The 72,089-nt window shown below is 40.1% G+C and overlaps 1 pseudogene; it reads left to right on the top strand.

Annotated features, from left to right (window-relative positions):
* The first annotated feature begins 39,189 nt into the window (after positions 1-39,189).
* LOC130034107 (heterogeneous nuclear ribonucleoprotein K-like) lies at positions 39,190-64,380 on the top strand (annotated as a pseudogene).
* The last annotated feature ends 7,709 nt before the right edge of the window (positions 64,381-72,089 follow it).

The raw sequence follows: 72,089 nt of genomic DNA, 5'->3' as shown, positions 1-72,089 counted from the left end.
GATTTATGGTCAATTCAACTAGTTCTGCTATTATTTGTAAATAAAAACTAGGGGTTGGCGTGAGAGTTCAGCAGGTAGTGTGTTTGACTTGCACTGGGCCAACCCAGATTCTATCCCTGGCATCCGATATTGTCCCCCCTGAGCACTGCCAGGAGTAACCCCTGAGAATCTTCAGCTGTGTCCCCAAAAAAGTCAAAAATAGGGGCTGGAGAGATAGCACAGCAGGTAGAGCGTTTGTCTTGCACGCGGCCAACCCAGGTTCGATTCCCAGCATCCTATATGGTCCCCTGAGCACCGCCAGGAGTAATTCCTGAGTGCAGAGCCAGGAGTAACCCCTGTGCATCGCTGGAGGTGATCCAAATAGAAAAAATTAAATAAATAAGTAAAACTAGTTTTTAAAATGAAAAAATAGAAACAACATATTTTATTAATAGTTTTATTTTGATTGATATTGAATGATTGTTATTTCAACCACTTTAATGTTATCACGTATTTCTTTTAAAAATTTTGTATTGATTTTGTTACATAATTCACATTTAATATTTAATTTGGATTTTATAAAATGTTTAGAAGATAATATTACAGGTAGGTTGGGTTTAACAAAGTCTATTGTTTAAAAAATTTATTTGAGGTACCATTATTTGTAATACTCTTAATGGTAGAATTTCATGCATATAGTGTTCCAATAAAACACTCTCCACCTTCCCTCCACCATTATCTGTGTCCAACCTCTTATTGATCACTTATAATTTGTTTTCCTTATTTTTTCCTTTTTGATATACTTTATTTCATTTTAGCTACTATGATTAATAATTTTAATGATATTCATTTTATACAATACTGCCAAATATTGTAAAATGTTCTGCGCATATGACACCCAACACACCTGCCAACAAAGTGCTTATTTACCTCAACTATTTTCTTAGTACCTCCCTCACCCATCTACTCCCTGCCTTACAAGTCTCACTACACTTTCATTATCTCACAGCCCTGGTAAAATCCTTTCTGTAACCAGTTCCTAGATCTTGTTGCTTTTGGTGACCTGCTATTCCATAACTATGGGCTTTAATATACCACATATTAGAAAGATCATTCTGTATCCGTTTCACTCCTTCTGGCTGACTTCACTGAATATTCTCCTTTTCCATTCATGAAGTGGTACATTACACAATTCCATCTTCTTACAGCTGAATAATACTTCATTGCGATTACCATGATTTCTTTATCCTGTCATCGTTTTTTAACATTTGGGTTGTTTCCAGATTTTGCTATTGTGAATAGCGATGGCTCTATAAATATAGGAATTCCTATATAAATATAGGAATTCAAGTGACTTTTCTGAATAGTGATTTTGGGCCCTTGGGCTCAAAAGTGGGAATTCTGTACCACATGGAATCTCAATTATTAGGGTTTTTTAAATGTCTATTCTGCTTTACAAAAGGATTTAACCAGTCAACACTTCCACCAGCAATGAATGAGGGTTCCCATTTCTGCAATCCATGTCAAGACTTGCTGTTTTCACTCTTCATGACATGTGCTAGTCTCACTGGTATGAAGTGATATCTCAGTGTTTTCATTTCCTTGATGGTACATGTTGCAAAGAATTTTTTCATACACCTTTTGGTCATATATATGTACTCTTTGAGGAACTTTTTGTTCATCTCTTCTCCACATTTTTCTTGGGGTTGTTTTATCTTGTAAAGTTTTACCAGTTTTTTATATGTCTTGTAAAGTTTAGTTCTGTTTCTTCAACTTTCTGTAAGACCTTGAAGATAATTGAAAGTAGGTATTCCTTAAGTGTCTGGGAGAACTGCCTAGTGAACCCATCTGGATGTAGGTTTTTGTTTGTGTGGAAGTTGATAATGGTTTCAATTTCCTTGGCAATAATTTTTCTCGGTAATATTATAAATCCAAATGGAGTCTACCATTCTGAGAGGTTGATCAGAAGAAGAGGAAAAGAGACAGAATGATCTATCTCATATGCAGTATATAAAGAAATAAGAAATACAGTGCGGGAATGGCTAATGCCCTAAAGCAACAGAAACTGAGAACTTATCTTCAGTAGGAAGCTCACCATGGAAAAGGGGGTTGGGGCTGAGGAACACTGTACAAGAGGGATGTAGATACTCTGGTAGAGGGCATTGTGTTAGAATGGTTTATCCATGAAGCTCTGCATTAACAGGCTTGCAAACTATGGTGTCTAAAATAATTTTTTTCAAAAATGAGTCTATAAACCATAAAGAGAGGCAGAAATTCACTTCCAGCTAGGAGTCTAAATGGGGAAAACACAGAAAACCACCAAGCCCTATTGGTAAAGGGATAGGATAGTTAATACACTTTCTATCTTCTTGATTTTATGGGACCAACCCATCATCCATCTTAGAGAATGTTCCATTCCATGTGCACTGGACAGGAACGTGTTATCAACTTTTGGGGGGTGGTGAAGAGCACTAAATATGTGTACTAAGTTTGTCTCTTCAGTTTTTCCTTCAAAGCAAGTGCTTCCTTGTTGAGTTTTGCCTTGCTGATGTATCCAAAGGTGATAATTGGTGGGAATGCTGATTGGTCCAGCTTTTTTGGAAAACAATGCATACATTACTCAAAAAATTAGAAATTGAGGTCCCATTTGACCCAGAAATACCACTACTGGGAATATACCCTGGGGGCCGAAAACACACAGTATAAACACTATCTCACACCTATAATCATTGCAGCACTATTCACAATATCCAGAATCTGGAAACAACTGTAGTGCTTGAGAACAGACAAATGGATGAAAAAACTATGGCACATCTACAAAATGGAAAGTTGTTCAGCTGTTAATAAAAATAAGGTCATAAAATTCGCCTATAAATGGATTGACTTGCTGAGTGAAATGAGTCAGAAAGAAAGGGATACATGTAAAATTACTGCATTCATTTGTGGTATATAAAAATATATATAGTAGAACATTTATCCATGGCCAGGGAAAACAGGATTTAGGAGGACTGGTCAATGGTTTGAATAAACCACAAGTGTGTGGGGGGCAGAGGGTAGATAAGATAGAAAAGGGACCAGGATTACAATAATACCTGCACGTTGGACAGGAACTGAGTGTTAAAAGTAGGTAGCCCAAACTGCAGCCTCATGGGAAGGGGGGGGCAGAACTGGCACGTCTTTCACGCCCTACTGAGGCCACGAGTTGTCCCCATGAGCGACTCTGCGCCACAGCCATGGCCCAGAGGCACGCAGATCTAATTCAGAACTCAGCAGCTTGTGGCAGGAATGTGAATGGACTATGCATTAAGCTACGGCACTGTGCCCCCCAGGAGGGAAAGGGTGTCTGTCTCTTCCGCTTCCTGCCCCCACCCCCACCCAGCAGAATGGTGGCCGCCACCTCAGAGCTTATTGGACAGTCAGGTATAAGCTGGCGGTGATGGGGCAATCGCAGCCTCGTAGGATGGGGGAGTGGGCAGAACCGGCATGTCCTTCACGCCCTACCGAGGCCACGAGTTACCCTCCCATGAGTGGCTTTCCGCCATGGCCATGGCCCCAGAGGCACACAAAAAAATCTCGTAATTATTCGGCTTTTGACAGAAGTCCCTCCAAACTTAATTAGTAAAATATCAGAAATCCAAAATAGCGCAGCTGCAATGGTGGCCACGTTACATCATATGGTCTGCGTAACCAGCAATAGAAAACAAATCATTTCACAATGCCTTTTCAGTAGATCTGATTGTTGGGAGGAAATTCCAAATAATAATGGTGCATCTTTTGTCGAAATAATGAATGTAATCAAAGTAGAGAGCGAGTTAAGTAGAAATCATCTGCCTCACAGGCATCGGGAGGGGTTGGGCAGGGGGTATATTCTGGTTCTTGGTGAAGAAAAATGTCCACTGGTGAAGGGATGGGCGTTTGATCATTGTATGACCGAGATTTAAACCTGAAAGCTTTGTAACTTTTCTCATGGTGATTCAATAAATAAATTATAAAAAAAAGTAGGTAGCCCAAAAGTAGAGAGAGATAAGAAGGAATGTACCTGCCATAGAAGCAGGGGGTGGGATGGGGTGGGGTGGCAGGAGGGATACTGGGAACATTGGTGCACTGGTGGAGGGATGGGTGCTCAATCATTGTATGACTGAAACTCAATCATGAAAGTTTGCAACTGTACCTCACGATGATTCAATGGTAAAGGTAAGGTAAAATAAAAAAATAAAATTAAGTAAAGGGATAGGCATGATAACTTTTCAGTATCTATACTGCAAACCACAATGCCCAAAAGAAGAGAGAGTGAGAGAAAGTTAAAGAGAAAGGGAGAGAAGAAAAATGCCTATTATAGAGGCAGCCTGGGGTGGAGTAAAGGAGTGATGGGATGGAAATTGGGGACACTGGTGCTGGGAAATGTACAGTGGGATGGTGGTGGGATGGATGTTATAGTACTGAAACCTATTATGAACAGATATGTTAAGACCTATCTCACAATGATTCAATAATACAATTTTAAAAAATAAAATAATAATAAAAATATCTTCCTTCAGGTCTCTTAGCACTTATTTAAGTATTTTGATGGTCACATTTGGGTTAATAAATGGTAACTAGTATGAGTTCTTCATGTTTCACGTATCTCTTGATCACCAAGAAATGTTCATCCCTGTCCCTTACAACCTATTTCTTTTTCAAATGTTGGAGTACTGCTTTTCATTCAGCCATTGGTTATGCTGATTGAGTTGGGCATGAACTCCACATTACTTTTTTAATTTTTTAAAAAAAATTTAATCGAATATTTGTGAGATAGACTATTTCAAAACTGTTCATAATTGGGTTTTAGTCATGGTTTTCGGTCAATGATCCAGCACCCACCCATCCACCAGTGTACATTTTCCACCACCAACGTCCCCTGTTTCCCTACCACTATCCCTCAACACCCCACCTCACCCCCGCCCCCGGTCTTCCTCTAATAGAGGAACTTTCCTTCTTGCTCTCTCTCTCCTTTTCCTTTTTTGCATTATGATTTGCAATATAGGTGCCAAGAGGTCATGGTGTTTGTTCAGGGCATTCGGTATTTTTATTGGGATGGTAAGCCTGGAGTAACTTTTCAATTGGGTGCCTTCTTTGGGGTGTGGATGTGACTTCCAAGGCTTCTGGAAGTATAGGGAGGTGCAGGGAGGCAGCCCATCCTGACCCTGAGAAAACCTGGAGATTTCAGTCATAAAACTCGCATACCAGAATTTTCAGCAGATTATAATTTGGTGAGGTCCATTCTGAGACAATGGAGTCAGGTCAGAGATATGGCAGCGATTTTGGATTGTGGAAGCAAGTGGTTGCCAGGGGCTCTTCTTTGGCAGGCTCCAGGCCAACTCACTCCTTCCTATTTACCCCAGTCTGTTGAGTCATGCGCAATTCTGAGCTTAACTGCAGCTTTTGATCTCTTTCGAGATTTATTTATGGGCTTCTGAAGCAAGGCCAGTAGTAGAGTTTACATAGTGGTACTGCAATTGGTTCATGGGGCTGACTGCCAGTGCTTCCAGGAGTATTGAAAAGTTGGGGGGAGGTAACGTATCCAAACTCCGAGAAAGTCTGGAGATTTCAGTCACAAAGCCCATGTATCCGAATTTTCAGCAGATTATATCTTACTGAGGTATTTCCTGAGATAGTGGAGTCAGGTTGAGGGGTATGGCAGTGTTTTGGGTTGTGGAAGCAAGCAGCTGCTTGGGAATTTGCTTGGACGGGCACCAAACTAACCTGCCTCCCTCAGCTTTATCCCAGTCTGTTCAGCCATGTACAGGTCCAAGATTAACTGCAACTTTTTATCTCTTTCAAGATTTATTTATGGTCTCTGAATTAAGGCCAATAAATGAGCTTGTATAGCTGAGCCAGAGGTGGTTTGGATTGTGGCTCCCACATACCTAACTTTTGGCCATTTAATTTTTTGGTAAACTTGGCCTTAAGTTGTTGGGGTCTGGCCAAAGGCACAGCGGCCAAAGGCACAGTGGGTATCAGGCAGCCTAAAGGCACTATCAGGTTGCTGATGCACTCTCCCTGCAGGTACAGATTGACCTGCTGGCATCTATTTCTTTTCAAATTTGAAACTTTGACATTTCAAAATAAATATGGCCACCCCAGACACTTAAAGAGATTTTTCTTTGAATATTGTTTTTTCTTGAAATTCTGTTTTCCTTTACTTTGAATATGTACTTGCCTGCCTGTTCAAATGTGTTTCTTGTGGGGAGCAGAAAATTTGGCTTAGTTTTCTAATGAAAACTGCCACTTTGTTTCTTGATTGGTGAATTTAGGTTATTGATATTGAGTGAGATTATTGACATAAAAGAATGTGTTGTCTATATTCTGTACAAGTTATACATGTTTGTGACTTTTGTCTTGTCCTGAAGATCCTTTAATGCTTGTTGGAAGTTTATTTCAAAGCTATGAAGTTCCTGAGCTGTTGCGTATCAATGAAGCTTTGAGCTGTTTCTTCAAATTTAATGAGAATCTACCTCGGTAGAGTACTCAGTGAGGGTTCATATCGAATTATTTTTTTGTTTTACCATATCACTGTAGCACTGTCCTCCCATTGTTTGTCGATTTGCTAGAGCAGGTACCAGTAACATCTCCATTGTGTTACTGTTTTTGGCATATCGAATACACCACAGGGAACTTGTCAGGCTCCGCCGTGCAGGCGGGATACTCTCGGTAGCTTGCCAGGCTTTCCGAGAGCGACGGAGGAATCGAACTTGGATTGGCCACATGCAAGGCAAATGCCCTACCCGTTGTGCTATTGTTTCAGCCCATTTTTTTTACCAATTACTCCATTTTCTTCTCTATAGAGCCTCACTTGATAAATAAACCATGATTCTTACAAGACTCATCAGTATGTAATTTACTTCTATGATATTTATGCTTTCAATATTCTTTGTCTTTGTCTTTCATCATTCTGATTTAGATGTATCAAAATATTTTAATTGGGGTATATGTTGGGCTGGAGTGATAGCACAGTGGGTAGGGTGTTTGCCTTGCATGCGGCCAACACGGTCGACCCTAGTTCGATTCCTCCACCCCTCTCAGAGAGCCCGGCAAGCTACCGAGAGCATCTCGCCTGTGTAGCAAAGCCTGGCAAGCTACCTGTGATGTATTCAATATGCCAAACACAGTAACAAGTCTCACAATGTTACTGGGCCCGCTCGAGCAAATTGATTAGCAATGGGAGGATAGTGACAGTGACAGTGGGGTATATGTGGCTGAGACTCCTAAGGCTTCCTGAATTGGGGTGCACATGCACTTCAATCATAGGAACGTCTCAGCTATAATTTCTTTGACTGCTAATCAAAATTACCTTCCTATTCCTCAGGGACTCTTTGAGACAGTTTTGAGACAGTTTTTTAGAGACTTTGAGACAGTTTTCCATCCTATTGCTTTCTTTTCTTTTTTTTTTTAATTTTTAATAGTGAGACATCATGAGGTAGAGTTTCAGACTTACACATTTTTGTGCTTGGGTTTCAATTATACAATGATCAAGTACCCATCCCTCCACAGTGCCCATTTCCCACCACCACGGATCCCAGTATCCCTCCCACCCCCCATCCCCCCCATCCCACCCTGCCTCTGTGGCAGGGAATTCTCTTTTGTTCTCTCTCTCTCTAATTGGGTGTTGTGGTTTGCAAAAGAGACAATGGGTGACAATCATGTTTAGTCTATTGTCTACTTTCAGCATGCTTCTCCCATCCTGGGAGGATCCTCCCAACACCTTTATTTGGTGTTCCCTTCTCTATCTGAGCTCCCTTTTCCCCTAGTATGTGTGGTTGGCATCCGAACCATGGAGTAAAATTCCTGGTACTAATCTCGTCCATTCTTGGGTGTTAGTCTCCTATTTTGTTACTTTATGTTCCCCAGATGAATGCAATCTTTCTATGTCTATCCCCTTCTTTCTGAGTCATTTCGCTTAACATGATACTTTCCGTGTAGTACCACTTGTATGTAAATTTTGAGACTTCGTCATTTCTAACAGCTACATACTATTCCATTGTGTAAATGTAGCAAAGTTTCTTTAACCAGTCATCTGTTTTTGGGCACTCAGGTTTTTTCCAGATTCTGGCTATTGTAAAGAGTGCTGCAATGAACAAACAATTGCAGATGTCACTTCGATTATACTTTTTTGCCTCTCTGGGATATATTCCCAGGAGTGGAATTGCTGGATCAAATGGGAGCTCAATTTCTAATTTTTTGAGAATCGTCCATACTATTTTCCAAAAGGGCTGAACCAGTCAGCATTCCCACCAGCAATGAAGGAGGGTCTCTTTCTCGCCACATCCACGCCAGCATCGGTTGCTTTTGTTCTGTTGGATGTGGGCCAGTTTCTGAGGTGTGAAATGATATCTCATTGTGGTTTTGATCTGCATCTCCCTGTGGAGCATTTTCTCATGTGCCTTTTAGCCATTCGGATTTCTTCTTTGTGAAAGTTTCTATTCATTTCATCTCTCCATTTTTTGATGGGGTTGAATGTTTTCTTTTTGTGGAGTTCAACCAGTACTTTGTATATTCTTGATATTAACCCCTTATCTGATGTGTATTAGGCGAATATCCTTTCCCATTCTGTAGACTGTTTTTGTATTTTGGTCACTGTTTCTATTAAAGTGCAGAAGCTTCTTAGTTTAAGATAGTCCCATTTGTCTATCTCTGTTTTCACTTGCTTAGCCAGCGGTGTGACATCTTTGAAAACACCATTGGCTTCTATGTCATGGAGGATTTTGCCAACTTTTTCCTCAATGTACCTTATGGATTCCGGTCTGATGTTGAGGTATTAAGTTATTTAATCTCTTTTGTTCTTACTTTTGTACATGGAGTTAGGCAGAGATCTGAGCCCACTTTTTTGTATGTAGTCATCCAGTTTTGCCAGCACAATTTGTTAAAGAGGATTTCCCTGCTCCACTTCACTTTTCTCGCCCCCTTATCGAAGATTAGATGCTCGTATGCTTGGGGGGAGGTGTCAGTATATTCAACCCTGTTCCATTGGTCTACAGCTCTGCCTTTGTTCCAGTACCATGCTGTTTTAATTATTACTGCTTTGTAGTAGAGCTTGAAGTTAGGGAGTTTGATTCCTACCATTTTCTTTCTCCCAAGAATTGCTTTAGCTATTCGTGGGGGCTTATTGTTCCATATAAATTTCATGAGGGTTTGCTCCATTTCTTTGAATAATGTCATGGGTATCCTAATAGGGATCACATTGAATTTATACAGTGCTTTGGGAAATATTGCCATTTTGAAAATGTTAATTCGCCTGATCCATGAACAGGCGATATTTTTCCATTTCCTCCTATCTTCTTTTATTTCCTGAAGTAGCGTTTTGTAGTTTTCTTTGTACAGGTCCTTTATTTCCTAGTTAAGGTGATTCCTAAGTACTTGATTTTCTGGGGCACAATTGTAAACGGGATTGTTTTCTTCATGCCACTTTCTTCTCTTTCACTATTTGCATATAGAAAAGCCATGGATTTTTGGGGATTGATTTTATAGCCTGCAACTTTACTATACAAGTCTATTGTTTCTAGGAGTTTCTTTGTAGAGGTTTTAGGGTTCTCTAAGTATAGTATCATATCATCTGCGAATAGTGAGAGCTTGATTTCTTCCTTTCCTACTGCATGCCCCTAATATCTTTTTCTTGCCTAATGGCTTTTGCAAGTACTTTCAGTACTATACTGAACAGCAGTGGAGAGAGTGGACAATCTTGTCTCGTCCCTGATCTTAGAGGGAAGGCTCTCAGTTTTTCCCCATTGATGACGATGCTTGCTGTAGGCTTGTGGTAGATGGCTTTAACTATATTGAGGAAAGTCCCCTCTATCCCCATTTTGGCTAGGGTTTTCAGCATAAATGGGTGCTGGACCTTGTCAAATGCTCCTATTGTTTTCTTGAGGTTTACTGCATTTCATCTTGGAGCTCACTGATTTATTCCTCAATTCCTGTAACTGAGGCCTGCTATTGAGTTTCTTCACCAACTTAAGCCGTCAGTTCTTTCACTTCTGATTGTAGTTTACTCATTTTTGATATCATACATTAGTGTACCTCTGTCATTGTTTCTTTAAGTTCATTAAATATTCTCCATATAGTACCTTTATATGCTTGTCTGAGGGTGAATGGAAGAACCAGTGTGTGGACACTGGAATGCTGGTGAAGAAACGTGGACACGCTGTTGGAAGGGGTGGTGCTGGAAGTTTTATGCCTGAAACCATACCAATAACTATTTTGTAAATAATGGTGCTCAAAATAAAATGAAAAAGAACAGGAAAATTTAATACTTGGAAGAAAAAAATAATTCCTTATTTGAGATGTTATATAGTTAGACAGTAGTTCCTCCCAGTTATTTTCTTCATCTATTAAGCTTGGTTTATTTCCCACTGTTTCTCCACTGAGTGCTGTCAATTGAAGGGTAGTTTTTGCAATTTACTACCCCCCTTCCCAGGGAGCTATATACACCACAGTTTTTTTTTAACATGAATTCCTGTTCTTAGGAATTTGGTTTATTTCTGGATGTGGGAGAAATAGCAGAGGACTTTGGTACATTGTGGAAGGAGGTGGCACTCAGATGGTGGTGGATGTAGTACTGGAACATTTTGTGCCTGTGACAATACTGTTTACAATATTGTAAGTCATGGTGCACATATAAAAATTGGAGGGGAAAAGGTGGATCAAAATCAAATCACATCTCTCAAAAAACTGATAGTCATGTTAAGAGTTTTATTTTAATTATATTAAAAATTAAAGACCTTGAAAATTTTCAATGCTCAAGACACTTGATGACCCAGTGCAACTCTTGCGTGCTGTATTCCCAAAGCTCTGCAAAAATTCTTGTTTGCTCATTCAAGCAGAATTTGAGGAGTGTGAGTTCCAGAACTCACATGACCTCATGGGGAAACAGGACTGCATACCCTGCTGTAACACTGTGCCATTTTCCCATATCTCGTTAGTGGTGTCTTCCTCCAGGCCAGTGCCTAATTTTCTGTCTAGTTCATTTGCCCACTGCCTACATTTCTCTGAAGTGTGGGCTCTAGATATTTTTCTCAGCAGTGTACCTAAAAACCAGGGCTCAGAAATAGAATTTTAACCAGGCTCTTGGGACCACACATCTATTTGTGTCTTGTCTGCTCCAAGGTTGTATGTTCTCAACTTCTTACCATCTTATTAGCAATTCTTTTTTCATTTAATTTGAACTCTTTACTATTATTTAAAAAACGACACCACTTCCGTTTTGCTGATGACATTGTACTCGTAACACCAAACATTAGCAAAGCAGCACAAATGCTGGCCCACTTCAACCGTGAGTGTGGAAAGGCCAGACTTCAGCTGAATCTCACCAAGGCAATGTTCATGAACAATGAACTAGTCCCTGACGTTCTATTTGCTGTCAATGGAACGAACGTCTCCAAATGCAGCAGCTATGTGTACCTGGATCAAGAACTCAACATGAGACTTGGTACCAGAACTACGCAGGAGGAAGAGAGTGGCATGGAGCGCCTTCAAGAGCATCAAAGAAGTTGTTAAGAGAACAAAGAACCTCCGGTTCCGGGCACATCTTTCAATTCTACCGTTCTTCCTGCACTAACATATGCCTCAGAAACCTGGGCCCCACGAAAACAGGACGAGAACACTATTCGGGTACCCCAAAGAGGAATCAAAAGAGCTATGCTTGGAGTATCAGGCTTCACTTAAGTGAGAGAAGAAATCCGGAGTTCCAACCTCCATCAAGGATCAAGAATCCGGGATGCTGTCTCATTTGCCAAGGCGTCGAAAATCAGATGGGCTGGACACCTAATGCGATTTAGAGACAACTGCTGGACTAGAGCTGTTACCAATTGGATTCCATGGGACGTCAAAAGGTCGCGTGGCTGCCCACCTACGAGATGGCCAGACTTCTTCGTCAAAACCCTGAATAAACAGTTTAAGGCACTTTATGTTCCTGGAGTGAGCAGATGCCTTTGGGCTACACTAGCATGCGACAAGGATGAATGGAGACGTTACTGGTGCCCATCAAGCAAATTGACAATCAACGGAATGACAAGTGATACAAGTGATTTAAAAAACATCATTTTTATTAGTTTTTAACAACATTAATGAGCATAGTTTCTACACAACCATTACCACAAAGTGCCCAGGAAATTTCATCACCATCCCTGATCATTCTCTTTAAGCCTGCCCCAACTCGCTCTCCCCAGGGTTTGGTGATCTCAGCTTTCCAACTAAAGACCAATGGTTTGGTCTCATTCAATATTAGCTATTCTGTTGTTTTATCTCTATATACCACAAATGATTGAGATCATCTGGTATTTATATTCCCTCTGACTTATTTCACTTAACATGATCCCCTTCACTCCAGTTCCATCTAAGTTCCAGCGAACTGCTAAATTTGATCTTTCAACTGCATAGGATTCTATGGTGTGTATATACCACGGATTCTTCATTAACTTATTTATTATTGGACATTTGGTTGTTTCTAGATCTTGACTAATTGTTAAAAGTGCTGAAGTGAACATACATATACTCATGTCTTGACTTAGAAAGCTTTTTCAGTTAACTCATACTGCTAAATTTTGAATTAAATAATAAAGCAATATTTGTGAAGTCCTAATTTTTTTGTGTGAATGATGTAAAAATGTCTTGAAATTGAACAAAAACACATGGGGAATGCTCATTTGTGGCACCAGGTCAGATTTGGGTGGCACTTCAACAGGCATCTTCATACCATGTACCTTAAATTAGGAATAGCTGTCTCAATCCAGAAGTCTATTTAGTAAGGGAACTTGTTTGCCTTTAACCTTGAGTTCCTCTCCTTTCTCTTCTCTGTGTCATGACAATACCATTGTAGCCATTTTTTCCTTCTCTAAGCCAATAATCTAGCTCAAATAGAGATACTTTTTCCTCTCTCTACCACTGAAAACGTCAGCAATATGTCATTTCATGATGAGAGCTTGGCTCTTTCTGTGGGAGATTTCAGTTAGTTGGTATTCCAAGAAATTATTGATGCAAAGAAGTTTTTCATCATTTCTCTACAGAAATTTTGCTTCTTGTCATTAAAATTTTTTTCGTTTTTATTTCTGGGTCACACCCAGTGGTTCTCAGGGTTTACTTCTGACTCTTCACTGAGGGAACACTCCTGGTAGTGCTTCAGGGACAATATGGGAGTTCTAAAGATTGAACGCTGGTATGGTATTTTCAAGACAAATTCCCTACTTTAAAATCAAATGACAGTCTCGTGGGGCAGAGGTATCTAGATAGAAAATTTTTTTTCTGAAGTGTTTTGAATACGTCATTTCACTGTATTTTCTATGAGAGATCTGTAGTGAATTTGATGTTATCGCCTTTGCATTTTAGATTTTTCTACTTTCTTGATGGTTAAGTAATAAAGCTTTGTCTTTGACTCTTGCCACCTTGATTACAATGTTGTTTTTAAGGCCACACCCAATGATACTCAGGGGACACTCCTACCTCTGCACTCAGGTATCACCCCTGATGGTGCTACAGGAACTATATTGGACGCCTGGGATAGAATCCAGGTCATCCTCGTACAAGGCAAGCAACTTAGTCACTGTACTATCTCTCCTGCCCTGTGTCTTGATGTTGTTGTATTTGTTATATTTTGTTTGATGTTTTGGGGACCACAATCTATGTGAAATCCCCCTCCAAGGATCAGGGAGGTCTTCAACTATTGTATTTTCCACTAGTGTTTCTAATATTTCTTTTTTTTTTTTTTATTGAATCGCTGTGGGAAAAGTTACAAAGCTTTCAGGTTTAGGTATCGGTCATGCAAATATCAATCACATTTCCCTTTACCAATACTTGTTTTTCACCACGAAGGACCCAAATAAACCTCCACCCCCACCCCCCATGCCTGTGGGGCAGATGAATTCTAGTTAACACTCTATCTACTTTGACTAGCTTCATTGTTTCGATAAAAGTTGCACCATTATTATTTAGACTTAACCCACCCCCTCAAATTAGCCATGCTGAAAAAGCATTGTGAAATGATTTGCTTTCTACAGCTGGGTTCAAGAATTAAATGATGCCGCGCGGTTTTGGATTTCTGCTATTTTATTTATTAACCCTGGAAGTATTTCTACTGAGAGTCAGATAATTAAGAGATTGGTTTCTGTGCTTCTGGGGCCGTGGTCGTGCCGGAGAGCCGCTCGTGGGGGGCAACTGGTGACCTCGGTAAGGCGTGAAGGACGGGCCAGAACGCCCCCCCATCCCATGAAGTTTCAGTTGCGCCCTCACCCCCAGCTCAGACCTGCTCTCCACAAGGCTCCCATGCAGCCGCCATCTTTCTTTCCAGAGCTCTAATATTTATTCTCTTCCACTCCTTTGGGCGTTCTTATGATTTGAAGACTGTTATAATCCATTAACTATTTTGTTTTCTTCCATTTTTAAAGTTGTTTTTCTAACACTTCTTTTTTGATGTTATTGTGCATTTTTTCTTCAAGATAACTGATTTTTTTGAATTTTGAATTCTATTGTGTCACTTGCGTTGTATTATTTTTATCTCTTAATTCCATTTCAATGTATTATTTATTGTTTTTATCAGTTTTTTTCTTGGAGTTAATTGAATTTCTCTTCCGGAGCTTCCTTTACGCCCTGTATTGACACAAAGATTGTTGCTCTGAAATTTTCCCCAAATTGTGTCAAGGGTTTTGATGGGCTTAAGAACACCCATGAACTTCTGCACCCTTGTGTCTTAGAAATTAATTTACTGGGGTCCATAATGAGTACAGTGGGCAAGGCATTTGTCTTGCATGTGGTCAACCCCGGTTTCATCCCCAGAACTTCATATTATCCCTTGAGTCCAGTCAGGAGTAATCCCTGAATGCAAAGCTAAGAGTAACCTCTGAGCATCACCGGCTGCGGCCCAAAAATCCCCCCAGAAAATTAATTAATTTCCTTAGATTTTCATTATTCTTTGTTTCTTGGATTGCAGGTATGGATCTAGAGAAGAGGGTTTGAGGTCTCTGAATACTCACTGGCAGCTTCTACGAACCAAGCTGTTTCGGACCACCTGTGTGTTGAAGAAAAGGATGGGTCAAGTAGGTCTCTGGGCTGACAGGCATATCCAGGCAAAGTTGCTGGTCCAGCCAGCGATGTCAACCCAGGATCCAAGGGTGCAACTGCTTGACGAGGATGAACAGAATGAAGTAGGACTCACAGGTTAAAAGAGATGCAACAGTTGGCGGTTCCCACAACTAAAAAGGGAAGTCTTCGGGCTTTGCAAAATCTGAACTGAATCCCCATGGTTTTCCAGCAGTTGTATGAATGAGTGAAACTGGTAGATAATTAGATGTGGGCCATGAGAGAGAAAAGACAGTATTCCAAAATAGATCCCAGACTAGGAATAGTAGGTCCTTCATGTGTGTGCACCTATTATTTCGGGGATGCTATGTTATACTGGCAGGGTTCCTAGTCTCTCTAGCAGACCCAGAGATACTAGATGGGTGCATACTGAGCTGTGCACTGCTTTGTGTTTGTTTTGGGGATACATTCAGCAGTCCTCCGGGCTTACTCCTGGCTCTGCAATAAGGGAGCACTCCAATAGGGTATCAGGGTACCATATGTAGTGCCAAGGATCAAACCTTGGTCAAATGTGCGCAAAGCAAACACCTAACATACACTGAGCTATGCACTTATTCTTAGTATTGCAAGAGATTGGCGCTTACCTAGGAGTTGGGGGAACCATCCCTGAGCTGGGGGGATTCCCAGGTGTCTGCCATACCCAGAGTTGGTGGACAGGGTGTGCACTGAGCTATGCCACAAGTAAACATTTTAATTAAACTAAATCTGCCTCCTAAGTTTCTCTAATTCTCTCCCTTTTTGGCTGGGGAAGGCTTGAAGTTACAAGTGCTCTATCGAAGTTCTCCCTCAACAAAAGTTATTAAAAGAAGTCAGTTCCCTTTACTGCCAACTACAGCCAGCTACTGCCAATTAGAACTCATTAGTTTGGATATTTGATGGTTAGCTGATGCCTTAAGCCCATCCACATTCCTCTAGTGTCCATCTCCTTCTTTCTCTTCCTCTGGACGTGAGGTGTATTTTAATCTGTGAGAACTGGAGAAGTCTAACCTGAAACATCTAGAATAAATAGCTCAAAGGGCTAGAGATCTAAGATTAGATCCATGGCACCAAATGGTCCTCCAAGTACTACTGAGTGTAGCCCCAGTGTCATCTCAGTCGCCCTCTGAGAATAAAAATGAAATATCCAAAGTGTCATTGCATATTATGATTCATGCAATTCATCTCTTTCGTATTGGCATCAATTTCTATGGGTAAATTTGGACAACTAGGCAACATACAAATCCCCAGATGAATTCTTAATACAGGCCAGTCTGGATAGGTTCCTAGATGTTTGGTATATTGTGTCTTAAAATATATTTTAAATATACTTTTTCTAAAATATATTTTAGAAAGCTTAATTTTAAAATCCTAAAGATAACCAGGGATGCAATTCAGTATTTAGCACATCCCTTGATTTTATGAGACCCTGTGTTAGATCCCTGGCACTTTCTGAAAAACCATTATCAATACAACACTTCTATCTCACTCTGGGTTATATTGAGTTTTTGTTGACCCCAAAATTGCTTAAAACATTCCTCCTAAGAAAAGTAAAATACTACAATCCAAAGATCCATCTTAAAAGTATGATCACAAGATAAGTTTCCCCACTCCACCACTTCTATTCAATATAGTATTGCAAGTGCTCGCCACAGTGATTAGGTAAGGAAAAAATGTTATGGACATCCAGAGAAGAAAGCCAAACTTTAAATATTAGCATATGTCATGATAAGATATATAGAAAACCCTTAAGACTCTACTTAAAAGCTCCTGAAAGCAATTGATTTGTACAGTAAAGTGACAGGCTACAAAATTAACATGAAAAGTCCGCAACTTTATTATATGGACATAAGGAAATAGAGGAGAAAGATATTTTTAAAACAATCCCATTCATGATTGTGTCTTAGAAAATCAAATATGTAGGAATCAGCTTAACTAAAAACTACAAAGCATTATTAAAAGAAATGGCACTGTAGCACTGTCCTTCCATTGTTCATCGATTTGCTCAAGCAGGCCCAGTAACATCTCCATTGTGAGACTTCTTGTTACTGTATTTGGCATATTGAATATGTCATGGGTAGCTTGCCAGGCTTTGCTTTGTGGGCGAGATACTCTCAGTAGCTTTCCGGGATCCCCGAACTAAAAGAAATAAAAGAGGACATAAAGAAAAAGAAACACAACCACTAATCTGGCTAGAAAGGATTAACAAACTCAAAATGGCAATATTTCCCAAAACCTAATACAGATTCAATGTCATCCCTATAAAGATACCCATAACATTTTTTTCAAATAAATGCATCAAACACTCCTTAAATTCCTATGAAATATACATCCTCCTGCGAATAGACAAAACAACAATTGGGAAAAAAAGATGGAAGTCATAGATTTCCCCAGCTTCAAAGTGCAATGCAAAGTGGCAGTAACTAAAAATCGTGTTACTGGAATAAGGATAGACTTTCAGATCAATGGAACAGAATGGAAAACCCAGAGATGGGTCTTCGGGTATGTGGTCAGTTAAAAAATGATTTTTGGTTCATTGGTTAGCACGGTCCTAAGCACGGTGCTCCCATTGTTCATCGATTTACTCGAGCGGGCCCAGTAACATCTCCATCATGAGACTTGTTACTGTGTTTGGCATATCGAATACGTCACGGGTAGCTTACCAGGCTCTCCCGTGCGGGCGAGATACTTTCGGTAGCTTGCCGGGCTCTCCGAGAGGGGCGGAGGAATCGAACTCGGGTGGGCCATGTTGGCTGCTTGTAAGGCAGATGCTATCGCCCCAGCCCCATTGGTTAGCTACATGTAAAAATATAAATAAATAAACTCAGATCTCTTTATAATGCCATGCACAAAAGTCAAATCAAAATGGCCTTAATCCATAAGGTATAAAGAGGGAAAATATAGGCAGAACTCTCTATGACATTGGAGCTAGAGGTACCTTTGAGTATGAAATGTCACTCACCAAGCAATGAGAAGTAGAGATAAACAAATGCGACTACATTAAACTAAGAAGCTTCTGCATTTCAAAGGAAATGATGACTAGAAGACAAATACATCCCACAGACTTGGGAAATTATTTGCCCATAACTCATCTGGCAAAGGATTAATACACATCCCACCATGCCTCTGTGGCAGGGCATTCCCTTTTGTTCTCTCTCTCCTTTTGGGCGTTGTGGTTTGCAAAAGAGGCAATGGGTGGCAAGCATGTTTTGTCTATAGTCTACTTTCAACATGCTTCTCCCATGGTAATACATGGAAAGTATCATGTTAACATACCAGATATTGCTATGTATTCTCTAGTGATGAGAGGCCAGCAATGGCTGGCTGCATAACTTGTAAAGCACTTTCAGAAGCAGGTGTTTTCTCTATGTTGCTAGAAATCAAGATATTTATAAACATTGTACGTGTCCAGAAACAAGTCAAGATACTTGAAAATCTCAACACACTTATGGGAGCATGTATGTTGGAATCTCAAGAGGGGTCATTATTCCATGACAAGGAATAGACTAATACTTGCCTCTGGGTAGTAGGTATATAAATATAAAACTGTACCGGACATTAGCATCCGTGCAGAACACGCTCAGCATCATAAGATCCAAAACACCAGCACAAATGCTTATCCATTATTAAAAACTATTTTCCTTATTGATGCTTTGTAGTAGAGTTTGAAGTTAGGGAGGTTGATTCCTCCCATTTTATTTTTCCCAAGAATTGCTTTAGTTATTCGTGGGGGCTCATTGTTCCATAAGAATTTCAGGAGTGTTTGCTCCATTTCTTTGAAGAATGTCATGGGCATCGTTATAGGGATTGCATTGAATTTGTACAATGCATTCGGTAGTATTGCCATTTTGACAATGTTAATTCTCCCGATCCAAGAGCAGGGGATATCTTTCTATTTTCTCGTGTCCTCTTTTACTTCCCAAAGTAGCATTTTGTAGTTTTCTTTGTACAGGTCCTTTATTTCCTTAGTTAAGCTAATTTCTAGGTAGCTTATTTTCTGGGGCACAATTGTGAACGGAATTTTTTTCATGTCATTTTCTTCTCTCTCACTATTTGCATATAGGAAAGCCATGGACTTTGGGGTATTGATTTTATAGCCTGCAACTTTACTATACAAGTCTATTGTTTCTAGGAGTTTCTTGGTAGAGATCTTAGGGTTCTCTAAGTATAGTATCATATCATCTGCGAATAGTGAGAGCTTGATTTCTTCCTTTGCTACCTGGATGCCCTTAATATCTTTTTTTGCATAATCGCTATTGCAGGAACTTCCAGTACTATGTTGAACAGCAGTGGAGAGAGTGAGCATCCTTGTCTCATCCCTGATCTTAGGGAGAAGGCTCTCAGTTTTTCCCCATTGAGGATGATGCTTGCTGTAGGCTTGTGGTAGATGGCTTTAACTGTATTGAGGAAAGTCCCCTCTTTCCCCATTTCGGCAAGGGTTTTCATCATAAACGGGTGCGGGATCTTGCCAAATGCTTTCTCTGAATCTATAGATATGATCATATGGTTTTTATCTTTTCTTTTGTTGATATAATGGATTATGTTGATTGATTTCCAAATGTTAAACAATTCTTGCATCCCCGGGATGAATCCCACTTGGTAACGGTGTATGATCTTTTTGAGGAGTTGTTGAATTCTATTTGCTAGTATTTTTTTGAGAATCTTCGAATCTGTGTTCAAAAGGGATATGTGCCTGTAGTTTTCTTTTTTTGTGGTGTCTTTGTTTCCGTTTGGTATTAGAGAGATATGGGCTTCATAGAACCTGTTTGGGAGAGTTTCTGTTTCTTCATTTTCCTGGAAAAGCGTGAGAAGAACTGGCACTAGGTCCTCTTTAAATGTTTGGAAAAATTCGCTAGTGAATCCATCTGGACCTGGGCTTTTGTTTTTTGTAAGACTTTTGATTACAGTTTCAATTTCCTTGATGTTAATAGGTCTATTCAGGTACTCTAGATATTCCTGGTTAAGCCTTGGAGGATTATAGGAATCGAGGAATTTATCCATGTCTTCTATGTTGGTACTGGAACAATGGCAGAGCCGAAGGCCAATGGAACAGGGTTGAATATACTACATCTCCCCCAAGCATATAATCACCTAATCTTTGACAAGGGAGGAAGAAATTTGAAGTGGAGCAAGCAAAGCCTCTTTAACAAAGTGTGCTGGCAAAACTGGACAGCTACATGCAAAAACCTGGGCTCAGACCATTGCCTAACACCATGTACAAAAGTAATATCAAAATAGATTAAAGACCTCAACATCAGACCAGAATGTATAAAGTACATTGAATAAAAAGTTGGTAAAAGCCTCCATGACATTGAAGCTAATGGTATCTTAAAAGATGTTATCTCACTGGCCAAGCAAGTGAAAACAGAGAGAGACAAATGGGACTATCTTAAACTAAGAAGCCTCTGCACTTCAAAAGAAACACTGACCAAAATACAAAGACACTCTACAGAATGGGAAAGGATATTTTCCCAATACACATCCGACAAGGGGGTGATATCAAGGAAATACAAAGTACTCATTGAACTCCACAAGAAGAAAACATCCAACCCCATCAAAAAATGGGGCAATTAAATGAATAGAAACTTTTTCAAAGAAGAAATCCGATGGCTAAAAGGAATATGAGAAAATGCTCTACATCATTAATCATCAGGGAGATGAAGATCACAACAACGAGATATCATTTCACACCACAGAGACTGGCCCACATCCACAAGAATAAAAGCAACTGGTGCTGGCGCGGATGTGGCGAGAAAGGGACCCTCTTTCATTGCTGATGGGAATGCCGACTTGTTCAGCCCTTTTGGAAAACAGTATGGACGATTCTCAAAAAATTAGAAATTGAGATCCCATTTGACCCAGCAATTCCACTCCTGGGAATATATTCCAGAAAGGCAAACAAGTATAATCGAAGTGACATCTGCACTTGTTTGTTCATTGCAGCACTGTTTACAGTAGCTAGAATCTGGAGAAAACCTGAGTGCCCTAGAGCAGATGACTGGTTAAAGAAACTTTGCTACATCTACACAACGAGTACTATGCAGCTGTTAGAAAAGATGAAGTCATGAAATTTATATAAAAGTGGTACTGCATGGAAAGTATCATGCTAAGCGAAATGAGTCAGAAAGAGAGGGACAGACATATAAAGATTACATTCATCTGGGAAATATAAAGTAGCAAGATAGGAGACTAACACCCAAGAATGGCTGCGATAAGTATCAGGAGGTTTATTCCATGGCTTGGAGGCCAGCCGCACACGCTAGGGCAAAACGCAGCTCAGACAGAGAAGGGAGCACCAAATAAATGGTGTTGAGAGGATCCTCCCAGGATGGGAGGTGCGTGCTGAGAGCAGACTATAGACCAAACATGATTGCCACTCAATGCCTATTTTGCAAACCACAGCACCCAAAAAGAGAGAGAGAACAAAAGGGAATGCCCTGACACAGAGGCCTGGAGGGATGGGGGGATGGGGGTTGGGAGGGATTCTGGATTCAGTGGTGGTGGAGAATGGGCACTGTTAGAGGGATGGGTGTTCTATTATTGTATAACTGAAACCTAATCACAAAAATTTGTATGTCTACAACTGTACCTCCTGATGTTTCATTAATAAAAATTATAAAAAAATCCCAATTTCCTCCTTCTTAATGTCAAACTTATCTAACTAGACAGAATCCAAATGAATAAATCTTGTAGTATACAATTTCTCTCTTTAAAGTATATGGGAGAACTAGCCAGCTAAATAAACACTTTATGATTAGAAGATCTTCAATATTTTAAGACTGGACATTGCTATAGGTAGAAATTTCATAAAAAAGGTCTCCAATATTAAATAAAATTTCTTTTCCTATTTTATCAATACATGTTTCCAAAAACTTAAAAGAAATTCTAGAAAATCTATTCAATCATTCCTTCCATGTTTGTTCTAGTGGTGATACTCTCATCATAGGAATCCATTATTAACCCAATTTTTTTCTTTCTTCATTTTTTTTACTTTTAAATTTTTATTAGTGAGACACCAAACATTAGCCAAGCGGCACAAATGCTGGCTGACTTCGACTGTGAATATGGAGAAGTTGGACTACAGCTGAATCTTACGAAGACAATGTTTATGAGAAACAGCCTCGTTCCTGATGCCCCATTCACTCTTAATGGAACGACCATCTCCAAACACAACAGCTATGTGTACCTAGGTCGAGAAGTCAACATGACAAATGACCTGGCACCCGAGCTGCGCAGGAGGAAGAGAGTGGCTAGGAACGCCTTCAAGAACGTCGAAGAAATAGCTAAGAGGATGAAGAACCTCCAGCTCTGGGCACATCTCTTTAATTCCACTGTTCTTCCTGCATTAACATACGCCTCAGAGACCTGGGCCCTATGCAAACAGGATGAGAACGCTATTCGTGCCTCCCAAAGAGGAATTGAAAGAGCTATGCTTGGAATATCACGTTTCACTCAAATGAGAGAAAGAATCTGGAGTTCTGACCTCTGTCTACCATCAAGAATCAGGGACGCTGTCTCATTTGCCAAGGTGTCAAAAATCAGATGGGCTGGTCAGGTAATGAGATTTAAAGACGACCGCTGGACTAGAGCCGTTACCGACTGGATTCCACGGGATGTCTAAAGACCACGTGGCCGCCCACCTACCCGATGATCAGACTTCTTCATCAAGATCATGAACGATCGGTTTGAGGCTCTTCATGTTCCTAGAGCGAACAGCCATTGGGCTACACTAGCACGCGACAAGGACAAATGGAGACGTTACTGGCGCCCACTTGAGCAAATTGACGATTAACAGAAAGTCAAATGATCAAGTGAGACACCATGAGGTACAGTTGTAGACTTACAAATTTTTGTGTTTGGGTTTCAATTATACAATGATCAAGTACCCATCCCTCCACCAGTGCCCATTTCCCACCACCACGGATCCCAGTATCCCTCCCACCCCCATCCCCCCATCCCACCTTGCTCTGTGGCAGGGCATTCCCTTTTGTTCTCTCTCTCCTTTTGGGCGTTGTGGTTTGCAAAAGAGGCAATGAGTGGCAATCATGTTTGGTCTATAGTCTACTTTCAGCATGCTTCTCCCATCCTGAGAGGATCCTCCCATTTTTCATTTTTTCATTTCATCATCCTGTTAATCGTCGATTGCCTCGAGCAGGCCCCAGTAACGTCTCTTTCATCCTAGCCCTGAGATTATATTCACGGCTCTTTAGGAGAATGAGACCCATCATTGTTACTGGTATTTGGCATATTTGGTAGGCCACGGGGAGTTTGCCAGACTCTGCCCTGTGGGCAGGCTACATTCGATAGCCTGCAAGTTTGTCCAAAGTAGGAATGAGATATGCGGCCGCGCGGTTCCGGGATCTGGATTTTATAGTCTCTGAGTCTTGGCCGCTGATGGGATTACACGGCGCCAGGGGGCCAGGTGGTGGGTGTGACCCCTGCCAACTGGAATTTGGAGGATCTGGGTGGAAGATGCTCGACTCCAATTCGAGTAGGCTTGGAGGTCTCGGCCCCGGAACCCGCGTGGCTTTGTCCCTCTGCCAGTACCTTCATGTGTGCGGAGAGTGGTCTCAGCATGGTGGTGGCTGGTCCTGGAGGTCTTCGGCTGCCGGAGCCCCGGCCGGGGCGGGGAGGCAAGCTCGACCCGCTCCCCTCCAAGGGGTCCCGGCGAGGGACACCCAGGCGCGGGGGCAAAAGACTGCACTGTTCTCGTCCGGGATCTGGATTTTATAGTCTCTGAGTCTTGGCCGCTGATGGGATTACACGGCGCCAGGGGGCCAGGTGGTGGGTGTGACCCCCGCCTACTGGAATTTGGAGGATCTGGGTGGAAGATGCTCGACTCCAATTCAAGTAGGCTTGGAGGTCTCAGCTCCGGAACCCGCGTGGCTTTGTCCCTCTGCCAGTAGACCTCCAGGACCAGCCACCACCATGCTGAGACCACTCTCCGCACACATGAAGGTACTGGCAGAGGGACAAAGCCACGCGGGTTCCGGGGCTGAGACCTCCAAGCCTACTCGAATTGGAGTCGAGCATCTTCCACCCAGATCCTCCAAATTCCAGTAGGCGGGGGTCACACCCACCACCTGGCCCCCTGGCGCCGTGTAATCCCATCAGCGGCCAAGACTCAGAGACTATAAAATCCAGATCCCGGACGAGAACAGTGCAGTCTTTTGCCCGCGCGCCTGGGTGTCCCTCGCCGGGACCCCTTGGAGGGGAGCGGGTCGAGCTTGCCTCCCCGCCCGGCCGGGGCTCCGGCAGCCGAAGACCTCCAGGACCAGCCACCACCATGCTGAGACCACTCTCCGCACACATGAAGGTACTGGCAGAGGGACAAAGCCACGCGGGTTCCGGGGCCGAGACCTCCAAGCCTACTTGAATTGGAGTCGAGCATCTTCCACCCAGATCCTCCAAATTCCAGTAGGCGGGGGTCACACCCACCACCTGGCCCCCTGGCGCCGTGTAATCCCATCAGCGGCCAAGACTCAGAGACTATAAAATCCAGATCCCGGACGAGAACAGTGCAGTCTTTTGCCCCCGCGCCTGGGTGTCCCTCGCCGGGACCCCTTGGAGGGGAGCGGGTCGAGCTTGCCTCCCCGCCCGGCCGGGGCTCCGGCAGCCGAAGACCTCCAGGACCAGCCACCACCATGCTGAGACCACTCTCCGCACACAGGAAGGTACTGGCAGAGGGACAAAGCCACGAGAGGATCCTCCCAACACCCTTTATTTGGTGCTCCCTTCTCTATCTGAACTCCCTTTTCCCCTAGCATGAGTTACTGGCCTCCAAGTCATGAAGCAAAATTTCTGGTACTAATCTCGGTCATTCTTGAGTGTTAGTCTCCTATTTTGTTACTTTATGTTCCTCAGATGAATGCAATCTTTCTATGTCTATCCCTCTCTTTCTGACGAATTTCTCAAAAAATTAGAAATTGAGCTCCCATTTGATCCAGCAATACCACTCCTGCGAATATATCCCAAAAAGGCAAAAAAGTATAGTCGAAGTGACACCTGCACTTGTTTGTTCATTGCAGCACTCTTTACAATAGCCAGAATCTGGAAAAAAACCTGAGTGCCCGAGAACAGATGACTGGTTAAAGAAACTTTGGTACATTCACACAATGGAGTACTATGTAGCTTTAGAAAAGATGAAGTCATGAAATTTACATACAATTGGTACCACATAGAAAGTATCATGTGAACCTAATTTTCTAATGAAGAGGGAAAACATATTGATTACCACCTGGGGAACAGTCATCTACCAACTTCAGATCCAGATTAAAAGCAATGTAGGAAATTCAGAAACAGTTTATAATTCATGGATAGTTCTGTTGTTCTAACCTTATAAAGTAAATCTGTCTGCTTTCCAAATTCCCAAAACCATGAGCAATGAATTCTTAAAACTCAAAAAGCATACCAAAAAACATAACTTCTTAATAACAGAAAATCACAATTCTCTTTCTTTAATTTAAAGGAAATTCCATTTTTTTCAAGCCACTTCTGTCTAAAAATCTGACAATCATAGAGAAAATCACAGTAATCACCAGCTACCAAACACCTCTAGAGATCAATCCTATTAGACAAACTGAACATCTCTCTAGGGCTTCTCTTCCAAACCTTTTAAATTTCCAAGCAACATTTAAAATTATTTGGCACTTAGATCTGAATCAATAACAGCTAGGAAAATTGTTATTCTTTTTAATATTATAACATTAATAGACTACAGTCTCTTTGTTTGCCTGCATATGATTAATCATCTCTGTCTCACTGTAAAAATGTCACATCAAAAATAGGGTCAACCACCACTGGTAATATAATGACTAAAGAAACAAGAAGTAAACAATAGAAGGGAATGTAAGATCTGTAATAAATAATAGAATGAGGAATAATTTATGACTTATAGGAGAGCCAGAAGGAGAAGAAAGAGGGAAAAGGGAATAATAGCTGGTGAAAGAAATAAAACCTAGAAGTTCCTGATCTCTGGAACCTGCACATTTTCAAAAGCTCCAGAGTACCAACCAAAGTAGAGTCAAACAAAACAATGTCAAAACGCATAGTAATCAAAATGTTAAAATTAAAAGACAAAGACAGACTACAACAAGGAAGAAGAAAACAATCAAATACAAGGGAAAAATATAAATATTTCAACAGACCTTCCATATGATTTCTTACAAACCAGGAAAGAGTGGTATGACATATTGAAAGTACTGAATGAAAAAGTAAACTTTCAGCCTAGAGTCTTCTGCCCTGCAAAGCTATCATTTAGACTTGAGAAAGGAATGAGAACCTTTTGAGACCAACAAGAGCTGGCAGCATTTGTGAAAACTAAACCAATCCTACAAAAGTTTCTGAAAGGTTACCTACAATAAACAAATAGACTCTTGCAAAAACAACTCGATTCCACATACATATACAAAATTTGTACACAACCATTTATATCATTAATGTCTCTCAATGCCAATGGACTAAACTCCCCTATAAAAAGGCATAGAGTAGCTAAATGGATCAGGAAAGAAAATCTGTCCATTTGCTGACTATAGGTAACACACCTAAACTCACAAGACAAATACAAATTCAGAGTGAAAGGATGGAAAATAATCATGCAATACAATGGAAGACAATAAAAGCTGGGACAGCCATACTTATATCGGCCAAATAGCATTCAATATAAAGAAAGCAATTTAAACAGTGATGGGCAGCATTTATTGGTTAAGGGAACAGTAGAATAAGTACTGTCATCAACTTTTATGTACCAAGTGAAGGCTCAGCAAAGTTAATAAAGCTTCTCACAAACCTAAAGAAACACAATGAGGGAAATACAATAGTAATGAAGAATTCAACATTCTACTTTTACTACTAGACAGATAAACCACCTGGAATATCAGTAAAGGAGAAGGTAAACGAACTGAGATTTTTTGACAAATACAGGGTTTTCATTCCCCCAAACAAAATATGCATTCTTCTCTAGTGCACATGAAATATTCTCAAAGATAGATCATATATTAGGACATAACTCAAACACACATAAATTGAAAAATATCCTGTCCTGTCCTGTCCTCCCATTGTTTATCGATTTGCTGAACAGGCACCAGTAATGTCTCCATTGTGAGATTTGTTGTTACTGTTTTTGGCGTATCGAATACATTACGGGTAGCTTGCCAGGCTTTGTTGTGTGGGTGTGATACTCTCGGTATCTTGCCAGGCCCTCCGAGAGGGGCAGAGGAATCGAACCCGGGTTGGCCGCGAGCAAGGCAAATGCCCTACCCACTGTGCTATCACTCCAGCCGAAACTGAAAAATATATAGATTGTAAAAAGTAACTTCTCAGACATTAATGTCATAGAAGTTAACCACAAAAAGAAGATGGGGGAAATTTCCAAAACTAAACAAAACACGACTAAATCACAAATGGATCAAGAGGAAATCAAGGAAGGAATAAAATGATTTGGAAACTAATAACAACAAAGAGACAAGCTAATGGAATTGATGCAAAGCATCTGAGGGAAATACTGAGGGAATGCATTCCAATCAATGGCCTTCATTAAGAAAGAAGAAAAATCCCAAATAAACAACCTTAACACACATCTCAGAAATCTGGATAAGGAAGACCATATGGATCAATAAAAGAAGTAGATGGAGGGAAATAGTGAAAACTCAATCAGAATTCAAAAGCATAAAAACCAATGCAAAGAATCAATAATACTACAAGTGTACTCGTTGAAAGAATAAACAAACTAGACAAAATTTTAGCTAGACTCATGAGGAAAAAACAGAAAAAATGTTCAAATAAATATCTTGCATTCTTTCATACTGTTTGTCTCTACACCACATAAAAATGAGATTATGCTGTGTTTGTCCTTCTTCTGTCTTCAGCTGTTGTCACTCGACTATTGAGCGCACCCATTGAATTTGTTCATTGCATTTACCGAAAATTTTTATTAATGGAACGTCTCTTTGTAGTTTTCTTATTTCTGCTATCATATCCTCTTGTATTTTATTTGATGTCTGTTCCACTGTTTTTTGAGCTCATTGAACATCCTCACCATTTCATCCCTGAATTCTTTATCAGAGAGATTTTGTATGTGGATTATATTGAATTGCATTATTTAATTGTTCCTTGCAGCTGCATTCAATGTATTTCATTTATCTTCTTAATTTACTCACCTGAATGAAAAGGAAATAACTTAAAAACTTTTGTGAAGCCCTCCTCACTATTGCCAGAGAAAATAGGTATTATTCAGTCGAGCATAAGCACCATCATTTTGAAGTGGCAGCAATTATTCACCCAAAGCTTGCTTAGTGTAAAATTCATGCAGTCATAACCATGGCCTTGAGGCATATCTCAGAATTACAGAATTAGCTAGAAACCCTGCCACATATCAGGATATGGAAACCTGCGGTAGACCAGTCTTCCCAAAGAGATGAGACATGAACCCTCCAGGGTAACGACCAATAAGAGTGTGACACGGAACTTGCTCAGCACAAACCAGCTAGAGACGGCCAATCAAGTTAAAGGTCACCAGGAAGTTAGCTAGACCACCAAGAATTGGGCAACTTGCAGAAATTAGGGATAAAAAGGGTGTGATAACAGAGGGGGTCACTCTCATACTAGAGGGGACGGCCCTGACTGGTCAGTTTTCTCAGCTTTCTCAGCTTTCTGAACTCAACGTTTGCTTGACTTGTGCTGAATAAAGCTCGATACTACAAAGCTCATTGCTTTGTGTGGTCATTCAGACACCAGCACCTAATACATATATTGTAAATTAATAACATTTCTACATGAATCTACATTTCTACAACCAGAAAGAAAAAATTAAAGTTAGTTGATGCATAAAACTGAAAACATAAAAGCTATCAAAATTCTGCATCTGGATAGCTTTTTGCCTGGTCTCTGAGGATCTCCTACTCATCCAATCTAGTCCCTATATCAAGGAATCGTACCATTTGAGGTCAGCTTTAATTCTTCAAATCTAAAACCTACTGAAATTTCACTCCTCATATTGAAGCTGATGAGATGAAACAGTAATAATTCACTGACACTCATAAATTTCAGTTAACTAAATGGAGTGACCAGTTGAAGACAACTTTGTCAAATTCAAATAGCACTACATGGTATAGGAAATAACCTGAACAACAGAGGTAATATCACTAGCCCTTTGGTATAAACAATGAAGAAATCAGTTCTTAAGTAACTGGAATCTAAACTTCTACCATTAATCCACATAAAACTCAAAGAACAATGGGGAAACTAATGAAGGCAGCTGTTGTGTCAGAGATAGAAACCTAGGAAAATATGCAAGTCCATTAAAACTTTAGGCTTTTTCGATGACACTCACTGTATTAGCATAGAAAACAAGCAAACACTGGCCAGTCAAATTAAGCAATCACTAGACAAGAAATTCAACCAGCTCAGAGGATAACAGATTCCATGAACACGGAAATGTAGCAACACAATAGCAAGGCATAGTAACATAACATCATATGTAGAGAATCATATAAATGAACCTCAAGACAAAATACAAGCCAGTATTGATAAGGAATTGGCAAAAAAAAATGAGAAGCAAAATAATGGTAGAGAATGTAAGATACTTAATGGATAACAGCAAGAGGAATTACAGGAATTCCTAATTACAGGAATAGCAGAAGGATAGATAAAAGGGAAGGGAAGAATAAGTGGTAGGAGAGATAATAGCTGAGAATTTCCTCAATCTCTCGATGGATGCTGCTGTATATATTTAAGAGGCCCAAAGAGTACCAAGCAAAACAGACCCAGCAGAACAACACCAAGACACAGTGATCAAAATTTTTTAAATCTATAGAGAGACAGACTTCTTAAAATATCAACAGAGAAGAAACATCTTAAAAATATGAGAAGTAGGGCAGCATCCCAAGGACCTGATGCGAGAAGTGTCCAGACCAAGCAGAGTCCTCAAATAATGGAACTCTGCTGATGCCCCCACCCTCATGTCAGATCTAAGGAGGGCTTGGTCTACCAGGTGGGTGGCCGCTAATGCAGCCACCAGTTATACTACCCCTGTATAGCCCATGAGAACTATTTCAAAAGATGCTCCACATAGTTGCACAGAACACCAAAAAGGAAGAGACTATCCTAAAAAAGGATTTCACCACCCCCAGAAAGAGAAGGTATAAATCACTACCCCTACACTTCCACAACACTATGAGAAAACAGTGCAGAAACCCACCACAAAGAGTGGAGGAAGATAAGTGCCCTGAATCCTCAACAAGGAATAGCCACATACAAAATCTCTCTGATAAATAATTCAGGGATGAAATGATGAGGATGTTCAATGAGCTCAAAAAACAGTGGAACAGGCATCCAATAAAATACAGGAGGATATGACAGCAGAAATAAGAAAATAAAAAAAACACAAACAGAAGTGACATTAATAAAAAATCGGTAGATGGAATGAAAAAAATCAATGGATGCCTTCAATAGTAGAGTGGCAACTGTTGAAGACAGAATTAGTGAGCTTGAAGATAAGCTGCAGAAAACATCCAGGCAATGACAGAAGATGGAACAAGACATCAAAATATATCAAGGGTAGTAAGATAACTAAGGGATGAATTCAAGAGGAGAAAAATAAGAATAATTGGAGTTCCAGAGGGACAGGAAGGCAACCCCAATATGATAGCAACAGCAAAAGATATCATTGCTGAAAAGTTCCCAGAACTGGAGAAGACAGGCATCCGAGACCCCAATAAAAAGACTCCAAGATATATCCTTATCAGAACGACAAATATCATAGATAGAAATCACTGTCCTCCTGTTGTTCCTCGATTTGCTCGAGCGGGCCCAGTAACATCTCCATTGGAGACTTTGTTGTTACTGTGTTTGGCATATCGAATACATCATGGGTAGCGTGCCAGGCTCTGCCGTGTGGGCGAGATACTCTCAGTAGCTTGCCAGGCTCTCCGAGAGGGGCGGAGGAATCGAACTCGGGTCGGCCATTGTTGGCTGCGTGCAAAGCAACCGCCCTAGCACTGTGCTATCGCTCCAGCCCATAGATAGAAATACAATATTGAAAGCAGCAAGACCAAAGAAGAAAATTACATACAAAGGAGTGTCCATTAGATATAAAGCATACCTATCTTATGAAACTGTCCAGGCCCACGGTCAACGGTGGGATATCACTAAAAAACTATAGAATATACTTTACCCAGCTAGACTCTCATTCAGATTAGAAGGAATGATACACAACTTCATGGATTAACTGCAGCCCAGGAACTTCATTGACTTAAAATCAACTTTAAAAGAAGGACTGAAAGGATTACTGTAAGGCAAGACAAACCCCACAAACACAACAAACTTCTACAGAAAGATGGCATAAACCATCTTTCTGATTGTCAAAAGACTAAATGCACCAAATAAGAAACACAGAGTGTCAAAATGGATTAAAAAACTGAATTCAACATTCAGCCACCTAGAAGAAAACATTTTAATATTCAGAGCAAACAGTCAAAGGCTAGAAAACAATCCTTCAAGCAAATTACTCCTTCAAAAAGGCTGGGGTGGCATATCTATCAACATAGATTTCGGGCTGAAAAGTGTTAGAAGGTAATTTATTAAAATTCAAGGAATATGTATATCAGGAAGGCCATACAGTGAAGGCCATTTCTTAATAATCAAGGGCTTTGTACATCAGGAAGAAATTACACTCCCAAACATATACACACATAATGAGGGACAAGGAAAATATTTAAAAGAACTTCAAATAGACTTCAAGGAGGACATTCGCATCAACACAGTAGTAGTTAGAGAGTTCAACACCATCTTGTCATCTCTTGATAGATCAATGAGACTAAAACCCAACAAGAAAAGATTGGCCTTGATAGAAGAATTGGAAGAGAGAAGACTAATACATATATACATGGATTTTCATACTCCCAAAGATGAATAAGTACTCTTCTCCACTGCACATGGAACATTCCCCGAGATAGACCACATGCTGGGCCAAAAAAGATATCTCCATGAAATCAAGAAGATAGAAACCATATGAATTATCTTTTCAGACCCTGATTCATTGAAAATAGAAGGTCTTTTGAAAGTAGATGTTAATCACACATTGAGATAGAGAATTAAATCAAACACCTGGGAAATAAACAGCTCACTACTGAGCAACCAGTGGGTTAGAGAGGAAATTAAAGAGGAAATAAAAAGATTCCTTAAAAGAAATGAGAAGGAGGACACGAGCTACCAGAACTTGTGAAACACAGAAAAAGTAGTGTTAAGAGGAAAGTTTATAGCTCTGCAAGCATTCATCAGGAAGGAAGAAAATGCCCAAATAAACATCTTGACTTCACAGATTGATATCTTTTTTTAAAAAGACCAATAAAAGGAGCCCAAACTAAGCAGGAGGAAGAAAATAATAAAACTGAGAGAAGAAATTGAAATAGAACCCCCTTCCACAAAAAAGGGAAAGAAATGGAATCCCCCCAAAATATCTAAAAGAACAATGAAACCAAGAGCTTGTTTTTTGAAAAAATAAACAAGATTGATAAAACATTAGCAATATTCACAAAGAAAAAGAGACAAAGAACGCTAATAAACCGAATCAGAAGTGAAAAGGAGGACATTAAAACAGAAACCGCATGGGGGTATGGTGCCGCCAGCAGATCAATCTGTACCTGTGAGGCAAGTGCATCAGCAGCCTGATGGCACCGTCAGACTTTCAGATACCCCAAAATTGCTGCTGTGCATTTGGCCAGACCCCAAAAACTTGGGGCAAAGTTTACCAAGAAACTAAATGGCCAAAAGTTGGGTATGTGGGAGATACACCCACAAACCACCTCCGGCTCAGCTCTATAATTGGAGGCATGGCCTCCCTGGTTCCTGATCGAACTGCATGATGGCCATGATCCCAGAGACTCAGAGGCGAATCTCGGAACCCAAAGGCTTTTGGCAGAAATGCACCCTGTTCGTGCAGTGGGTTACTGGCACTGGGCCACTCCAGTTAGGAATAGGTTCATGTCTTGGTCTGTTCCCCCTGGCGGCCTGGTGACCGCCAATCCTCCAGAGGCCACTGGACAGTCATGTTTGGGCCTGCAGTGATGAGACACGTGGGGCCTCACCAGATGGGGGTGGAACCAGCACTTTCCTCCCCATCCCAGCAAAACCCCGAGTTGCTGCCTACAGGCGGCCTCTCTGGCTCCTGATCAAACTGATTAACGGCCTTGGTCCCAGAGACTCAGAAACAAATCTTGAAACCCAGCAGCTTTTTTTTAATTTATTTTTTATTTTTTATTTATTTATTTTTTTTAATTTATTTATGAAACCCAGCAGCTTTTGGCAGAAATGCATCTGGACCACAAAGAAGGTGGTCGCGGCCTCAGAGCTTAATGGAAAGCCAGGTATAAGCCGGTGGTGATGTGGGTAACTGCAGTCTCATGGGAAGGGGGGGCAGTACTGGCTTGTCCTTCATGCCCTATCGAGGTCACGAGTTGCCCCCCACGAGCGGCTCTCTGGCATGGCCATGGCTCCAGAGGCAAAAGGACTTAATCCAGAGCCCTGCAGCTTGCGGCAGAAAAGTGAATGGACCATGATGCAGAAACCAATCTCGTAATTATCTGGCTCTTTGCAGAAATCCAAAATTGCTGTTGCGTGACATTATATGATTCTCATAACCAGCTATAGAAAACAAAGTATTTCACAATGCCTTTTCAGCAATTCTGATTGTTGGGGGGGAATTCTAAACAATAATGGTGCATTTTTTGGTCGAAATAATGAATGTAATCAATGTAGAGAAGAGTTAAGAAGAAATCATCTGCCTCACAGGCATTGGGAAGGGTGGGAGGGGATATATTGGGGTTCTTGGTGGTGAAAAATGAGTACTGGTGAAGGGAAAGGTGTTTAGTCATTGTATTACCAAGACTTCAACCTGAAAGCTTTGTAACTTTTTCCACAGTGATTCAATAAATAAATATAAGAAAAAAAAACCAGAAACCACAGAAATTCAAAGGGTCATCAGAGATTACCTTGAGAATCAAGAAACAAGAAAACCTAGGTGAAATGGATAAATTCCTGAATTCCTATAACCTCCCAATACTGTACCAAGTAAATTTGGAATACCTGAACAGAGTGATGAAATTGAAACAGTAATCAAAGATCTTCCCAAAAAGGCCCAAATGTATTCACTAGTGAATTCTTCCAAAACTTTAAGAGAACTTATTGCCAATCATTTCCGACTTTTCCAGGAATTTGAAGAAACAGAAACACTCCCAAGCAGTTTCTATGGGGCAAATATCACACTGACACCAAAGCCAGAGTCCCTCAAAAAGGAGAATTACAGGCTAATATTCCCAGTGAAGAAAGATGCAGAACCTCAACAAAATACTAGCAAATAGAATCCTATGACTTATAAAAAAGATCACACACCACAACCAAGCAGCATTCATACTATGGCTGAAAGGATGGTTTAACATTTGCAAGTCAGTCAACACAATACACCATATCAATAAAAGAAAAAAACTATATGATCATATCAATAGATGCAGATAAATCATTTGACAAGGTATAGCAACAATTTGTGATAAAAACACTCAACAAAATGGAAGTTGAAGAAACTTTCCTGAATCTAATCAAAGCCATTTACCACAAGCCCATGGTAAGCATTATCCCAATGGGAAAAAACTAAAAGACTTCCCTCTAATATCAGGCAGAAGACAAGGTTGCCCGCTCTTGCCATTTCTACTCAATATAGTATAGAAGTACTTGCCCTAGCAGTTAGGAAAGAAAATGATACCAGGGGCATCCAGGTAGAAAAGGAAGAAGTCAAGCTCTCATTATTTGCACATTACATGAATCTATTTGTAGATAATCCTAAAGATTCTATCAAAAACTCCTAGAAACAATAGATTTATATTGTACACAATAAATTCCCCAAAGTTTATGGCTTGAGAGTCCCTTTGTCCCTGTATCTCATTCGTTGTTGGTGAGAATGTTGACTGATCCGGTCGTTTTGCAAAAAAAATATGGGCATTAATCAAAAACTAGAAATTGAGCTTCCATATGACTCAGAAATACTACTTCTGGGAATATACACGCGGGTGCAAAGACACACAGCACAAATGACATCTGCACTTGTGTATTTATTGCAGCACTGTTCACAATAGCCAGAACCTGGAAACAACCTGTGTTCCCAAGCAAGAACAGATGATTGGTTAAAGAAACTATAATACACCTACAAACTGGAAAGCCATACAGATGTTAGGGATAAAAATGAATACATGAAATTTGCTTGCAGATGGAGAGTATCATACTGAGTAAAATGATTGAGAAGGAGAGGGTCAGACATAGAATAATTGTACTCATTTGTGGAATACAAAAATCATAATGTGAGGGGCTGCAGTAACAGCACAGCCTTGCATGCGGCCAACCTGGGTTCAATTCCCAGCATCTCATATGGTCCCCCGAGCACCACCAAGAGTAATTCCTGAGTGCATGATCTAGAAGTAACCCCTGTTCAGCGCCATGTGTGACCCCCCCCAAAAAAAACAAAAAAAAATCATAGTGTGAGACTAAAAATTCAAGAACAGTAGAAACAAGGGCCAGAATGATTGGTCCACTGTTGTAAACCCGCCTCTGTGCTGTAGGACAGGGCAATTGTTATAGAGAAGGGATCACGGTGACAATGACGGTTGAAAGTGATAGCTCTGGATGGGAGATGTGTTCTGAAAGTGGATAAATGAGCAAACATGATGGCCTTTCAGTATATGTATTGCAGACCATAATGCCCAAAAGTAGAGAGAGAGAGACTAAGAGGAAAAGTGCCTGCCATAGAGGCAGGCTGAGGTGGGGGTGGGGTATTGGGAGGGATACTGGGATATTTGTGGTGGGAAATGTACACTGGTCAAGGAATGGATATTGGAACATTGTATGACTGAAATACAATAATGTTCACTCTGGACAAAACTGAACGTTGAATGTAGATAAAGGGACATATACATATATATGTAATGACCTTTCAGTATCTGTATTGCAAACCATGATGCCCCAAAGGAGAGACAGAGACAGAGAGAGAAGAGAGAAGAAAGGGCCTGCCATAGAGGCAGAAGGGGCTGGGGGAGGGGGCGGAAGGGAAACTGGGGACATTGGTGGTGGGAAATGTACGCTGGTGAAGGAACTAACATTGTATGACTGAAACCCTATCATGAACAACTTTGTAACTACGTATCTCACTGAGATTCAATTTAAAAAATTAAAGATGTACACAACTGAAAAAAATAACTCATCTCTTGAGACTGAAATAATAGGTAGCACACTTGCCTTACACGAGGCCAACCCTGGCTTGATCCCTGGTAAACCTGAACACTGCCAGGAATGATTCCTTAGTGCATAGTCAGACATAAGCCCTGGGAACTTCTGGGTGTGGTTCCCAAACAAAAATAACATATGATTATGAGAAATGAAACAGAATTAAAACAGATCTCTCATATGAAATTGTACAGGAAAGAAAAGCGTAGAATGACATATTCAAATTACTGACTGAAAAAACTTTCAACTTAGAGTCCAATACCAAGCAGAGCTCTCATATAGATGGGAGGAGGGGTCAAAAATTCTCGAACAACTGATAACAACTTCTGCTTCAACTAAGTTGATCCTGGATTAAATACTCAAAGATCACTTACATAAACCAAAGAGCCATTTGTAGAAGCAACAAACCAACCCAGGAAAAAGACAATGCAGTCCTTAATATTAAACCGGACTGAACTCTGCTGTCAACAAAACGAATGTCAATGGATTGTTCTTTTCTGTCAAAAGGCAAAGTGGTGGGATGGATCAGGAAACAAAAAGCTTTTATTTGCTACTTGTAAGAAACTCATATAAAGTCACAGGATTGATACAGTCTCAGAGTGAAAGGATGGAAAGCAATCATACAAATCAAAGGTTAACAAAAAAAAACTGGGTCAGCCATAAACTTACATCAGATCTAATATCTCTAAACAGCTCTAGTAGTTCTTACAGATATAAATTTAATATAAAGAGTCCTTAGACATAGAGATAGGCACTACTTATTGGTTAAAGAAATAATAATTCAAGATGTACTAACTTTAATTAACATATATGCACCAAATATAGGATCAGCAAAGAAGCAAAGAGTAGAAGGCCTTTGTTCACAAACACAAAGAAACATGGATGGAAACACAATAGTAGTGGGAGACTTTAAGACCCCACTGTTGCCACTGGATAGATGAACTAGAGAGAAGATCAGTAAAGACACAAGAGCACTGAATGAAGAACTAGAATTACTGAGAGTAGGCCTTCCATTTTCCAGAAGCAGAATAGACATTCTTCTCTAGTGCACACGCATTACTCTCCAGGACAGATAACACATTAGGACAAAATACAAATCTACATAAATTCACAAACATAAAAATCATACCAAACAACCTATCAGATAATAGAATTTCATCATGAAATGAAGATGTGGAGAAACTCTAACACCTTGGACTTGAATAACAAACTACATAACAGCTGAATCAAAGAGAAAAATCAAGGAAGAAATTAAAAATTAAAAATTACTTAGGAATTAATGATAAAGAAACAATTATCAAAATCTGTAAGACACAGAAAAGCCACACTTATGGGGAAACTCATAACAAGACAATAGCATGGTAGCACGGTCCTCCCGTTGTTAATCTGAAGTATTTAGATTAACTGCATGAGTAAATATAATTTTCTACAGGGGGATGCTTAGAACCCCCACCCCACCCTGCCTTGGCTCCAGAGAATATGGAGAAGGAAAGAAAAAAAGTACCTGAGAACAATGAATAAGAGATAGATGAGAAGCAACAGGTACAAAGGGAATGGGGATTCAGTCATTGGTGGTATTAAGGAATGATAGAACTAAATATCCAAACCACAGAGTCAACAGCACTGGTCATGAAACTCAAAATTTAACAACCAAACACTAAAAGGTGCTTGGCAACATGGCAGGCTGTGAATGGGAAGGCAGGTGAGGAAATCTTGGAACACTGTGAAGAAAGTTGACACTGGTGGCAGGATCAGTGCTGGAACATTGTATGTCTAAAATCTAACTCTGAATACTTTATACATTACAGTGTTCTAATAAAATAACATTTTAAAAATAGCTGCCAAGATCCAAAGTAGTACCTATATGAAAATGTATTCCTTGGATACATAACTGACAAAAATTACAAATTAGTTTACATATAGTTCAATTCAGGAAGTTAGAAATATAACAAGTAATAAAGATTTAAAAAATTAATACAAGAATTTAAAATACACGGACTGGAGCAGTAGTACAGTAGGTAAGGCATTTGCTTTACACATAGTTGACATGGATTTGATCCCCAGCATCCCATATGGTCTTGTGAGCCGGGAGTGGTCCCTGAGCACAAAGTCAAGAGCAAGTCGAACATGCTCTAAAAACCAAAATTTTAAAAATATACACAGTAGTAAAGATGAATAACAAAGCCAAAAGTTTTTTTTCCATAGGAAGACTAATAAAGTATAGAAAGGGATTCCGTAGAATTATGTATTATTAAAGCTAGCAGATGATTTTGCCCTCAGGATATTTTTATAGATATCAAAATATGAAAAGTAATACAAAACTCACTACAAAAAGATGATAATTTGAGTTCCAGTTAGGAGAAGCTCCCAAAAAGACATATGATAAACATATTAAACTAGTCCTGAGACTAAATTAAACCATTGACTTTCTTTGCTCTCCAGATGCATAAAACAATTTACGGGGCTCTTTGGCCTTCATAATTTTGTGAGCTCATTCGTAAAATAAATATCCATATATGTAATTCTTTATATGTATTTTTTGGTTCTTTTTCTCTGGACAACTCTCACTGACACAATATTAGGAAGAGAGAAAACAAAACACTTATACGTCTTAGAAGAAACAATAAAACTACTGAAAAAAACTTTTAAAAGTCTATCTGAGAGGGTGTAGTAATGTGTTTTCAATGGGGGCATTTGTCTTGTGTATGTAGACTCTGGGATTATTATTTTCAGTACCACTTTTCACAACTCTCTGCCAAGTATGGTCCCTACAACTTATTTTAAAAATTATAAGTGTTTTCTTCTGATACTAGTGAGAAGAGATTGGTGTGTTCATTTAATACAATAAAATGGAAACTACACCCAAAATAAATGTCTCCCAACACCAAAACTAATAGTGATTTTGATAAACACCTTGCAGATGATATGGAAAAGGAACAAGTTTTTAAGAGATTTAGATACACTAATGAGATGGCTGGATTATTTATTCTACTTATAATCACTTAATCACTTAACTTCCCGTTAGTCGTCGATTTGCTCGAGCGGGCGCCAGTAACGTCTCCATTTGTCCCTGTCGCATGCTAGTGTAGCCCAATGGCATCTCTTGGCTCCGGGAACATGGAGGGCCTCAAACCGATCGTTCATGATCTTGACAAAGAAGTCTGACCATCTGGTAGGTGGGCGGCCACGCGGTCTCTTGACATCCCGTGGAATCCAATCAGTAACAGCTCTAGTCCAACGGTCGTCTTTAAATCTCATTACGTGACCAGCCCATCTGATTTTCGACACCTTGGCAAATGAGACAGCGTCCCTGATCCTTGATCGTCGACGGATGTCAGAACTCCGGATTCGTTCTCTCATTTGAGTGAAACGTGATATTCCAAGCATAGCTCTTTCTATTCTTCTTTGGGAGACCTGAATGGCGTTCTCATCTTGTTTGCGTAGGGCCCAGGTCTCTGAGGCATATGTTAATGCAGGAAGAACAGTGGAATCAAAGAGATGTGCCCGGAGCCGAAGGTTCTTCGTCCTCTTAGCTATTTCTTCGATGTTCTTGAAGGCGTTCCAAGCCGCTCTCTTCCTCCTGCGCAGCTCGGGTGCCAGGTCATTTGTCATGTTGACCTCTCGACCTAGGTACACATAGCTGTTGCATTCGGAGATGGTCGTTCCATTGAGAGCGAATGGGGCGTCAGGAACAAGGCTGTTTCTCATAAACATTGTCTTCGTAAGATTCAGCTGTAGTCCTACCTTTCCACACTCACGGTCAAAGTCGGCCAGCATTTGTGCCGCTTGGCTGATGTTTGGTGTTATTAAAACAATGTCATCAGCAAAGCGGAGGTGGTGTAGTTGCCGACCATCTATCTTCACTCCCATTCCTTCCCATTCCAGTCGTCGCATGATGTTCTCGAGGGTGGCACTGAAGAGTTTCGGTGAAATGGTATCACCCTGCCGCACCCCTCTCTTGACATCAACGATCACTTCTTTGTAGAATGGTGAGATCCTGGTAGTGAATCCGCAATACAGCTCACGGAGGATCCTGATGTATTGGGCTTGAATGCCCTGATTGGCTAGGGCTTCAATGACCGCTTCCGTCTCAACAGAATCAAAGGCCTTCTTTAAATCAATGAACGTTAAGCAGAGCGGCATCTTGAACTCCCGAGAAACCTCAATGAGTTTGGTTATCGTGTGGATATGGTCGATGGTGCTGAATCCTTTGCGGAACCCTGCTTGCTCACATGGTTGTCCTTCATCTAGTGTTCTGCCAATCCTATTCAGGATGACTCGAGTGAACAACTTGTAGATGACAGACAATAGGCAGATCGGGCGATAGTTGCCAATGTCATGGATGTCTCCCTTCTTGAACAGTAGTACGGTCCTGCTGGTTTTCCATTGAGACAGAACCTTGCATTCAGACAGGTAGCGAGTGAAGAGCCGAGCCAGTGTATTGATGAGTACTGACGGCAGGTTCTTCAGGTGTTCAGGTCTGACCTTGTCTGGGCCGGGTGCTGTTTGCTTCTTTACTGACGAAATGGCGTGTCGGATTTCGGAAGGGAGAACTTTGGGAACGACATACCCATCCTGTGGAATTTGGTATGTCGGCAAGTGGACATGGCTATCGAAGAGATTTGAGTAGAAGTCATGGATAATCTTCTCCATTGCCGTTCTGGAGGATGTGATGGATCCATCAGGACGTCGGAGGGCAGTCATCTTGGTCTTACAGTTGGCGAAGGACAGGCGGGTGTTACGAATACTTTTCCCGGCTTCTGCCGCATCTACCAGTACTTCTGCTCTTCTCTCTTTGAGGTCTTCCTTGATCGCATCTCTGCACTGCTTTGCAAGCTCGGACGTTAGCTTGCGGTTGCCTGAGGCATGCGCCAAACCACGCTGGCGAATTAGCTCAAGAGTTTTCGAAGATAGGCGACTTTTTGTGGCTATCTCTCTCTTGGCGTTCCTCGCACATTCATGGAGGTGCTGAACCAGTCGATCGTATTCCTCGTCAATGTTGTCAACAATGGCATCTTCCCATGTTGCCGCAATAGTACCAAAGAGTTCCCAGTTGGTGGTCATTCTGGGAGTTCTCTTTTTGAACTTTGCAGCCCTTTCTCCCCGCTCTGTGAAGTAGAATTTTCCACAAAGGAGACGGTGGTCCGATCCCGTTCGAAATTTTGGGACAACAGCGACATCAGTCAGGCAAAACCGTCGATTGAATATGATGTGGTCTATTTCGTTGTGGAATCGTCCACCGGGAGACTCCCATGTCCATCGTTTAGATTCTGCCTTCTGGAACTGTGAGTTACCATGAATGGTCTTGGTCGACATGATGAACTCAGACAGTCTCTCACCCTGTTCATTCCATTCTAGGCCATGGGTCCCTATGTGAAGTTCTTCAGCTGATCTTCTCGGTCCTATCTTGGCATTAAAATCACCCACAATGATCTTGTAGAAGGTGTGATCTTCTTTATAGAACTTCTCTAGCTCCATGTAGAACTTCTCGATTTCTCTTTCATCATAATGAGATGTTGGTGCGTAGACAACGAAGATAGAAACTGCAGGCAGTGAGCCACATCTATTCAAATGTAAACGTCCGATTTGGGTTGTTAGGCATTCGAAGGAATCAATGCTCTTGGCCAAGTTTGTGTTGACAAGGACACCGACGCCTCCAACACCTCTTTTATCGCATGTTCCGAGGAACAATTCTTCTCCAGTGTCGAAAACGGCATGGTGAGATTCGTGCCTTCTTGTCTCGGTCAGACCAATGATGTCGTACTTGATCATTCGCGCTTGTGTCATCAGGTCCTCGATGGATGTATCTGATGCTAGCGTACGTGCATTGAAAGTACAGACGATCATTTTTGTCTTCCTTCGTTGTGGCAGCCTAGGTCGGCCTTGAGATTTTGTCGGCCTCTCCTTTCTCATCCTTCTCAGTGCTGCCATGTCGGTGACGCCTTCAGGGTCAGGTGAATGAGACCAGTTGTAGTTACTGGTTTTGGCATATCGAATACACAGCGGATAGCTTGCCAGGCTCTTCCGTGCGGGCGGAATACTCTCGGTAGCTTGCCAGTCTTTCCGAGAGGTATAGAGGCTTTTGGGGTGACCTCTAATCACCCTTGTAGGTGTTACCATATTTGAACCCTATCAAATATGGTACGACAATTCCAGAAGACGGGTATTTAGTGTCTTATGATGTGTCGCGCGGCCGCAAGCGGCCGCGCGGGTCCGGAAAGCGTCCTGGAGTGTGGCGACGGCTGGGTAGTGGAAGTAGTGTCGAGAGTGGAAGTCTGCCAGTGGGGTATTTATCTGGGTAGGGTGGGTCTCCTGTGCACAATTCGATCCCTGGGTGGTTGATGGAAGCAGACAGGGCAGGGTAGGGTGGGGCTCCTGATTAGAATCCCTTTGTCACCTGTGGTGGTGGGAGCAAGCAGAGAAGCTCTGTCCCTGGGTCCGCTGAGCCTGGAGTTCAAGGTCTCAGAGAGTTCCGCTTATCTTGTTCTGTGGGTCTTCAGTTGTGCGTGGGTCTCGGCCGGAGCTGCCGCGCGGGTCCAGAAAGCGTCCTGGAGTGTGGCGACGGCTGGGTAGTGGAAGTAGTGTAGTATTTATTCTACATCAGAATACAAATCCCTGGGGCAGTGATCAGAAAATGAGGCAATAATTGTAAGGCTTTCCATACAAACTGCAATGCCAGTGTTTCAGTTCTAGACACGAGGTGTCCTGACAGAATACTAAGTATTAGTAATGATATTGAGAAAATTGAAAATATCCTGAAAAAAACTATCCTTACCTTGGAAGAGTGCCTATAGTTTCCATTACCCACTATAACCCACCAGCTTCTGCTCGAATCTGATGTTGTGGGATGCTTAAATTACCAACATTATAAAAGAGCAACTTTGATTGTGAGTTGAGACTGTTGATTCATCATAGTCTAGCAGGAAGAATTACTGGGGTCAAAGATGACAAAATCAAAAGACTAGGAAAGAATACTCAAGCAACAATCAACTTTTCCAGGAGTCCTCTTCTTATTCCATGATGGAGTTGTTCTTACTGAAAGAAAATTAGAATTTTGTAATGCATAATAATCATCCTTGATATTATATCAGAGTTTCCCATCAAAGGATGTAAGCAGCAATATAATAATGCTGTGATCTGTTATGATGATGAACATTCTAAATCACTTAATCACTTAACTTCCCGTTAGTCGTCGATTTGCTCGAGCGGGCGCCAGTAACGTCTCCATTTGTCCCTGTCGCGTGCTAGTGTAGCCCAATGGCATCTGTTCGCTCCGGGAACATGAAGGGCCTCAAACCGATCGTTCATGATCTTGATGAAGAAGTCTGACCATCTGGAAGGTGGGCGGCCACGCGGTCTTTTGACATCCCGTGGAATCCAGTCAGTAACAGCTCTAGTCCAGTGGTCGTCTTTAAATCTCATTACGTGACCAGCCCATCTGATTTTCGACACCTTGGCAAATGAGACAGCATCCCTGATTCTTGATCGTTGACGGATGTCAGAACTCCGGATTCTTTCTCTCATTTGAGTGAAACGTGATATTCCAAGCATAGCTCTTTCTATTCTTCTTTGGGAGACCTGAATAGCGTTCTCATCTTGTTTGCGTAGGGCCCAGGTCTCTGAGGCATATGTTAATGCAGGAAGAACAGTGGAATCAAAGAGATGTGCCCGGAGCCGGAGGTTCTTCGTCCTCTTCGCTATTTCTTCGACGTTCTTGAAGGCGTTCCAAGCCGCTCTCTTCCTCCTGCGCAGCTCGGGTGCCTGGTCATTTGTCATGTTGACCTCTCGACCTAGGTACACATAGCTGTTGCATTCGGAGATGGTCGTTCCATTGAGAGTGAATGGGGCGTCAGGAACAAGGCTGTTTCTCATAAACATTGTCTTCGTAAGATTCAGCTGTAGTCCTACCTTTCCACACTCACGGTCAAAGTCGGCCAGCATTTGTGCCATTTGGCTGATGTTTGGTGTTATTAAAACAATGTCATCAGCAAAGCAGAGGTGGTGTAGTTGCCGACCATCTATCTTCACTCCCATGTTTTCCCATTCCAGTCGTCGCATGATGTTCTCGAGGGTGGCACTGAAGAGTTTTGGTGAAATGGTATCACCCTGCTGCACCCCTCTCTTGACATCAACGATCACTTCTTTGTAGAATGGTGAGATCCTGGTAGTGAATCCGCAATACAGCTCACGGAGGATCCTGATGTATTATGACTTTTGATGGCTATTGTGGATTTCCTATAAAATTTCTGTGTAGGCAGGTGTGGTTTTGACCTGGTCAAGGTGGGCATCCTATATCTCCAAATAGAAGGGATTATAGTGATATGATTCTTGAACTTCTAGTGAACATATAGTGATATGATCATGAACTTCTTCCTCCTCATTTTGGATGAGGTAGCAGGGATGTAGTAGAGCTCAGAATTTTATGTTTCCTCCACCACCACCTTGGAGAGGAGATATAATGGCCTACAAAAGGAAAGGCAGGCCAGAAGAACAATATGATGTCACAATTGGTTTTAGTTTGTCTTATGAAACTTGGGACTCTACAGTAGATACATGAAACCCATACCATGAAGCCCATCAATATGTCAGATGGCTTATGAATTAACCACATAATGGATCTGGATATAGTTATTCCTATACAGGGGGTCGTGGCTTATATGTTGATCTTAGTGGATCTATTATTACCACACAGGTAACTATTCCCAAAGATTTGGCTGGGTCCATTATTAGAAAAGATGGTCAATAAATTAAGAAAATATGTTATTAATTGGGAGATTTATTCAAAATTGATGAGACTTTAAAATAGTCTGAAGTGGGTTCAAAAACAATACAGAAAAACAGAGCCAGATATAGACAGCACAGTGCTAGCTGCATAACAGTGTGAAATAGTATTCTGGAAAGTTTATCTAAGATTAGTGAGGAACTGAAGTGTGTGTGTATAATAAAATATTTCTTACAAATAGAATCACATTTTGCACACTTCTATCAATAGAGGACAGGGACATGTGGAATATTGTTACTCTTTCTATTCACCCCTTCACCCCAAAAGTTCCAGTGACCACGAACATTTACAATTATTACATTAAGAGGGCATTTTTCTTATTTACTTTCTTTCTGGTGAGGAAAGATACCTTTATCGAAACTCATTCAGAAAGATGTAAGGATAGAGAAAGGGAGAAGTGTCTGTTCAACAAAGAACACAGGCTTCTATAGAGTAGAAATAGACAAGCAAGGAAAAATAGAGAAAAGCAAGTGAGATATGTGTTCCAGAGAGGACATAGGTTTGAAGAGCAAGCTGAAATGTTTGTTTTAACCACAAAAAGCAAAAATTAAAATCCACTCTCTCTCCTGATGTTTCAAAAATTCAGTGTTACTATTGCATGTTCCCCTCCACATACAACCTGTTTGTAAGAAACAAAATCATTGCACTTGGTGAAGAGCAAAGATTTTACTACACCTCAAATGCAAAATACCTGTGAATCAGGAATGTCGGTATTTAAAACAGAAGCAGGTTTAAAATAGGAGTCTTGTTGAAGAGACTGTCTTCATTTATGTGCCAAGCTCTTTTGTCGAAAATTAATTGACTATAGACAAATATGGTGATTTGTCATTAGGTATTTATTATGTTCTAACCCCATTAGTCAGTCTATTTTTATTCTAGTTTCATGAAGTATTTAATAATACAGCTTTAAATCACTTAATAAAATACCTGCAATTTCCTTATTCCAGTATGGTTTTGGCTGTTAGGGGTGTTCTATGATTCCATACAGAATTTATTATTTATCCCTTTTAGTCCTTGAAGACCGCAATCAGGATTTTTATGAGTTAGGTTGGGTGGTCAACTTTTTATAATAAAGATTCTTCCAATTCATGGAAATTCATTAATTTTCCAGTTTCTAAGATCCACTTCTACTTATTTTATAAATGACATAGCTTTCCTGGTATAGGTCGCTCACAACTTTTGCTAAATGGACTACTAAGTTTTGGGAAGCTATTTCAAATGGAGTTGATTCTTTTACCTCTTTCTCTTCTAGTTTATTATTTGAATATATAAATACATCATATTTTTATATATTGACTTTAAGCTGTCGCTTTAAAATATTGGTTCTCCATCCTGTACCTGTTTTTGAAAGAGATTTTTACTTTATTTACTTCCCTTTGTTGTGTTCTGATGAACAAGATTACACAGACACTTTGTTGTGGTGCTAGCAGGGAAGAAGATATCATACATTTTTTATTTGCATTCCTCAGTATTTTTCAATTGTATGTGTGTGTTTTCATTTTTTTAAGTAAATAGAATGAAGTGATGAAACAAGGTAAAATGTTAAGATTTGACAGAACTGATACAACTTTCCAGATGAGGTTAAAATCTGTACTGACATCCTGGGGCATTTTTTAAACTTGGGACTGGATTATTCTCCCTTCCAGCTGTGTCCCAGAAGCCTCCACTCCATATTGCCACCAATCTTACCAGGCCCACCCTCACAACTCAGACCCTCTTCTTGCTCGCCATACTTTATTATAAGGCTAACCTCCTGGCTAACATCCCTGGAATATTTTTTTTTGGAACTGGAAGCAGATACCCTTCTCATTCAGATGAGTCCTGGAAGTCTACATGCCTGATTTTACCATCTAGGCAGGCCCACTTCCACATATCTATACTCTTCTTGTTCCTCCAAGCAGTAGCTTGTATTCTGAACTATGTTGTCCCATATGGGTACAACAGTTATACTCATCACACCCTATACTACAAAACCTCTATTTCCTGTCATTGGATTAATATCAGCAAGAAAGAAAAAGAGAAATACCCAGTCTAATCCCCCAGAGATTCTCAGTGGTGATAACTAGAAAAGTTCACCCTCAGCAAAGCAGGAACACAACAATGTAGGAACCACATAGAATTCCACCAAACTGAATGCATAAAATAATATTACATAAGACTCTCCCAGTATCAATCAGCTCTGTAAACTCTCAGAGAATAATTTTAGTGACACCAGGCTGAGTATATTTAATGAGCTCAAAATAACAATAGCACAGGTAATCAGCAAAGCTCAAGATAATACGAGTAGAAATGAGATATATGAGATACATGAGATACAATCAGACATGACAGAAATAGAGTATGGTAAGTGACATTTCAAAAAAAAAACTCAATCGAAGGTCTGAGCAGTAGGATAACAACAGCTGAGGAAAACAATGTTAAGCACCAAGATGAGATGCAGGAAATCTCTAAGAAAAACAAGGGTGAAAAAAGTCTGTGGGATGAATTCAAGAGGAATAATATAAGAATCACAGAAGTCTCTAAAGAACAGAGAAAGGCAAATTGACAAAGAATCACTTTATAGGAATCTTAGATAATTAAGAGTCACCCAGAATGGAGGAATAAAGACACACAGATCCAAGAGGTGTGAAGGGTCCCAAAGAAAACAGACACAAATAGAAAAGCTCCAAGAGACTTCAACATCACCTTGTCACCTCTGGATAGATCAACAAAAACAAAACTCAGCAAGTAAACACTGGATTTGAAAGAAGAAATAGAAGATAACGAGCTTATAGACATATACACCCCCAAAAGAAAGAATACACATTCTTCTCCAGTGTGCACAGGAACATTTTCCAAAATAGACCATGTGCTAGGCCACAAAACATACTTCAATAGAATCAGGAATATAGAAATAGTATGGACAATCTTTTCAGATCATGATGCACTGAGAATAGAAGTGAATCACACACAGACACGAAGGACCAAAGCAAACACGTGGAAATTAAACAACTCAATGCTAAAAAATGAGTGGATCAGGAAGGAAGTCAAGGATGAAATCAAAAGATACTTGGAAACAAATGAGAATGAAGACACAAGCTACCAGAACTTATGGGAGTCAGCTACAGCCGTATTAAGGGGAACATTTATAGCTGTGCAAGCATATCACAGGATGGAAGAAAGGATGTACATAAACAACTTGACTTCAAAACTCAAGATCTTAGAAAAGGGTCAACAGAAGTAGTGCAAATCAGGCAGAAGGAAAGAGATCATAAAATTTAGAGCAGAAATCAACGACATGGAAACCAAAGAAACAATCTGAAAGATCAATGAAACCAAGATCTGGCTCTTCGAGAAAATAAATAAGATATATAAATGACTAGCAACACTCACAAAGAAACAGAGAGAGAGAACACTAAGAAAATGAATCAGAAATAAGAATGGGGATATCACAAAAGAAACTCAAAAGATCATCAGAGACTACTTTGAAATTCTGTATGCCATGAAACAAGAGAACCTAGAAGAAATGGATAAATTCCTGGATTACTATAATTCCCCAAAGCTGAATCAAGAAGATATAGAATACCTGAATAGATCTATTAACATCAAGGAAATTGTAACTGTAATCAAATGTCTTCCCCCAAACAAAAGCCCAGGTCCAGATGGATTCACTAGCGAATTTTTCCAAACATTTAAAGAGGACCTATTGCCAGTTATTCTCAAGCTTTTCCAGGAAATTGAAAAAGCAGAAACTCTCCCAAACAGTTTCTATGAAGCCCATATCTCTCTAATACCAAAAGGAAACAAAGACACCACAAGAGAAGAAAACTACAGGACGATTGCCCTGATGAACAGGGATGAGAAGATTCTCAACAAAATACTAGGAAAAAGAATTCAACAACTCCTCAAAAAGATCATACACCATGACCAAGTGGGATTCATCCTGGGGATGCAAGGATGGTTTAACATTCGGAAATCAATTAACATAATCCATCATATCAACAAAAGAAAAGATAAAAATCATATGATCATATAAATAGACGCAGAGAAAGCATTTGACAAGATCCAGCACCCGTTTATGATGAAAACACTATCTTAAACTAAGAAACTTCTGCATCTCAAAAGCAACAGTGGCCAAAATACAAAGACATTCTACAGAATGGGAAAGGTTATTCGCCCAAAACACATCTGACAGGGGTTGATATCGAGGATATACAAAGTACTCGTTGAACTCCACAAGAAGAAACATCCAACCCCATCAAACTATGGGGCGACAAAATGAACAGAAACTTTCTCAAAGAAGAGATCCGAATGGCAAAAAGGCACATGAGAAAATGCTCTACATCATTAATCATCAGGGAAATGCAGATCAAAACCACAGTGAGATATTATTTCACACCACAGAGACTGGCCCACATTCAAAAGAACAAAAGCAACCAGTGCTGGCGCAGATGTGGCGAGAAAGGGACCCTCCTTCACTGCTGGTGGGAATGCCGACTGGGTCAGCCCTTTTGGAAAACAGTATGGACGATTCTCAAAAAAATAGAAATTGAGCTCCCATTTGACCCAGCAATTCCACTCGTGGGAATATATCCCAGAAAGGCAAACAAGTATAGTCGAAGTGACATCTGCACTTGTTTGTTCATTGCAGCACTCTTTACAATAACCAGAATCTGGAAAAAAAAAAACCTGAGTGCTTGAGAACAGATGACTGGTTAAAGAAACTTTGGTACATTTACACAATGGAGTATACTATGTAGTTGTTAGAAAAGATGAAGTCATGAAATTTACATACAAGTGGTACTACATGGAAAGTATCATGTTAAGCGAAATGAGTCAGAAAGAGAGGCATAGACATAGAAAGATTGCATTCATCTGGGGAACATAAAGTAACAAAATAGGAGACTAACACCCAAGAGTGGCCGAGATTAGTACCAAGACATTTGCTCCATGGCTTGGAGGCCAGCCACACATGCTAGGGGGAAAGCGAGCTCAGATAGAGAAGGGAGCACCAAATAAAGGGTGTTGGGAGGATCCTCCCAAGATGGGAGAAGCATGCTGAAAGTATAGACCGAACATGATTGCCACTCAATGCCTCTTTTGCAAACCACAACATCCAAATGGAGAGAGAGAACAAAAGGGAATGCCCTGCCACAGAGGCAGGGTGGGATGTGGGGGGTGGGGGATGGGAGGGATACTGGGATCCGTGGTGGTGGAAAATGCGCACTGGTGGAGGGATGGGTATTTGATCATTGTACAATTGAAATCCAAGCACAAAAATTTGTAAGTCTACAACTGTACCTGATGGTGTTTCACTAATCAAAATAAAAAAATTAAAAAAATTTAAAAAAAGATAAGCATCGCTACAGCGGGTAGGGCGTTCGCCTTACAAGCGGCCAACATGGCCGACCCGAGTTCGATTATTCCGCCCCTCTCGGAGAGCCCGGCAAGCTACCGAGAGTATTCGATATGCCAAACACAGTAACAGTAACAACTAAGACAGTAACTGAAGAAAATGAAAAAAATTTAAAAAACTCCGAGACACATTACAAGCAGAATAACAAAAGCCAAACAAAGACAGAGACAGAATGCTGAAAGCAGCAAGACAAAAAAGGAACATATGTCCAAAGGAAATCCTGTAAGGTTCACAGCAGACCAAATGCATCTGGAGAATCCAGAAGAGAGTAGTTGGATATAGGGAAAACAAATCAAAACAAAAGAACCTCCATAAAATTAATGTCTCATCGGAAATACTCTAGCTATATTATCGTCCATTTGAAGAAAAGATACAAAACTTCATGCATAGATAACAGTTTAGAGAATTAATAGCATTAAAACAGTTTTCCAAGAAGCATTAAAGGAGTTTCTTAAAAACAAGACAAAGTCAGCACTTTTCCAATGAGCATAGCATTCATTCATGGTACTTATGAAAGCTCTCTACTACATTAAGAAAGATCTATTTATTCCTAGCTTGCTTAAGTGTTTTTATACTTTTAACAATAATTCATTATTGAATATTCCATGTCAATTCAGGGTATATTTTTACATCTGCATATTTATTACAATCTTTTACTTTTTAATGTAGATACTTAGAATTCTCTATATTTCCTAAAATAGAGCCACTATTCACTTTTTAAGATATAATACACTTTTTTAGGCCTATTCAGATTTTCTTTCAAACTAAAAAATATTCTCTTCTCCTCACACTTTCTAAATTATGCATTTGCATGATTTATCTATTCTATATTTATTTCAAAATGTATTAGTATAGAATTATTTGTACTATTAATTTTTTAATTGATATGCCTATAAGATAAAAAGGTTTTGAAAACATTTTATCAATTTATCATTATTTTCATTTTTGTGGAATTTCAGTAGTTTACCTTTATTCAACTATATATGTATAGGTGTCAGTACACCTACAATACTATGGGGATACTGCGGGGGTACTATGGGAATAAAATTTTGAACAAGAGTTCAAAAATATCAACTATCTCATAAGTGAATGGAAAATAACATTTCAAGGTAACAACAGATGACTAAAGGCACCAAAACTGGATAGACCTGAGCTTACCTGAAAGTAGCAGAGACTATGAGGGGCCACTGCAGAGGTACGTCGGCGCTCTGATGATAAGTGTTGTGTTGGAATTATGTCTATATAAAAGTAAAATTATAAATCATTGTGCCTCAATGAAAATGGTAAAAATAAACATTTTTTGAAGAATCACAAGTTTTGATAGAATTGAGTAGTGAGCTCATAACTATTTATACTTTTCTACATTTTTGCAATTTGCTAAATACAATATAAATGGTTTTGAGGAAGAGGCACTAATCTAGCAGCATAATTGTAAAAATAGGCAAAGTCTGAGAAATGCAGAGAAGTAAAACAATGAGGTAGGGAGCATTCATCACTGATTCAGTGAAATAAAACCAACATTTCCTCTCAAATTTTCATCCAAGAAAATTGCTCATTTTCATTTTTCAAGCACTGTACACTCCTACAGACCTACTCTTACTCCTTAAAGCAACCCAGTCTTTTCAGTCTGTGTGTTTCCAAGACCTTCCCTCCTTTTGATTTTGTCCTCTGAGTTTTGAGCTCCATTCTAAGTACTGATGGGAGGCCCTTGAATTTTCTCACAGCTAATATTAACCATGGACTTATTTATGCGTGTGGCATTTTTTCAGAAATTTTACAACTATTATCTATTTAATATTCACAAACAACCTTCACCAATAGGTTGGTCTCCATTTTTTAAGCTGAGGAAATTGAGGTTCCAAAGGATAAGTCACTTCCTCAAGATCACTTGTAGGACTATTCCAGAAATTGGAGTCATCAATTTTTGTTTTCATTAAGCTTTTGATGATAGGATCATCTTTCCTTCTGTAGTCAGTCTCTACCCTGTCCCATATCTAACTAGCCATAGAATAAAGATATTTCTCTATTAATAACCCGAAACCCTACTATCAAAAGGATATTACATGTAGAAGTCTTTTTGAATATTATTAGCATTATCGATTTGCTCGAGCGGGTCCAGTAACGTCTCCATTGGAGGCTTTGTTGTTACTGTGTTTGGCATATCGAATACATCACGGGTAGCTTGCCAGGATCTGCCATGTGGATGAGATACTAGTGCAAATAAATCATGCACTTTGCTGCTATCTTGGATAGATCTGGAAGTAGCATGCTGAGTGAAGCCAGAAGGAGAGAGATAGAAAAGAATGACAGCCTCTTGTGTGCAGGATATAAAGAAAACTAGCAAGTGAGTAACAAACGCCCACAGGCAACAAAAACTGAGAACTGGTCTTCAGTAGGAAGCTCACCATACAGGAGGATGGGGACATTGCTGAAGGGAAATGGACGCTGTGGTGCTGGAATAATGTAGGAATGACACTCTACTATTAACATTTAGTACAAATCATGGTGGCTAAAATAAATTTTTTTAGAGAATTAACAGAAACACAATTTTCCTATATAACCCCCATAAATGAGCCATACTCTTCCTGTTACTACTACATTTCCACCTCCCAGAAATGTGGATCTCACAATGCTCCAAAGTCTCCAATGGAGACGTTACTGGGCCTGGTTGAGCAAATTAGCATTATAACAAATGATTTGAATTGAATATTAATGGAACATTGTACACCCCATCCACTTCCATGACACAAAAATCTCAAGACTCCTACAATGTTTTATTTATCCTCTCTCCTCCCTTTAATTCTTTTCTGTTTCATTAGTCTCACCTCCCATTTTCTGTATGTAATCTCCACCCAAACTCATTTTTTGAAGTGAACATTTAGTATAAAGAAAAATATAATTATTTTCTTATTTTATTCTGCCCTTTCAAACAATGCCCAAGGCTGTAGTGAAGATATGTGACATTCACACTCAAATATGTCATCACTTTCCATTATAAAGAGGAATATTCTCTTTTTTCTTCATGGAAAAATGAATACACGTTGTTCTTACTTTATTTTTTGTAATATTTATTAGTGAAACACCATGAGGTACAGTTGTCATTTCTGATATGGTTTATTAGGGTTCTCTCTCTTTTGCTTTGTCAGTGTTGCTAGTGGTTTAACTCTCTTATTTATTTTCTCGACAACCAGATCTTGGTTTCATTGATCTTTCGGTTCTTTTTGGTTTCCATGTCCTGATTTTTGATATATGTTTTCTGATCTCTGTCCTTCTGCCTGATTTGGGCTCATTTTGTTTATCCTTTTCTAAGATCGTGAGCTGTGAACTCAAATTGTTTATGTGGGCCCTTTCTTCCTTCCTGACAAATGTTTGCAGAACTATAACACGGCTTTTGCTGCATCCCATAGGTTCTGGTAGCTCGTGTCTTCATTCTCATTTGTTTCCAGGTATCTTTTGATTTTGTTCTTGACTTCCTTCCTGACCCACTTGTTCAACACTGAGTTGTTTAATTTCCAGGTGTTTGATTTGGTTCTCTGTATCTGTGTGTGAGTCACTTCTATTCTCAGTGCATTGTGGTCTGAAAAGAATGTTGATACTGTTTCTGTCTTCCTGATTCTACTGAAATATGTTGTGTGGCCTAGCACATGGTCTATTTTGGAAAATGTTCTGTGTGCACTAGAGAAGAATGTGTATTCTTTCTTTTGGGGGTGTAAAGCCCTGTATAGGTCTATAAGCCCTTTCTCTTCTATTTCTTCTTTCAAATCCAATGTTTCCTTGCTGAGTTTTGCTCTTGTTGATCTATACAGAGGTGATAAGGTGATGTTGAAGTCTCCAACTATTAATTGTGTTGCTAGCAATGTCCTCCTTAAAATCTTTTAGCAGTTGTTTTAAATATTTAGCTGTTCCTTCATTAGGTGCATATACATTTAAGAGTGTGATTTCTTCCTGTTGTACGTATTCCTTGATGAATAGAAAATAGCCTTCACTGTCCATTCTAATCTTTTTTCAACCTGAAACTGATGTTGTCAGATACTAATATGGCCACCCCAGCTTTTTTGAGGGAGCTGTTTGCTTGCAGGATTGTTTTCCATCCTTTGAATTTGAGTCTGTGTTTGCTCTGACTGTTGAGATGAGTTTCTTGTAGGCAGCAGAATGTTGGGTTCTGTCTCTGAATCCATTTTGCCACTCTATGTCTCTTAATTGGTGAATTTAGACTAATTGTTGACTTTGAGAGAGATTATTGTTATGGGGTTTTGTGTCATCTTTCTGTAAGGGTCTGTTGTGCTTATAGGTTTGTCTTGTCTTATAGTAGCCCCTTTAGCCCCTCTTTTAGATTTATGAAGTTCCTGAGCTGTTGTTAATCTAGAAAATAGTGTACTGCTCCTTAGAGTTTGAGTGAGAGTTCAGCTGGATAGAGTATTCTTGGTGAAGCATTCATTTCAGTCAGTTTTTCCACTATATCCTACCACTGCCTTCGGGCTTGGAGAGTTTCCTCTGATAGGTCTGCTGTGAATCTAAGGGGTGCTCCTTTGTATGTGATTTCTTTCTTTGACCTTGCTGTTTGCAGTATTGTGTCTCTATCAGCAGCATCGATCATTCTAACTGTGATATGTCTTGGAGTGTTTTTGTTAGGGTCTCTTTTAGATGGCACCCTTCAGGTTCCTTGAATCTGAATGTCTGCACTGTCCAGCTCTGGGAATTTTTCGGCAATGATTTGTTTAACCGTGGCTTTTTCATTGGGATTGTTTCCCTGAGCTTCTGGTACTCCAATGATTCTAATGTTCCCCCTCTTGGAATCATCTCCTAGGACTCTGATTTGCTCTAGAGCTATTTTGAGGTCTCTTGCCATTGTTTGTTGTTGTCTGTTGGCTTGATGCAGCTGATCTTCCAGCTCACTGATTCTGTCTTCAGCTGTGGTCATTCTACTGTTGAGGGCACAGACTGAGTTTTTAATTTCATCTATGTAATCTTTTATTTGTGACATTTCTGCTCTCATTTCTTCCCGTAATTTCTCAATTGTTTTTGTATTGTTACTTGATATCTGTCTGACTGTTTCACTGAATTCATTGAACATCTTCATGACTTCATATCTGAATTCTTTGTCAGAGAGGTCCTTTAGGTGAATAGCATCTACTAAGGCTTCTGGACTCTTTTCATTGTCATCACCACGTGGTGGGGATTTGCGTTGTTTCTTCATGTTGGTGTGTAGGTATGGGAACTGATATGTTACACTATATATTTTTGGTATGACTAAACTACCTGTGGCCGTGTGAGTGTCCTCAGCCCAGAATTAGGCCACGCCCACTTCTGCAGAAGCGAGGCTCACTTCTAAAGCGTCCATGCCCCCACAGGAACCTGGGGGTGGGTACTAGTTGGGAGGGGAAGAAGACCAGCACAGCATTGGGAACGAAGAGGAAGAGGCTCAGGGCTGCTTTTGTCCCAGAGTCCTAGAGGACACCTGTGGCACTTGCACAGAGAAAGTCAAGTCCCAGGTTTGAATTCTGGCGGGTTTTCTGACCTGGGAGGGGAAGAAGACTGGCATAGCATTGGGAACCTGTTATTACTTTGAAAAGAAAGTTTTTCTCCTCAACGCACCAATGCCTTATGCAATCTATTACCTGCTTTATTTCATATGATTTGCATCACTTGATTTTATGTACTTGATTTGAAATTCTGATATTAAAGAACAGTTTTCGTTAAGAAAAAATACTCCATAAAACTGCTGAACCATATTCCTGACTGGCATAAATGGGTTTAATTGTGTGCACATATATCCACCCATATCACCCACAAATTCCTTTTCTAGATCAAGCCACATTGCTTAATCATAGAACCATTTTTAGATAGTTTCTTTACTAAGATAATCGTGCTTAAATGGGTCCTCCTCAAATCTGACTGTACCTTTATAGGAAGTGGATATTTGAACAAAGACTCTGGTAGAAGAAGACAATGTAGTGACAGAGGGTCATTTACTAGCCAAAGATAGAAGTCTGGTGAGGCTCCTTTTTACAACCTTCTGAAGGATCCAATGCTTCCAACACCTTCAACTCAGACTCCTGACATCCAGAACTATTAGACAATAAATATAGATTCTTTAAGCCATCTAGTTTGTGGTCCTTGGTTATAACAGGTCTTATCAAATTCGTGTGAATTACAGTACATAGTTTTCATCTTGGAATCCAAAGAAATCAAAAGTGTGGTTCCAATTATTTCTGAAGTGTTCTTTTCCTCTACAGCTCTGTGATCACCCAAATTCTAAGGAAACTACTTATTTGCTTCATCATGCATGTCTTTCCTTAGTTCTTTAACATAAAATAAACATCTTTAGCATAGCAACCATCAGTCTGTTGCCATCCACCTATTTTTTGGGTCTATCTCAAATACCACCTGTTTCATAAACTCTACAAGCAGTCTCACACCTAGAAATTCTTGACATATTCTAGAAATAACTTGACAGATCTTGGTTTTAATCTAAGTCCATTGTTTATTGTTTTGTAGTCATGGATAAGACACTGACATCTCAGAGCTATCCATGTTCATAAAAACAGTTACCCCTTCCTTACACGTTGTTAGGACTGAGTGAAATCATGCATCTAAGGCACATAGAACACTAATTGGCACCAGGAAAACATTCTGAAAATTTTTTTATCATTTTTAAATTATGTAACTCCAATGATATTTTGTGTAAAGTTCTAACACATTCTGTCTTGTCCTGTTAGTGAGATTAATCACTTTATTTCATTTATTTTTTGCTTTGGGGACACACTCTGCAGTGTTTAGAGATTATGCCAGACTCTACACTCAGGGATCACTCCTGGTGGGCTTGGGAAACCATATATGGTGTTGGGGATAGAACCCAGGTCAGCTATATGCAAGGAAAATGCCTACTTACTGTCTTATCAATCTGGTCCTGAAATTAATGATTTTTTAAATTTTTTTTACTGAATCACTGTGAGATAGACCCTTACAGAGATGTTCATGGTTAGGTTTCACTCATTCAATGTCCCAACACTCATCTCTCCACCTGTGTACCCAGCACTAGTGTCCCCAGTTTTCCTCACATCACTCCCCACCCCACCCCCAATCTGCCACTATGGCATCACTATTGACTTAAAACAATCATTAACCATCTCCTACAGAATATGAAGAGAGCTATATTTCTGTTAGTCCTCACTACCATGCCTGGCCAGGGGAAGTTTCCGATCTGGATTAAAATTCAGGTACAGGTTCCACACATGGAGATTCCTTTCCACACATGGAGATTCTTGAGTTTCAACTATATACCAAGGGACCAACTGTCTTTTGTTTCTCAGAAGTCACCAAGTATATTTTTCTACCATCTGTAATATTTTTTTCTTTTTAATTAAGGTCACTTAAAAATAAACTTTTTAAATAAATTATCTACCTTTTCCAATTAAGTCATCTAGCATGAGTCAGACCTGGGCTTTATCTCCAACACCATTGCTGTGAGATGACTCATTGACCTTGAGTCAAATATCTTACCTTGTGAGGCATCATATTTACTTTGAAACAAACATATTTTCATTTATATGAAGTTAAGACAAAGTCCAAATGTTGGCAAAAAAGTTTAAGCTACAATACTATGGAGAGCTAACAAGTAAAAGGGCATTTTTTAGCAGTTTTGCTATTCATGAAGAAGGCCAATGAAGAATTGATTGAAGAGTCCACTAAGTTGTTTTATTTATCTCTTGATCACTTGACTTCCCGTTAATCATCAAATTGCTCAAGCGGGCTCCAGTAACATCTTCATTTGTCCCTGTCACGTGCTAGTGTAGCCCAATGGCGTCTGTTCGCTCTAGGAACACAAAGAGCCTCAAACTGATCGTTCATGATCTTGATGAAGAAGTCTGACCATCTGGTAGGTGGGCGGCCACATGGTCTTTTGACATCCTGTGGAATCCAGTCGGTAACAGCTCTAGTCCAGCTGTCATCCTTAAATCTCATTATGTGACCAGCTCATCTGATTTTTGACACCTTGGCAAACGAGAGAGCATCCCTGATTCTTGATTGTCGACAGAGGTTGGAACTCCGGATTCTTTCTCTCATTTGAGTGAAACATGATATTCCAAGCATAGCTCTTTCAATTCTTCTTTGGGAGATCCGAATAGCGTTCTCATCCTGTTTGCATAGGGCCCAGGTCTCTGAAGCGTATGTTAATGCAGGAAGAACAGTGGAATCAAAGAGATGTGCCTGGAGCCAGAGGTTCTTCGTCCTCTTAGCTATTTCATCAATGCTCTTGAAGGCATTCCAAGCCGCTCTCTTCCTCCTGCGCAGCTCGGGTGCCAGGTCATTTGTCATGTTGACTTCTCGACGTAGGTACACACAGTTGTTGCATTCGGAGATGGTCGTTCTGTTGAGAGCAAATGGGGTGTCAGGAACGAGGCTGTTTCTCATAAACATTGTCTTCGTAAGATTCAACTGTAGTCCTACCTTTCCACACTCACAGTCGAAGTCGGCCAGCATTTATGGCGCTTGGCTAATATTTGGTGTTATTAAAACAATGTCATCAGCAAAGCAGAGGTGGTGTAGTTGCCGACCATCTATCTTCACTCCCATTCCTTCCCATTCCAGTCATCACATGATGTTCTCGAGGGTGGCACTGAAGAGTTTCGGTGAAATGGTATCCACCCTGCTGAACCCCTCTCTTGACATCAATGATTACTTCTTTGTAGAATGGTGAGATACTGGTAGTGAATCTATAATACAGCTCATGGTGGATCTTGATGTATTGAGCTTGAATGCCCTGATTGACTAGGGCTTCAATGACCGCTTCTGTCTCAACAGAATCAAAGGCACTCTTTAAATCAATGAACATTAGACAGAGCGGCATCTTGAACTCCCAAGAAACCTCAATGAGCTTGGTTATCGTGTGGATATGGTCGATGATGCTGAATCCTTTGCGGAACCCGGCTTGCTCGCATGGTTGTCCTTCATCTAGTGTTCTGCCAATCCTATTTAGGATGACTCGAGTGAACAACTTGTAGATCACAGACAATAGGCAAATCGGGCGATAGTTGCCAATGTCATGGATGTCTCCCTTCTTGTACAGTAGTACAGTCCTGCTGGTTTTCCATTGGGATGGAAACTTGCATTCACACAGGTAGCATGTGAAGAACCGAGCCAGCGTATTGATGAGTACTGACGGCAGGTTCTTTAGGTGTTCAGGTCTGACCTTGGTTGGGCCGGGTGCTGTTTCTTTCTTTACTGACAAAATGGCATGTCAGATTTCGGAAGGGAGAACGTTGGGAACGACATATCTATCCTGTGGAATTTGGTATGTCAGTAGGTGGGCATGGCTATTGAAGAGATTTGATTAGAAGTCATGGATAATCTTCTCCATTATCGTTCTGGAAGATGTGATAGATCCATCAGGATGTCGGAGGGCAGTCATCTTGGTCTTGTAGTTGGCGAAGGACAGGCGGGCGTTATGAATACTTTTCCCGGCTTCTGCCGCATCTACCAGCACTTCTGCTCTTCTCTCTCTGAGGTCTTCTTTGATCGCATCTCTGCACTGCTTTGGAGTTCGGACGTTCACTTGTGGTTGCCTGAGGCATGCGCCAAACCACGTTGGTGAATAAGATCAAGAGTTTTCAAAGACAGGCGTTTTTTTTTTTGTGGCTATCTCTCTCTTGGCGTTCCTTGCACAATCATGGAGGTGCTGAACCAGTTGATCATATTCCTCATCAATGTTGTCAACAATGGCATCTTCCCATGTTGCCGCAATAGTTCCAAAGAGCTCCCAGTTGGTGGTCATTCTGGGAGTTCTCTTTTTAAACTTTGCAGCCCTTTCTCCCTGCTCTGTGAAGTAGAATTTTGCACAAAGGAGATGGTGGTCCGATCCCGTTTGGAATTTTGGGACAACAGCGACATCGGTCAGGCAAAACCATTGATTGAATATGATGTGGTCTATTTCATTGTGGAATCATCCACCGGGAGACTCCCATGTGGCTAAACCGAATGTTTAGATTCGGTCTTCTGGAACTGTGAGTTACCATGGATGGTCTTGGTCGACATGATGAACTCAGACAGTCTCTCACCCTATTTGTTCCATTCATAGGACCGAGAAGATCAGCCGAAGAATTTCACATCGGGACCCATGGCCTAGAATGGAACGAGTTGTTTTATTAGAATTTCATTTTCACATGAAAATATGACCATTTAAAATTTTTTTCAGATGATAATGGACCAATCTGGTAACATGAGTTTGTGTTCGTTTTTATTCTATTTTGTTTTGCTATGTTTTGTTTTGGGGCCACACCAAGTATTACTGGTATAGGGATCTGCTCTCAATTTTGTGTTTAGGGACCATACAGAGCTGAAGATGAAACCAAGGGCTCCCACATGCTAAGCATGCACTCCAGCCCACTGAGCAATTTTACTAGTCCCTAGATTTCATTTTAACATCCTTTTCCTATATTGGATATTGTCAAGGCATATTTCCTGCCTTCTAGCAGCACATTTAGATTTCTATCTCTCTGGACAAGGATATTTTAAGAGAAATGTGACTTTGGTGGAAGTGGGTAAGTTGGCACAGTGTCAGTTCCCTTACTGGTTGTGGTTAGAGGAGTGGGTTTGAAGTAAATTCAACATTTTACAGAAGATATTTTAATAAGTTTCTATACAAAAGATTAACTGCATAGGGCCCAGTTGGCAAAATGTGACAATTTGGAATAAAGTCCACTCTTTTGATATATTATTAATTCACTTAATCACTTAACTTCCCGTTAGTCATCGATTTGCTCGAGCGGGCGCCAGTAACGTCTCCATTTGTCCCTGTCGCGTGCTAGTGTAGCCCAGTGGCATCTGTTCGCTCCGGGAACATGAAGGGCCTCAAACCGATCGTTCATGATCTTGACGAAGAAGTCTGACCATCTGGTAGGTGGGCGGCCACGTGGTCTTTTGACATCCCATGGAATCCAATCAGTAACAGCTCTAGTCCAACGGTCATCTTTAAATCTCATTACGTGACCAGCCCATCTGATTTTCAACACCTTGGCAAATGAGACAGCGTCCCTGATCCTTGATCGTCGACGGATGTCAGAACTCCGGATTCGTTCTCTCATTTGAGTGAAACGTGATATTCCAAGCATAGCTCTTTCTATTCTTCTTTGGGAGACCTGAATAGCGTTCTCATCTTGTTTGTGTAGGGCCCAGGTCTCTGAGGCATATGTTAATGCAGGAAGAACAGTGGAATCAAAGAGATGTGCCCAGAGCAGGAGGTTCTACGTCCTTTTAGCTATTTCTTCGACGTTCTTGAACGCCGGCTTGGAACGCCTTCAAGAACGTCAAGAACGTCATATTATTAATTAAATAATTAATTATTAAAAATCTACTAGGCACTATGGTCTATGGTAAGTGTGAGAGAGATACTAGTAGATCAGGTACTCTAGGGGAGATAATTGGTAAACATTTATGTACAGACACCACTGAAAAGATGGAGGAGCAAGAGTGTATTTTTATTATATTTTTGAAATTTTATTTTATTTGGGGCACCATGATTAACAATGCTGTTAATGGTAGGACTTCTTGCATATAAATCATTCAGCACCACACCCTCTACCTGAGTATTTATCTGCACCACTGTCCCAGTGTCCTCCATTTGTTTACCCTTCATTTCTCCTTCTGGCAGAAGGTTCCTACTGAAGACCAGCTGTGTTTCTGTTGTCTTTTGAGCATCTGTTATTTCTTTAATATGTTTCTTTATATTTCATCTATGAAATAGATAATTAAATAGATAATTATGTGTCTCTTCATCCCTTTTGACTGAGAATTATCAATTAAACAATATATCTAATTTTTGAAAACAAAATGGGAATATCCATAAAAATCACAACTATACTATCCTTTGTCTCAATGGTTAAATTTTTTAGTGGATCAAAACATTTTTTAATTGAGTCTCTGAATTACAAAGTTATTCATGGCTGACTTTCAGACATACAATATTCCAAATGTATCCCTCACCAGTGCCCACTTCCCTCCACCAATGTTCCAAGTTACCCTTCCATGCCTCTGTGGCAGTCACAGTTTTATTTTTTTGTTTTTTTTATGTTGTGTGGTTTTCTATGGTTATTGATATGGCATCCTGCAAATCATTTTAGTGTTACCTTCCCTATCTTATACTTCTGTCCCAGTGCCATGCATCCTATGTAAATGAAGACCTCCTAGGATGAGTTTCTTTGGGCATTTACTAATCTACTGGTATGTTTATTTATATCCCACAAGTGAAGGATCATCCTGTGCTTGTCTCTCTCCCTTTGACTAATTTCACTCAACATGATACATTCCAGATCCTTCAACATAGCAGAAAATTGCATGACACCATCTTTTCTTATGGCATAGAAGTATTCCATTGTCTACATGTGCCACAGTTTCTTTGTATAGTGATCTGCTCTTGGACACTTGGGTTATTTCCAGATTTGTGTTATTGCAAATAGTGCTGCAGTGACATAGGAGAGCAATTTTTTTGCATTGTGTTTTTGGACTCTGGGTGCACATTCCAAGAAGTGGAATTTCTGAGTCATAAGGGAATTCAATATTTAGTTTTTGAGGTGTGTCAATATTGTTTTCTGCATCGTTTGACATTCCCCATCTGAGATAATGAGAATCCCTTTTCATCCACACCCACACCAATACTGCCTGTTTCTCTTCTTTTTGATGTGTGTTAGTCTTTTTGGTGTGACATGACATCTCATTGATGTTTTGATTTGTATCTCCATGATGATTAGTGATGCAGAGCATTTTTTATATGCCGTTTGGCCACAGGTTTGTTTTCTTTGAGGAATTTTTATTCATCTCTTCTCACCAGTTTTGAATATTTCTTTCTCATAAAGTTATATTAGTGCTTTATATACCTTGCATATTACCCCTTCATCAGATGAGTGGTGGGAAAACATTTTCTTCCACTCTCTGTAATGTCTTTGGCTAACAGTTCCTTTGAGGTAAAGAAGATTCTTAATTTAATATTCAATGTTTGATTTAATATTTGTTTATCCTTTGTTTATCATTTTTCTGTTTGCTTGGCCAGTGTTGTTTACTCCTTAAAGGTGATTCTAACGTCAATGTCATGGAGAGTTCTGCTTATATTTTCCTCAGCGTAACATGGATTCAGGTCTTTCATCTGTTTTGATTTGACTTTATGTATGGTGCTCAAAAGAGATTTAAGTTCATATTTTGTATTTATGTGTTGAACAGCCTTTCCTTTGTATCACTTGATACAGGCTGTTTTAATTACTACGTGTCTGTAGTACTGTATGGAGTTAGGGATAGCGATGTCTCCCATCTTATTTTTCTCTAAGCTTGCTTTGACTGTGCAGAGAGTTATTATTCCATATGAATTTAATGAGTTTTTAATATATTTCTTTGAAGAGTGCTATGGGTATTCTTACATGGACTGCATTGCAGTAAATCTGTAGGACACCACTATGTATGTAATTTCCTTCCTTAATCTTGCTGCTTTCAATATTCTATCTCTATCTTCGGATTTCATCATTTTGATTAGGATTGTATTAGAGTATTTTTAATTGGGCCTCTTTTAGTTGGGACCCTTTGGGTCTCTTGAGTCTGGATTCATGTCCTCCTCAATTTCCTCTGGGAAATTCTCAGTTATGATTTCTTTGACTAACGCTTCTTCATTGGAATTGCCTTCCTGCTCCTAAGGGACTCTGATGATTCATATGGAGTACCTCTTGAAGACCCAAAGTCCTCTCATCTACTGTTCATTTTGAGGGTATTTTTCCATCTTCTATTCTTTTCTATAGGTTCTGTGCATCTTATCTTGGAGCTCGCTGGTTTTTCTCCTTTGCCACTGTTAGTCTACACCAAGGTCTTTCATTTGGATTTTCATTATCTCTACCAGATTCTTTAGTTTTGTCATTTCTGGTTATAGTTATCTGATTTCTGCTCTTATATTTCCTTGTGCTTTACTGACTAGTCATACTATCGTTTCCTTGAGCTCATTAAACATCCTGCACATTTCCACTTTAAAGTGACTATTTGGAGGTTATGTAGCTGGTAACTATTTGTTGAGTCTTTAGGTTACTCTCGTCACTCTCTAAACTTGGTATGCTTATTTTTTAAATTTATTTTTCAATGAATCACCGTGAGGTACAGTTACAGACTTACAAACTTTCATGCTTATGTTTAAGTCATACAATGATCAGGTACCCATACCTCCAATAGTGCCCACTCTCCACCAACAATGACCCACTATCCCTCCCACCACTTCCAACCAATCCCCTACACCCCCACCCCACCTCTGTGGCAGGGCATTCTCTATTGTTCTCGCTCTTCTTTTTCGTGTTGTGGTTTGCAATAGCAGTATTGAGTGACCATCATGTTTGGTCTATAGTGTACTTTCAGCAAACATCTCCCATCCCAAGTGGGCCCTCCAAGCACCCTTTACTTGGTGGTCCCTTCTCTATCTGAACTGCCTTTCCCCCAGCATGTGAGGCCAGCTTCCAAGCCATGTAGCAATCCTCCTGGTACTCATCTCTACTATTCTTGGATGTAAGTCTCCCATTCTGTTATTCCACAAATGAGTGCAATCTTTCTATGTCTGATCCTCAATTTCTGACTTATTCCACTTAACATGATACTTTTCATGTTGATCCACTTATATGAAAATTTCATGACTTCATTTTTTCTAATTCATTCTAATTCATTTTTTCTAATACTTTGGACAAACTTGCAGGCTATCGAATGTAGCCTGCCCACAGGGCAGAGTCTGGCAAACTCCCCGTGGCGCACCAAATATGCCAAATACCAGTAACAATGATGGGTCTCATTCTCCTAAAGAGCCTTGAATATAATCTCAGGGTTAGGATGAAAGAGATGTTACTGGGGCCTGCTCGAGGCAATCGACGAATAACAGGATGATGATGATGATGAAAAATGAAAATTTTTTCTAACAGCTGCATAGTATTCCATTGTAAGATGTACCAAAGTTTCTTTAACCAGTTACCTGCTCTTGGGCACTTGGGTTTTTTTTCCAGATTTGGGCTATTGTAAACAGTGCAGCAATGAACATACAAGTGCAGATGTCGTTTCTGCTATACTTTATTCCCTCACTGGAATATATTCCCAGAAGTGGTATTGCTGGGTCAAATGGGAACTCAATTTCTAATTTTTGAGAAGCGTCCATACTGTTTTCCAAAAGGGCTGAACCAGTCGGCATTCCCACCAGCAGTGAAGGAGAGTCCTTTTGTCCCCACATCTGCGCCAACACCAGTTGCTTTTGTTCTTTTAGATGTATGCCAATATCTGTGACGTGAGATGATATCTCATTGTTGTTTTGATATGCATCTCCCTGATGATTAGTGATGAAGAGCACTTTTTCATGTGCCTATTGACCATTCGGATTTCTTCTATGAGAAAGTTTCTGTTCATTTCTGATGGGATTGGATGTTTTCTTCTTGGAGAGTTCAACCAGTGCCTTGTATATCCTTGATATCAACCCCTTATCAGATGGGTATTGGGTGAATATCCATTCCCTTCTGTAGATTCTCTTTGTATTCTGTATACAGAACACTGTATCTTTTGAGGTGCAGAAGCTTCTTGGTTTCAGATAGTCTCCTTTGTTTATCTCTGTTTCAACTTGCTTGGTCAGTGATTGTCATCTTTGAAGATACCATTAGCTTCAATATCATGGAGGGTTTTGCTGACCTTGTCTTTAATGTACTTGATGATAGATTCTGGTCTGATGTTGAGGCCTTTAATCCATTTTGATCTGACTTTTTTGCATGGTGTTAGGTAGAGATCTGAGCCCATTTTTTGGCATGTAGCTGTCCAGTTTTGCCAGCACCATTTGTTAAAGAGGCTTTCCTTGATCCACTTCACATTTCTTCTACCTTATCAAAGATTAGATGATTGTATATTTGAGGTTGTATGTAAGTATATTCAACCCTGTTCCATTGGTCTGTGGCTCTGCCTTTTTTCCAGTACCATGTTGTTTTAATTATTACCACTTTATAGTAGAGTTTGAGGTTGGGGAAGGTGATACCATCCCTCTTCTTTTTCCCCAGAATTGCTTTAGCTATTCGTGGGGGTTTGTTGTTCCATATGAATTTCATGAGAGTTTGATCAATTTCTTTGAAGAATTTCATGGGTATCCTTATAGGGATTGCATTGAATTTGTATAATGCTTTTGGAGTATTGCCATTTTGACAATGTTAATTCTCCCAATTCATAAGCAGGGGATGTTTCTGTTTCCTCGTGTCCTCTTTTACTTTATGAAGTAGCGTTTTGTAAAAACTTAGTGTCTTTCTGTACTGCTTTTCCACTGCAGCCATTGCAGTTCTGTGAATTTATTCCAGAGTCCAACTGTGCTCACTGTGTGTTATGGATAGAGCTGTATTGCATGAACGCAGCCTTGTGTTTCTGGGTGACCAGAATGGTGCTCCTTTATCAAAAAGGTCCAAATTGGAAAAGAAGTCAAAATATCTACAAATGTGTAGAGTATCTAAAGAGACATTTTCCCCAAATATTATAAAAACTATAAAAAACAGTGCTTGAAGGGATGTGGAGAAAAAGAGACCATCATATACTGTTGATGGGATAGTAAACTGGTCGAACCATTAAGGAAAATAGAACTCACAAAATATTAAAAATAAATATGCTATATGTTCCAACTATTCCACTCCTCAGAATTGATCCAAAATTTGAAAAGTACTAGGTAATAATGATATATTTGTACTCCTATGTTCGTTGCAGTGCTATTCACAATAGTGAAGATATAGAAATATTACAATAACAGACAATGAAAAGAAAAATGATGAAACTTGCCCACCTTGCTCATGGAATTGAACAGGGTTTACTCTTGGTTATATCCTCAAATTAAATGTAAGGATGAAAAAGTATTTCATATATATGCATATTTGTTTATGTATAAACATTTTATATATTATATGTTTTATGTAGTGTAATTGTATACTATGTAGATTTAAGAAAAGGTAAAATCATGCAGTTTGTTGCAACCTGAATGGAACTGGAGGGCATCAGGCTAACTGAAGAGGGAAATGGACAAATACCAGATAATTTCACTCATCTATGGTATGACAAAGGAATGGACAATGGTGATGAATGACAAACCTTTGGGTTTTGGATAGAAAACATAAATAACCAAGAAGGGGAGCTGAGGAGTATCGAGATGGACATAAAGACAACGGGGAAGGGTCTTGGGTTCTTTGATGCTAATGAAAGTGTAGTACAAGAAAGTATAGCAAAGATGGTGGTGGTGGGAGAGATGCTGGGATCATTGGTGGTGGGAAATGGGCACTGGTGGAGAAATATGTACTTGATCATTGTATGACTGAAATGCAAGCACAAAAGTTTGTAAGTCTATAACTGTACTTCACGGTGATTCACTAATAAAAATTTTTGAAAAAGAGAAAGTATAGAAAAACCACAAAAGTTATCACTACTGTAGCTATGTTACCTACTATACAATTTCAAAATTATATCATTGAATGTGGTCAAGGATGTTGCTCCCTATTAAGGTACGTGTTTCACACATATAAGGTTCTAAGTTTGATCCCTAGCACAAAAATAGAGTATGTGTGTTAAAACATACGAGACAAATGAGGGATCATAAACAACTTATCCGAGGTGATTGTTATCTCAGGGAAGTGACATTTCAGGATATATGTTAGTTGTTTCCTTTACTTTATTTTTCACACTTAATAACAGATATGTGTTAGTTACTTAACTGGGAAAAGAATAAATATATTTTCAAAGAATGAAAACAATTGGGGAGAAGAAAAAAGGTTTTCGCTTTTGAAAAACAATTCATAAAACAGATTTGAAAACAACTAGAAGCAGAATAATGTAAAGCTATTAAAATAGACTATAGATACTATGGAGATCGTTCTGGAAAAGATTACAACTAATAAAATGGAAAGGCAGGCAGTGTTAAAAAGTCACTTAAATAAGGAATTGAGAACCCTTAGAAATTTGGAGGTTGAGATGTGTACATGCACACAGTTTCAATGCCATGTTTCCCCAACTTTGTCAAGGCATAATTCTTATATATATAGCAATGGCATAAATCTAAGTTGTACAACTATATGTTTTGCATGACAATGCATTTTATATACATAAACCATAATAATAATCATCACAAGTTGTCACCTTATATTATTATCATTTTCTTCTCTTTGTGAGAATACTTTCTACCTTCATAGAAAAATTTAGAGAATAGTTCTGTTAAATTATAGTTGGGACTCCAAGCCAGGCTGTTTTCACTCGGGGTGCCCCAGAGGGGGGCAGGTGAGAGCCCTCCCTGCCCCAAGGGACCCAGCCCCAGCAGCCGACCTCTGCTACCTAACCACCGCCACACTCGAGACTGCTTTCCGGATGCTTGGGTGGAGCCTCATGCATGAGTGAAGTCCCACAGAACCCAGGTAATGCAGAACTTTGTGACCTTGGACTCTGGGTCCAACGGGACCCAGGAGCAGAGACCCTCTGCCTGCTTCCCCCAGTCTCTGGTAACCGAGGGGTCACACTCATAAGGCACTCCCTGCCAGTGCCAGATAATATGCTACAGAACTCACCCCTGCTTCTCCCAGAAGGGAGCATAAAATGAGACTCCTATAACCATGCAACCAGACTCTGCGCCAGGCTGTTTTCACTTGGGTCACCCCAGAGGGGGGCGGGTGAGAGCCTTCCCCTCCCCAAGTGACCCAGCCCTGGCAGCAGACCTCCACTACCAAACTGCTGCCATGCTCCAGGCGGCTTTCTGGACACTCAGGCCAGGCCTCACATATGAGTGAACATATTTCTGGACACATCATAAGACACTTCCTACCCATTTTCCATAATTACCACACCATGTTCGATGGGTTCAGACAGTTGGCAACAAATCATAGAGAAATATATATATATATATATATGTGTGTATATATATATATATATATATATATATATATCGGAGAGCCCATCAAGCTACCAAGAGTATCCTACTCACCTGGGCAGGGGCTGGCAAGCTCCCCGTGGTGTATTCAATATGCCAAAAACAGTAACTATAAAAGGTCTGATTCCCCTGAGCCTGAAAGAGCCTCCAATTGTTGGAAAGATGAGTAAGGAGAGGCTGCTAAAATGTCAGGGCTGGGACGAATAGAGATGTTACTGTCGCCCACTAGAGTAAATTGACGAACAACGGGATGACAGTGATACAGTGAAATTATAGTCATCATTCTATATATTAGCCCTCCATAAAATATTCACCTTACATTTCTGAAGCTTTATTTCCTCTTATCAACATCTTCCCAAGGAGATATCCATGAAAGTTATTAAGTTGTAAGGATCTTTGGTTCTTGTCAGTATCACTGTTTTTTTTTTTTTTTGCCTCCTCAATTTTTGTTTGATCTTTTGGATGTGGGCCAGTCTCTGTGGTGTGAGATGTTTGAGAACACAACCAGGAGTAAATTCTGTAGAAAAGTGGGCAAGGTTCATCATTTTCTTTTTCACGGCCTTGTCAGTCCTTAAGCTAAACGTAGTTCAAAGAAGGAAAGAGAATGTTCTGTTTGTTTTTGCCAAAAGTGTTGGAACTTTCTATCATGGATTTTGTTCTAGGGCCACTTTCAATAGTGAAGTTACTATACCAATTCTAATTAATTTGCTATTCATATATGCATACAAGAATGTATGCAAGCTAATAAATAAATATATGTACTATCATCTTATCTATTTTTACATATCAAGAAAGAATTTTTATGGTTATGAAATATGTAACACTGTTCTTTCAAGGTAGCTAATACATGAAAAGTAAGTTATGTAAGATTTTACTTTCAGACTGTGTCTCTGCTAGGAGCAGAAAATGGCATCATCAAACTGGTTATTTTGGTCGATGTGTGAGCTAATGAATCTTCTGAGAATTTCTTCAGTCTATCACTGTACAAAGATTGTGAAGGTAGTCAACAGTTCCAATTCCTTATATTTCAACCAGTTATAGTTAATGTATGCAGACACTGGACAACTTCTTTTTTAAAACAGATCTGTACCAGGAGCTGAGATCCTTGCCCATTTGCCCCCAGTCTCCGGCGATCCAGGGGTCATGCCCATAAGCCATCTCCTGCTGGCGCCAGATAATTTCCTCATCAACCACCATCCAGATCACATGGCTTTTTCTCCTGGAAGGGAGCAACATGATGCCCATCATAGCCATGCCACCAGACTCCACTCCAGGCTGTTTCACTCAGGGCACTCCAGGGGGGAGTTGATGGAGCCCTCCCCGCCCCGAGGGACACAGCCCTGGCAGCCGAAAACCTCCATAACCCAACTACTGCCACACTCAAGGCCATTCCCCACATGCTTGGGCTGAGCCTCAGATATAAGTAAATGTATTCCTGGACCGCGCCGGCTGCGAATCATAAGACACTCCCTACCTATTCTCCATAAGTATCACACCACATTTGATAGGGGTTCAAATAGAACGCAACAAATCATAGAGGGAAATATATATATGCATATATACATAGTTTCATACATATACGAAAGCTCACATCACTAAACCTTCAACAACATGTTAGTAATATTCTAAAGAATGTCTTAATGGCCCCTGCCAAAATAGAACAATCTTCACACTGTCTCCTCTATGGATACTTTTTTGTAGCATTTTCAGCAGTTTTCCATAACAGACAGTACAAAATACATCATTTTGGTTGTGCTTTGGGACAGGGATTGGGGCATGAGATGGAAACGTCCCAAATTTGGTGGTGGGAAGGTGTAATGGTGGTGGAATTGGTGTTTAATATTAACTGTAATCAAATATTGTGAACCACATTATAAAGTAAAATTAAATTAACATACAAATAAATAAATAAATAAATAAAACAGGTCTGTAAGGAAAAATTCATCCTTAAATTGCTTGACAGTAAGGCAGTCACAGTCATAGATGAAGAGAGATATTGCCACCCAAATCCTGTCATTTCTAGCAAAACTTTTGCTCATGCTTGAATTCCTTCTACAACCCCAATAGCCCCTGCTTCATGAAAGGAGCTAGATACAGCGAAGCCAGAGCGCATTGGGTTCAAAGTCTCACTCTGTCATTAACTAGTGGTCTGGTCTTAGCCTAACTGTGACATTGACAAAACATTGACTAGTTGTGAGATTCTCTAACTTTCCACATCTGCTAAAAGTAAATAGCAATATCTGGGTCACAAGCTATCACTGAGGGTTATGTGCAAATCTCCTGATTCAGAGCAAACAAGACTTGCTTTCCCTCTTCCCTGCCTAGAGAAATCCTCTTCAAGGTCCATTAAAACTGTGACCTTCTTCTTGCCTTACACACGTCTAACCCTGATTTGATCCACAGCATTACACATGGTCTCCCAAATGTTTCCAGGAGTAAACCCTGAGCACAGGCAAGTGTGGCCCCAACCCCAAAAAGTTTAATGATAAAATAAAATTATTAAACTATCATATTAATTTCCATCTAGGTGTGAAAACTATAGAGACATGGTCTATGCTGTATTAATCTTAATATATGCAAGTACTTTTTAACAGAGCCAGGAAATATTAGCTTGATAACTGTTAAGCTATAAGCAAAGAAATAATCCCTTTCAATAGTTCAAATAAGGT

Source organism: Sorex fumeus, unplaced genomic scaffold, assembly GCF_029834395.1.
Source record: "Sorex fumeus unplaced genomic scaffold, SorFum_2.1 ptg000058l, whole genome shotgun sequence".
Classification (NCBI taxonomy): Eukaryota; Metazoa; Chordata; class Mammalia; order Eulipotyphla; family Soricidae; genus Sorex; species Sorex fumeus.
Note: the sequence above shows the minus strand (reverse complement) of the source record. Positions and strands in the feature narration are given on the sequence as shown.